The following is a 72,089-nucleotide window of genomic DNA, read 5'->3' as shown; positions in this document are numbered from 1 at the left end:
TAGGGGTATATTATGTGATTGCAGGTGAACATGTCAAAATCTTCAAAAAAACTTGAAAGTCTTCCTTGCTTAAATAGACAATGTGTCAATAGAGGATCAAGTATGGAAATTTGCATAGCTATAGACTCTGGAAGATCTCTCATAAGACACCTGAAGTCAAAGAAAAAACATCCCCCAATGAGGCCCTTGTAGGCTCACATGCATTACTTAGCAAAGGGGAAACACATACCTGAGACAGATAAAGAGCACATTATCTCCAAGCTCAATATTGGGGTTTACAAGCATACTTGTGTCTTGAGGGAATATGTCAAGGTACACCTCATTATCCCCACACATAGAGACATCTACAACCATTTGGCCTGTCACTTTTTCATAAAGGAGAGAGTTGGATGCTCTTAAAATTTATTCTTGCTCTGTAAGGATAGCATCCTCTAACATCATGTCTTGCTCCCTCTCAACCTCCTTGCCTGCTTTGATATCCTGGGCCTTTCTTGTCTCATACTGATGTGTAACATCTTCAATGACAACCCCTGAATTCTTCTGCTGCCTGGAAGGGGGGATATTTAAAATTTGGAAGGCCCTAAGATCCTCACTAGGAATAATCTCAAGAGCCTTATCAAACTTTTACCTTAGCCTTGACACAAGCACAAAATGTTTGGTCATCAATGTGAGCAAATGAAGCTACAATGTAGCTATCATTCATAAATTCTATAAGGAAATCCTCAGCAGCCTCCTGAAGGCACATCAAGGCTTGAGATTGCCACCTTATTGAAACAAAGGTTTGAAATGATATTCATCATGCTCACAAGTCTATATGATATTTCTTTGACAACTCTCATGAAGGATAGCTTTGAAAGAAGAAGACAAGTAGACTTCTGTGCTTACCTTATCTCCCTTAAGACTAGATAATTCAATCTCTTCCTAGCAGTAGCCCTCTGGCGAGGTTGTATAGGTGGTTTCTCTTCTTTCTTCCCAACCAACTCTTCTTGGTTGTCATCATCATCTTTCTCTAAATCTTTTGGAGCTTGGTAGAATTTTCTTGCTGTTTGCTTTGTCCTTGCCATTTGATGGTCGAAAAGTGCTTTGTCCTTTGCCACAAAATTAGTCAAAACAAGGCCCACGAGAAGTTCAACCAACAATGCGATAAGAGGACCTACCACGGTCTGGAAGAGCACACTATCACATCGTGAGGGAGGCTGAATAAATACTGCAAAACGCAATAGAACGTCCTCCCACAGTCTGGAAGTGCCCCCTATTGCATCGTGACAAAACTATAAGAAATACCACAGGAAGCGATAGGCGGTCCTCCCACAATCTGGATATGCTCGCAATTGTGTTGTGAGGATTCGAACTTGAACAAATACAGCACGAAGCTATAAGAGCTCCTCCCACATTCTGGAAGTGCTCGCTATCGCGTCGCTCGGGCAGGTTAGGTGAAACATCATGAAAGAGCGTGTGTGGGTCGATGAGAAAAATGCAACATAAGATTAAAGAAGAGATGCGAAGGATGCTAGGTACGCAACGACGCGAACGTGTCGTTTAGGGGAGATGAAAAATGAACACGTGACATGAGCTTTTTATACATCCGACCATCCGTACAGTGTCCGTTGAAATTTTGCCACGTGGCACGTGTGCATGAGTGACACGTGCCAATAACGGTCATTTTTTGACTCCTTATATAAGCGTGATCTTGTATTTTTTTGGCGTGTTATTTTTAGTTTGTGCCGTATGACGCGAGAATACTATGAACTTAAGCTTTCAAGCTCTCTAGTTCTCTCACTTCAACTCTATTTTAGAGCTCTCTCCCCTTATCCATCATGCTTGTCCTGCATGACGCGAGGGTGGGTGCTTGCAAAGCTTGCCTCTGTGCACTATTGCTTTGTTCGGGTTCTATTGGCACGTTCTTAACCACCTACACGACACGACGTGGCAACCGTTGCCAGTAGAGTGTGGCTCGTGCCTCTATCACTCTATTTGGGTTTTTCTTCCACAGCCTAAGCTACTGCACGAAGTGATAGGACTTTATAGCAGGATCTTGGTTGTGGATCTATCGCACCGTTTTGGTCTTGCTTCCTTCCTTCAACTCTTTTCAACCGAATCATGAGTGAAGGTCGTGAAGAGATTTTAGAGGAGAGCCCAAGTGAGAAGCTCTTGGTTGGTGTCATGGATGGTGGTGGCACGGAAGTGTACACCAAGGCATATGAAATATTCAATTCTTTGTTAGATCTTGCAGTGATGCTAGACAAATTGAAGGACTTTTTGTCATAAGAATTTAAAGAGTTTGAAGAGGCAGTTGAGGGTAAGTGTTTGGTTTTGGATGGTAAGACTTATTGCCATCTACCTAAATTTACTACCAACTCAATTCAGAAAGGCAAAGTAACATGGAGGTTTGGAAGATTTTCTAACAAGACTTCATTTATTTGTCCACCTACCATTTCTTGTAAATTACATTCAAAGCCTTGCAACAACCTTGTTCCAAAAGAAGTTTCCTTTCTTTTCTTTTTGTTCCTTAAAGTTGATATGCAAGGCAAAGGTGATGAAGTGAAAGATACAGACAAAGAGGGAACAAATACAAATGTTTCCACAGTCTTGCAGCTTGAGAAAAGTGAATTTCTAGAGGAGGAGGAAATTGATGCTACAGCGGAGGAGTAGGAGAGTTCAAATTTTGATGTGGCTCAATTTAGAGCTAGTATTGTCATTGATGAGCCCGGCCATAGAGGAGGTAGATATGTCTGAGACATCCCTTACTGTTCCAAACCTTCCCTACTTCTATAACATGGAAAATAGTATATCCCTCTCCATCATATTCAATGTCTTCTTAATATGAGGAAGGACTATTGTATAGCAACCATTTCTGAAGCCTTTGAGGTGGCCAAAGATTTCATTGACATAGAAGAAGAGTCAAAAGAGGAATTTTTGACACTTGATTTTCAGACATCCAATAAATTATTTCTTCCTGCTCCTGATGCACTTGCTCTATGCATGAAAAGAGTGGAAGAGGAGAAACCTACTCTCAAAGATGAGGATTTTGAGAAGAGACTTGTTGAGCTTGGCATCCAATCTTTTGGTAGAGAATTTAAGCTAAAGGAAGTTGATAAGGATGTTGACATAAGAGAGATTATTGGATCATGCAATCTCCTTCAAGAAAAAATCATTGCAAAGGATGAGTTGCAAAAGGTAGATTTAGTTTCACCTTGATCTCCCTTCCTACAATCTTTCTTTTTTCAAGTTTGTTTTAATTACTCATTGTTTCTTGTTTTACAGATTGAACTCCTTGACAAAGATAATTTTCTTGGGAGAGCTAAAGGCTCGAGAGGGAAAGCAATAGAGGGCACTTCAAGAAGGGATGCCTCCTCTCTCATGCACTACATGCCTACATTGGATAGTGCCACGTTCTGTGCTTTTCACATGTAGTATTCTAAAGATCCTGAGTTGCCAATATTTTCCCTGAAGATATTATCACGATTTATGGGGTACACTCCCCTTCAAATCATTGCAAACAATATCATCATACTTGAGAGAGTTTTAGCACTTAGAATATTTGGGTATGTTTCAGGATTCAATGCCTCAAGAGTAGGATACATTCTTTGCTGCTCTAGCTATGCAACAGCAGCTGAGGAGACAAACGTCAACCTTCTTGGAGGCTATAAAAGAAGAAAGTTTTTGAGATATAGGGGTGACATGCTAAGTGATACCAAAAAAATCAAAAATTGATGTAAAATTGATAATAGTTTGCATAAAAATATCTTTTTTCAATTTGGATCTCTTTAGAAAGACTCGGTACAAAGTTTCAAAGTGAAGCATTAATCTCCGTTTGTGGTTGAGCAGCATGGTTGTTTGATCTCATCCGTTGTAATTGCCTCCTATAGAACCAATTGAATAATTCCTTAGTGCATTGCTCCTTCTTTTTCCCCCTCCCTTTCTCGTACATCTAAAAAATGAAGTCCTCACTTGATAGTGAGATTTCTCCATTCCCTGAGTATTCCATGTTGCAAGGGTCCTTGTTTTGAAAAATATGGTCCATGCAGGTACATAATATGCTAAAAATTAAGAAAAAAGGTTAGTTGAACTCATAGGATGCAATGTAAAATACTATCCATACTTTAAAAAGTACTTGAATACTCACTAAGTAATATGTGATGTCTTTTGCTCCCCAAGAATCTGTGATAGCAGCTATTAAAAGCTTTATTGTCTTTTTAAATTCATATGCATAAGTAGCAGAGCTAAATTGTTGTTTCAAAAATTTCAAAAAAAATTCGAGCTTCTTTCACACTTCCATGCGTTTGTTGGCTACATCTGGTCTACTTTTGACATTGGTTGTTATTACACAAAGATTCTTCCAGCAGTTCCACATAGCGTCAACTTGTTTGTTGTCATGGTTGCTCAAAAATATTTTGTCTTTTGCTCCACCCATTGAAACATCTTGCAAAACATCACAAATTCCTTTTGAAAGAGTAGGACCTTTTTTTAGATGCACTTGACCACCATGAAAACCCATTCGAGAGAGCAAAGCCTCGCATTTTTCTATGCACTCGTCTGCAAGTTTACTTGGCTTAATAGAATATGCATAATCAAGATGGAGTCAAAGCAATTTGTCCAATATTCTAATCTCTGCATGCATTGTACATATATGTACATTTTTTAATTCTATTATTAGAATTGGATCCCAAATCATAGAAGACGATTGGATGAAGTTCACACTATTTCTCGATGGTGGTTTTCCAACCTCGGGTTCTGCAAACCATCCTTTTGTTCCAGTGCTACTTGCCATGCAATACAGACATGGATACTTGGTATTGGCACCTCCACATACACCAAACATGCACTTCAATGCTTTTAGGCCGGCACTCAAGTGCCATTCTACAATAAAGTCACCCATGCCATCTACACGGAGTTGTTCACCTGCATTTTGGTCTTGTATAACAGAAGGGATATTGGTCTGCAAAAAGAGTCATTTCAATGTATCGTGATTTTCTACTGGTATTTGAGCTGCTCTAATCCACCAAAGCTCCATTTTTTATTGATTGTTGTGGTATGGGGAATCAAGCTTACCCTGGCTATAAGCCAATGCTCTATTCATTAGGGATATGGACACTCTTTCCATTTTTTGACTTTTTTGAATTTGAGCTTCATCCAATTTTATAATGAATATAAGTTTTCCTTCACAATCTACTTCTCGCATGCTATAGTATCTCACCATAGTAGATTGAACTTTTTCTCTACTCATCCAAATGTTATTAAAAACATTATACTCAAAAGAAGATTTTTTTTTCTCTTTTTCGTATGGCATTGTTCCTTCTATACTATCGTACTCTCCAAAATGTTCGGGTATTTCTTCGTTTAACAGAGTCCTTACTTTCCCAACATTGTGAGGCCTAGGCAACCCAAAAGCTGTAATCTTGTAGTACTTTAAAACCTGAAACCGGGTTTTAGAGATGGCCCTGTAACCCCTTCTACTCACCCCCACTGTGTCACAAACTTCTTGCATTTGAGAAGGTTGGACCAATAAACCCATATCTTTCAGTAAATTTTGAAATACCAAATTTTTTTAGTTCAATTTTTAGGAAGTTTCAAAATGTCGCTTTTGTTCATTACCTCATTCAAAAATCTCACCCTTTCTTGCCATCAACCCCATCTTCAACAAATCTCATCAAATCATGAGGTGTTTGAAAAGATGGATGCCTTCCAATGCAAGGATCCGGTGGATACAAGCTCCCATTTGCCCATATATCAATGTGTTTCTTTCCCTCGTTGTGAAGTTGTTGTGCTTCATTTGAAGTTGTAACTGATCTTTGATAGACACTCCGCGTAGTAGCATATTCCTGGCTGAGCTTAATGTTCAAGTGAAACTTGCGATTATCACTAATGGAAGATTTATTACTCATTGTAAGTAATAAACACATAGAAAGAATAATGGAGATAATGTAGTAGCAGAACAAGGTGCATCAGAAAAGAAGAGAGAGAGCTCGTGAAAGGTGAGAGAGAAAAAAGAGAGGTTGAGTGATTCAAAAGTGGAAAAAAATCTTTGTCACCAAGTGAAGTAAATGAGAACAAATTTCGAGGTCAGCCACAAAGGAATGTGAAGAAAACAATATCTTTTTAAGTATTCAGAGATATGTACCTAGATACGTTTTAGATTGCATAGATATGCTTTAAATGACCAAAACAACCAAATTTGGAGCCGTTTTGACCATAAACGTCTCTGCTAACTAGTAAGTTAACCAATTCCTTACACTTTTTGAATCGTTTTTGGCCCGAATGAATTCACGATGAGATTGCTACTCTCAGAGGCTATTCAAGAAACATGTTGTTCTTGCTAATGTTTTGGTTGATATGTATGTCAAATGTGGTGCCCTTATGAAAGCACAAATAGTTCTTGATGAGATTTCTATGTGAAATGTTGCCTCTTAGAACGCATTGAGTGCAAGGTATGCCTAACATAGCTATGGCAAGGAAATAGTGGCTTTGCTTTTACTAGATGCAATGTGAGGGTTTCTCAATAGACAAAGTCTCTTGGAGTCCTCTTGTAGGAGGATTGTTGAGGAAGCCTTGACTTATTCTTTGTTGGATGCAACAATAGGGAAACAATTGAGCTTGGCAATGCTTTGGCTATGTCAAGGAATCTCTAGGATGTCTTAACTGGATGCAAACAGAGACTGTTTTCCAAATGCAATCACATATGCTTGGACAACATGGCTATCACAAGGAAGGTTTGGTCTATTATCAAAAAATGCTAAGTCAAAGTTTTTCTCTAGATATAGCCACCTAGGTCTGCACCTTGAAGCATGAGGGATTGCGCAAATTTGTTGACATGAGCAAGAGAATGCACAATGAGACTGCTAGTCTAGGGATGTTGCAGAAACTTATTATGCTTGATCTGTCTTGGTTGACATGTATGCCAAATTCCACATCCTCACAAAAGCACAAAAGATTCCTGACACTTTCCTATCCAAGAAGACATCATCTAGAGCAATTTGAATGCAAAATATGTTGTTTTTTTTTTTTGAAAGCATGCTTTGAGTTATTCTCATCAAATAAAAAGTGAGGGCTTCTTGCCAAGAAAATCATCTTGGAATGCACATATAAGATGTCACTTTAAACATGTGCTAGTTAAGAAAACTTGTTTTTTCGCAATACAATATGAAGAAATCTTCCCCCTTTTACCATTGTGCTCAATGTAGTTTATTGCTACTCATATGTAGTGGATGCGGGACGTAAGCTTTTGGATAGCATCAAGAAAAACATCATTGATCTATTTTTTGTCTTGAATATTGTCACTTAGAGAACTCGTTAAATGAAAAATATGCCCAACACTGTTGTGGAAGCTTCAAGCTATTTTCAATTGATTCTTTGTCAATGTTCATCAGATGTTATGTTTTGCTTTGGTTGATATTTACGCCACCACATATGGCATCCTCCAAAAGGACAAATGTTTTGCAAAGTTTCTTGTTTGGAATGTCGTCTCTTGAAACATGGTGATTGCACGATATAAAAAAACTTTAGTCTAGATTCCACAGATGGAGAATGAAGGCATTTTCCAAGTGCTTTTACTATGCTTTGATTGATATGTTTTCCAAATGTGATTCCCTTACATAACCACAAGAAGTTCCTGATGGGCATGGCATCATGGTGGCATCTGATTGGAGGTTTGGTACATGGTATGGTATGCATATCATATTGCTACTTGGAATCTACTTTTGTTGTTTGAGGTTTCTTGAGTTGATTTTCTAGGTTACTTTGAGAGTATGGTAGGTGTGTTGTTTGGTATTATTGAGAATATGATCAATCAAAATTATTTAGAAATGGTGATTTTTTTGAAGTTGCATTTCAAGCTAGTAAGAGAGACGCATGAGAATACTTTTCCACAAGCAAAGACATGCACACATATTACATTTGATTGTTTGGTGATTGAAGGAATGAACAATTTAATGTATATTTTCTCATGCAATACTAAAATTTGAAGATATCGTTAGTAGAATACGAGCATTTAAAAGCTCAAAAATAATGTTTAATTGCAAAAGCTCAAAAATGAAAGGTCACAAATATAAAATCCCCCTCTCCCACATGGGTTCAACATCACAAAAACATAAAAAGCTTTTACAAGCATGTGTACGCTTCTATTTAGATTACTTATAGAGTTTCACGTGAGGCTCATGCATGATGAATAACTTCTCTACCATCCTCTTTGAGAGTGCCAAGCGAAGATGATATTGCAAATGATACAAGAGATTGCTAGAAGAACTATGATTGGAATGTATTTAGAAGTCATTTTCCTTGTAAATCCAAAATTAATTTTTCGAAAACAAAAAGTGCTTTCCAAAATGCAACTGTACTTTTTTAATGTTTCCTTGATCATTGGACATGAAATTTACTAGGTAAAGTTCCAAGGTAAAACTATGCATATTGTTTAGCTTATTATAGTTTGTAGGCAAACTTTGGTTTAAAAAGATAAGAGGAGTCTATTACAAGAACCCAAAAGCTCTAAATGGAGAGGTCAAGGTAGGTAGATGAATCTCTGTATCAAATAAGTAAGTTGTCGCATATGTTGGATAGCCCTTCAAGAAAACAACCATAACTTGAGCTTTGATTGTGAGAGAAATTACAAAACTTAGGACTCAAGCGAAAGCTCTCTTTGAGCTCTATGCATCTACAAATGTGGCAAAGTAATTTTTCTAAGCAATGCCATTTTTCTAAGCAACTACCAAGCAATACAACCTCAAGAATAAAAACTTAGCCAATGTTATTGTGGTCCTATGTTGAAACCTTTTTGAATTATAGAAACTCAGGAGAAAATCCAAAGGAATAGAAATCTAGCAGAACGCATTGTCCACTCAAGCTAAATACAATAGGAGAAGAAAAAACTAATCTAGAGAAGGAATTCTTTCTTTTCCAAATGAGGCCATCCCATATCCCTAAGTTGAGGAGAATGTAATGGGCCTATCTATTTTTAATAGGATTTTATATCCACATGTAGCTAGATATTGAATTTTGGTGCATGAATAAAGTGTGTCAATAATCAACATTTTAATAGAAACACTCTATTTAGAAGTTTCACATTGTAGGTAGGATTTATGTTAATTTTGTGGTATTGATTTTAGGGTGATGGGGAGGCTTTGAGAAACTCTACTTTTACAAAAGTGTGCTTTGAATTTTTTTCTTGACCTCTTTTTGAATTATGTTCTTGATATCAAAAACTAGAGAGGCAAGAGCTCTGAAAGGATGGGCTAAGACAATTTCGTAGCCAAAACTAGGTGTAAGATGAAGTTGGCCGTGCAAAGGAAAAGATAAAAACTATGCACGCACCATGCATCGCTTTCGCACCTAGCACTGTTACAAGTGGTATCAAAGCTTCGGTTTTGCGTGGGTGTAGTGCGGTGGTCAAGTTGACGGCTTCACAATGACAAGCGTATTGATGGTAGTAGATTCAAGAGGAGGGAGACTCGGGAGAATCTTGGCAACACGTGCACATCATAGGTTTGTGAGCGGTTTTGCTCGTGTACACGGAAGCTTCTTACACCCGCATTGTGTGCACACAGATTGCAATGCAAGAGAAGCCTAGATTGCAAATTTGAGCTTAGGCATGTATATTAAGCTTGTATAGAGCTATTGATGAATTTTGCAGAGAAGAAACAGGAGCAGGAAGTGCTACAGTTGTTTTTGTTGTTTTCGGGTCCTAAAACAATATTTTTTTCATATCTCTGTCATTCGGAGTCAGGTAGATATGATCCATAAGTCTAGGTTCGGGTTTTGGCACATTCTAGATGCAATGATGTCCATTTTTGGAAATTCTAATCAAAATTACAGCAGGTGATACAAAAAAAAGTTTGTATTATGTTTTTGGGCCAGAAACTGACGTTTTTGGCATATCTCCTCCATATCTCTCACACCTGGACTCGACTATATGTGATCTAGGAGTCTATCCTGGGGGTTTTGCCCATTCTAGATGTGTTGGTCATATCAAAATTTTGAAATTTTGAGCATTGAATTTTTTGGAGTAGCTTGCAACAACCTCAACATATTGAAGCTTGCAGTTTGACTCCTACATTGCAGAGCATTGTGCTATTTGCATCTATGGATATGTCTTTCACACTGTGTTGCTATTTGAGATAGAATTTACCTTGCTTTTGTGCATACAAGTGATGCTTTTGGGATGTGACTTTCAGACTGTTACACATTCGGATGCGGTTTTGTACGCATTGAATGACTTTATGGGGCGTTCAGAGAGTGGTTTTAGAACAATTTTGTGCAATTTATGCTATGTATGCATTTGTGGATACAGCTTAAGCTAGGGATTAAAAGCTACGCTGGCTTAGCATGCATATCATAAGCTAACCCTAAAGAAGTCCTAAAATGTTTAAACCCTATAACTAGCCTGTTGGACGGGAGCGACTCACACACCCATGAAGTGCATGCAAACACTACCTAGATCAACATAATGTCAATCGAGGACACAGATGACACGATAGGCACACGGAGGAAATCTCTTTAGCTTGTCAGGCTGAGACCATCCTACACATACAACACTCTGGAAGGCCAACTAAACCACAATCAAGAACCTCACTGCTCTCAACTACACCACCTAGCCACATACACACATACGGAAGGTAACTCACCTAATCATGTCAGATTCGTAGGAAACTTAAGGAACACCATCCCCTCACTAGGATACACCTGTCCCTAAGCTTCTACACTCAAAAACCTCACTCTAAACCCATCTGCGGAAAACACGTAGGATGACAGAGCATAATTTTGAAAGTGCCCGAAACTGAAATTTATGAGTACCTATGCGTAGCTTATGTTGCCACGATTCTATAGACTGCTAGCACGTAGAAAACAAACATCGTTTGATACACTTACAGCCACAAATAGCTCGTAGATGCATCGGCGTGTGTGCTTTGTCTCGCGTGGAATGCTTGGCATTGTCGCGTAGCTCTCCTCGAGCCTACAGCAATGGTGCAGTCGGATCTCCAATGTGTTGAGCGAGCCGGGCGTAGCGAGAGGATAAAGCTCACGCTCACTCTCTTTCTCTCTCACACACAGTAGACGGCAGCGCTAAGTTTTGATTATGATTAAAGTCTTCTTACAAAATGACCTGGGTACCTTATATACTAAGGCTACCTTAGGTTTAACCAAAAATGGGGTTGAAAGGGTCAAATGGCTTTGTATTTACAATCTGGAAGTGCCATTGCACCCCGGCTTCTGAAACTAGAATAACTACTCATTACAAATGATGTTTATAGCCATGATCCGCAGCATTTCATAACTCGCAAAAGATAAGACTTTGGTACGAAACTTGAGTTATGTTGTGTTGTTGACCCGACGGTCAACACACCCCCCTTCCGCGTTCATGTCGTCCCCACCATGACCTGATTATCGATGGCGATGTGGTCTTTGCTGTCATTTTGGCTTCATCTGTTGCACTGCTTGTAACTTTGTCGATCCATTAGAGCGGACATCTATCATCATAGCCATTCATCTTTTGAGATCCTCTGATTACTTTTATGTCTGCTCTTCTTCATTGGGGACTTCTTTGTTCCTGTGCAATCATGTTGTTAGTGTTGTCTGCAGCTTTGTCATTGTAGGCCATTCTTCGACTCGCCATTGAGGAGAAGTATGCTATGATCTGAAATTGGTGCTCCAATTCATTTGTCAATTGATTTGAGTAGCATTTCCTTATTGTTGATGTAGAAGGAATATGTACAAGAGGATGGTGATAGGTGTCTTTAGATTAGGGTCTAAAACCTGGATGACCAAAGGGAAAAAACCTGGTGGGAAAAAAATGCCTTTGGTATACGCTCTTATTGGAGTTGGGCAGTTGAACGTGAAGTACATGTTCATGAAAGGTGAGTGCTTGGGTGAAACACGGAAAGAGTGCCTGATGCAAGTGCCAATTATGGGACACTCTATATGCATATGAGAAATTTGTCACCAAAAGCATGCAATGTGAAAGAAGGAGATGATGGGTGTTTCGAGGAATAAATGTACCACATGTGACATCAAAAGATGTCTCAATAGCTTCCACCTTTCCAAGAAGGGTTTTCGATGTAGAATTTTCTCCACTCGTATCTCACTGTGCTCAGTACGTGAGAGTCTTTTGGACCTTCTCCTTCACTTCACCAGACTTAAGTACTTAGACTTCGACTCTTTTGCTCACCTATACCAGCATGAGCGACACAACGTAAATATGCTCAACTCTTCCAACTTGAGCAGTACCTAGAATAGCTAAGACGCTTAGACCATAGAGAATATTACTTGAAGCTTTGGGACTAACACCTCACTCATTTTGTGGCTTAGCTACTCGACTCTGACTTTTATGACTTGTCGGTTGCATGTTGACACTGCTTTGTGACAAGTTCTTCGGCTGTTGTAGTGGCTGCTGAGACATACTTCGTGAAGTTTCATCGTTTTCCTGTACCTTCTTCTCTTTGTAGTGCTCAGGCCTCTCGTCGGTCTTTACTTCATGTGGATTATGGATTTTTTTTATTTTTTCTTAATAATAAACAAAGAAAATCTTAAAACTTAACAAAAGAACAATCATTCAAATAGAAATCTAAATGCTATGTACACTATACACATGTCCCTAGGGGCTCATATATGGATTTTGTCCCCATACTCCTCTGTAACACTACTATGAAGGCATATACTCTAAATTTCGTCAAAAAATTATCACAATAAAACGCAAAAATTCAATGCCTCTCACAAAACATTGCCCTCTAATAGCCATAATGTTAGGTCCGCATTTAGAATGCCTCCCCCCTTCCTATTTGGATTCATCCTTTATGACAGGGTATCGCAAAGGGTATGTGTTGTGCTTGGGCAATTAAAAGTTGTGCCTATGCAGGCCTCATAATGTAGCCCTATTATGCATACACAGTCAATGCATGGAAAAGATTTATGTTGTGCAAGATGTGGGTATAAGCAATTTGCTTATTGGAATTTGTTGGAGAGGCTTCCTATTCTAAGCAATATAATGGTCTTTGAATCTCGTGTATCGTTGCTTGATTGAAGCGACTTGCTCTCTTCTAACTGTACTGTAATCGTAGGAAGAATTGTAAGAATTCAAGCGGCGATGCACTGACAACAGTTTTGTTGTTCTTCTTTGGGACCCATTTCTTTGCGATTATTGGTTGTTTTGTTGTTGGCTCTCGTTTGGGAACCCATACTTGCCCGTGCTTCGTTTGTGTTTGAAGAGACTTCTTTGGGATCCACCTTTTTGTTGTGTGAGTCGACACTGGTCTTTGCTTCAGCCCTTGTACACTTGGTTGTTGACGGGAGTCAAGCTTTAAAAGTTGATATTGTGGTTGTTTTGGAATCCAAATGAATTCCTGATATTTTTGTGCTTGAATCAACTTCGTTGGAGCCCAAACCTGAGTTGTGAAAGATTGCGACTTTGTGATATTCCTACTCGTTCGTGCACGCTTTCCTTGTTTTTGTTTTGGTGTTGGATCTTGTGATTTGTCATTAGAGATCTTTGTCTTCTTTATCCATATCTGTTTTTGGCCGATCTGGCTTTTTGGTATCCAAATTTGTCGAGCTTTTTGGCTTTGACTTGTTGTCCTGTTCTTTTGACCTGTCATGGTTGTTGCTGAAGGGGTTGGTGATAGTGATGGCCTGAGTTGATGATAGGGGATGTCGTAAGATTCATCACTATCGCTACTATCCTCAGCAAGGTTGACTTCTTGTACTTTCCCTTGATTTTTGGCTGGTAGTGGAAAGTTACTTTCTGTTTGCTCGTGGGTGGTAGTTTCTTGGAGGACTTGTCTAGCCCATTGATTAGAGCATTGTTAGCTCGTTGCTCTGGTCGTATTCCTCCTAGCTGAGTCTTTGCATCCTTATTAGGATCCATGTATGAGGATGCTTCTGGTGGCTGTGTCTTGACGGAGGACTTTGGAATCCACTTTTGATGCACTTTATTCGTGTAGCGATGACATTGATTCTTGGGTCGTTGATCTTCTTGAAGCTCGAAGTGTTCTACAGAGTCATAGAACTCGTCGTCTTCTTCATCTTTTGATCCTCCACATTTCTTTGTTTGCTCCTTATTTCGAGAGCTTGTTGATGTCTGGATCTCTTCGTTTTCCTGGATTACACTCACTGCAAAATAAGGAACGACATCATAGCCATTTTCATCACAAAACTTTGTTGTGGGAGCATCCTCCACGGCGCACACGTCCAGAGTAGCCAAGATGTGTTCCCATCCAAAAGGCTCTAACTCTTCTTCAGGAAATGGTTCTGGGATATAGTCCATATCCTCTATAACCCGCTCTAGGATACATTCCTCACGTTTCAAGCTACCACATTGTGAAGCTCCACACATCCACAGTTCTTTAGGCTTACCTAACCAAGCTGGAAGTTCTGATCCTGCTACTGTGGCGGAATCAAACTCCTCAACCGGTGTTCTCATCACATCCCTATAGCTATGGTCCCTCAAGTTTATCTTTGTTATGGTTTCCATATGTCTCAGGTATATATGGTCATAACCCCAATCTTGGACCATTTTCAATTGTCACATGAATGTTCTTCCCAGAATGATGTCATAGTTGTTCTTCTTGCCAAAGTCAACAACAGCAAAAGTGTGTTCATATTCAATGCCACAAGAAGTAACAAGTACTTTTTCTAGCAGTCCTAGGGGCTTTTCCTTGTGTCTGTCTGCAAGCTGCAGGGTCATTCGTGTGGATATCAAGGCAGGTTTTCCCCATTTTTTCCAAGCCTCTTTGGTTGCAATGGCCACACCAGCTCCACTGTCAAGGATTGCCATGGTTTTTACACCATTGAATTCCACAGGAAGGGTGGTGTTTCCATCTTCTCCCTCGTAATACTTCCTTCAGAAGGTAAGATACTTAAGCAGGTTGATTCACTTGTTATCTCAAGTGGTCCTCCCCCTACAACAAATCACCCAGAGGGATGTCTTCTCATGGAGTGAAGGAAATGAGCAGCAATTTACCGAGGTAAATCAAATCCTAGCTAAGCTTCCCACCATTCCACCCCCTAAGTGGGACAAGCCATTTTATGTGAACCCTAGTGTAGGAAGTGATACACTCGGAGCCGTGCTAATGTAAAAGGACACCCAAAATTCTTTCATGCGTCCTATTTACTTCTCTAGTCGTGTCATGACCCCGTCAAAAAAGGGATTTACCGAAGTAGAACACATGGTTCTTGCACTAATGTTTGCTACCACAAAGTTCCACTCCTATCTCCTGCCTAGACCCTTTGTAATCCTGATAATGGAGGAGGTTTTCCCATATGTAATGCGACACATGGATGTCTCATCTAGGATCTCTAAGTGGCTAATTAGATTACAAGAGTTTGACTACACCATGCAAGTAGAAAACTCCACCAGGGCTAGTTTAGCGGGAATTCTCACTCATCGCCACTATGAGAAGAAGATGAAGGTCAACACGGAAGCAAAGGAAGAAACACCAATGGTAGAGAATCCTAAGCTAGAAAGAGCTCACTCTCTATTCTTTGACGGAGCATACAAAAGAACAATGGACCAGTCTGCAGTTGGCATAGTCATTTTCAATGAGCAACAAGAAAGAGTATTCTCCATCGGGCAGTTATTACACTCCCACTCCAACAATGAAGCAGAATATGCAGCCGTAATTCTTGGGTTGGAACAATGTATTTCACAAGGAATTCAGCGCCTAAATGTGTTTGGCGATGCTTTGCTTTTAATAAGGCAGATAAATGACACTTGGGTTTGTAAAAATCAAGTTTTACTTGGTCAACTACGCCAAGTTAAGGATCTTCTAAGGAAATTTGAAGCAGTGAAACTATTTCATGTCCCCCGAGCAGAAAATCAGGAGGCAGATGCTCTAGCCAAAGAAAGAATACAAGACGTTCTCGTAGGAGCAATCAAACTGAAGCTACCCCTCTTTCAAGGCAGTGATGTTATGCCTAATATCGTCAGCTTTCTAGATACAGGAGAATGTCCGGAAGGATACACCAAAGGCCAGAAACAATGGCTGGTAAGGAAGGCTACCAGATACCGCCTTGTAAATGAACACTTGTATTGTAAGGGCAAGGATCGGATTCTCAGGCGGGTGCCAACCTCTTGTGAGATCACAGAGGTAATTTCAAGTTGCCATGATGGCGTCTGCGGCGGTCATTTTGCTGTAGATATCACCAGTAGGAAGATTCTACAAGCAGGATACTCTTGGCCTAGCTTCAACAGGGATGTACACCATTGGTGTTAAACATGCAAGGCTTGTCAAGTGGCTAGTGATCGCACATTAACCTACGAGCCACAAACTCCTATCTTCTCATATGGTCCATTTGAGAAATGGGGAATATATGCAATCGGTCCTTTACCAAGGGCTCAATCAGGTAAGTTGTACATCATAGTGGGTGTAGACTACATGACTCGATGGGCAGAAGCAACAGTCACCACCCGCATTACAGCCCAAGAGGTAGCAAAGTTCATTTTCGAGCATATCTGTTGCCGTTTTGGCACTCCTCTAGAGATAATATCAGATAGAGGACCAGGTTTCAGAGGCGATCTGGTGGGAGAATTGATGAAGAAGTTAGGCATCACACGCCGACATTCCACACCATACTATCCACAATGCAATGGTCTGGTAGAGAAGGTAAATGGAATGATTTGCAAAATCATCACAAAGCAGGTGAACAACCACACAGGAGACTGGGATAAACATCTCATGGCAGCTCTTTGGGCCTACCGAACGACGTTCCAAACATCACTAGGTTTCACCACTTTCCCTCTAGTTTATGGGAAGGAGGCAGTTCTACCCATTGAGGTACAGATAGCTAGCCTACGAGTCTTGGCTAGCCACATACAGCGCCCAATTATAAATCTCTGAAACCACATCCTAGATCTGGAGAGGCTCCAACTAGATAGGGAAGAAGCAATCAACCACTATGCAACGCAGGCAGAACGACGCCGGCTCACTTTCAATCAAGGGCTTAAAGAGAAGGGCCTGGAAAAAGGTATGTTAGTGCTGAGATACGACAACAGATTTGACACCAGGAAGGACAACAAATTTCAACCCAGATGGGAAGGACCATTCATTGTTAAGAAACGCTATGACAACGGCAACGATAAGTTGATGGAAGCAGATGGGAGAATTCACAAGACTAGAGTCAATGGATGGAGGCTGAAAAGGTATTTTCTTAGGTTTGATCCAGAGTTTATGCTAAACATTCCAGAAGAGGGAGAACCCTCTAACTCCACAACTAAAGATACAGAGGAAGGGCTAGAAGCATGAATGCCTCTAGCCAGATGGGAGGGCTAATGATAGTCGGCTTTCGAAACCGTGACCGTGAGAACCACACCCTAAGGAAGGGAAGGCTTGTTACAAAAAAAAAAAACAAAAAACAAAAACAAAAAGAAGCCCTTACCATTCACCATAACCCCCCCCCCCCCCCCCCCCCCCAAGGTTAACCACTAGTGGGGTGCTGCCAGTTTGGCCACACCCCTCCATTATTGCCAAAAGATGACCCCTTTCTCTCTTACTGCCCGGCTTCGCCAATATTCTCTCTCTCTCCTACTCTGTTTCCGCTGCATCACCCGGCCCGGTAGGTGCATTGGTGCCTCTGTCACACCCTCCGACGGGCCGCCGCAGATATGATTCTCCCTCTCTCTCTTCCAAATTTTCTCCCTCCCTCTCTCTGCTTGTCCACACTCCAGCCCCGGCGGGCCGCTATAACCCCCCTGTTTTCTTCTCCCCCCGAACCCTGGCATACCACTGGCCTAACACCCCCCCCCCCCTCCCCCCATCTTCACCTAGCTCTAGCTCTCTCTCTCTTGGGAGCGGTCCCGCAGGTCTTAGAGGATCCTCTCTCTCTCTCTCTCTCTCTCTCTCTCTCTCTCTCTCTCTCTCTCTCACCCCCCCCCCCCCCTCACAACCTCACATTCCCCTCTCTCTCCTTCTCTTCCCTTGGTGGGAACCGCCTCTAAGCCACCTCTCTCTCCCTCTATAACATTCTCTCCCTCTCCTGTTGACTACATACCCCCTTCCTTTGCAGCCGCTGTCAAGCCTGGCCTCTCCCTCTCACGCTTGCACCCTCGGGCCCGGGCCCTTGCGGGAGCCTTAGATACACACACACCACCCACCCCCTATCCTCTCACCCCCCCTCTCTCTCCCCATCCTCATTCTCTCCCGCTCGCGCTCTGTATCAGCCCGCAGGCAGCCCCGTTTCGCTCTCCCGCTCGTGCTCTCTTTGTACACAGCCCGTAGGCGCCGTTGTAAGCAACCCACACACCACACACACACACACTGCGCACCCATTCCCCCTCTCTCACTCCATCTTCACCCCTCCGCCTCTGCGTCACCATAGCGTCATCGAAAAAGCAAAAAATATATATATATTCTATATATATACTTTAACCACACACAGACACCCCCCCGTTCCCACGCACGCATACGCACACACATATAAATACACACGCACACACATCTATATATATACACACACACTCACCCACATATACCCACATACATACACACGACACGCATATACGCACGCACCTAAAAATACAAAAAAGAAGGAAAAAAAACCAAAACGACATCAACATCGACAAAGAAGAAGACGGCCCAAAGCACGCGCCGCCGACACCGAAGCAAAGAAATGCGCCGAAGGCATGTCCCGACCGACCCCGAAAAGATATACGCGCTACACCGACGCACCGGCAACACACCATTCGCCGGTATCACGCAACCACGACACCATTTTCAGTAATTTGTAGGTTATCATCATCATTTTTCAATTTTCACCCAAGCCTTGTAAAATTCCCAATTTGTAAATTCCCTCTCTTTAGGTGATGGTCACAAAGGCCCACCTAGAGGTTTTCATTTTTAATAACTCCCAAAACAAAGCAAGGGTAAACCACCTCGGGCCCGCCGCTTTGCTTTGTCTCCCCAATTAGCTTACCAATCAAACCGGGATTACCCTAATCCAAGCAGCCAACACCTATAAAAGAACACTGAGAGGTCAGTATCGGGGGGGGCAGCTCATGAAAGGTCAGCACTTGGTAGAGTTTTAGTGGGAAGAATTGACACTATTGGCATCACTGGGAGGGGGCTTGTGTGATGGTTTGCTTTGGGAATTGCACCATGTGAAGGAAGCTACGTCCACCTCTCGACTCCAATGGTCGATGCACACACACATACACGTTCTTGGTAGCAAATTTCACAATCATCGAGTCATCGTTAGAGAACGCACCAAGTAGTTTGACCATTTTCTCCCCAACCTCTCTATCACTACGGTGTGCCGCCTCGCTGGAAGGAAGGTCATTGTAAATACTGCAGAAATAATTCTCCCTCACACCCCCAAGGGTTTTCATCATTTGTCAATCTCTCTCTCTCTCTCTCTCTCTCTCTCTCTCTGTGTGTGTGTGTGTGTGTGTGTGTGTGTGTGAGTTTGCGGTGATTACATCATCATGGTCTGCGTCCTAGCCGCTCAAAGCTAGGTGGTGCCCCCTCTGTTCGCTTTATCGTGACCGACTTGAGACGTGCCATCGGCCCCCGTCGTTTTAGAGGCCGTCGGGATTCGGGCGTCACTTTGCTCCCGTCACCGCCTCTTGAAGCACTTGCGAAGCATGTTTGTGAAGGCTATATTTTGGGTAAGATATAACATTCAAAGTTTCCAAAGCATGGTTCAGTAAGATATACATACAAGTTGCAGCTTGTGCATAGTGATGTTTGTGGGCCTATGCAAACTTCGTCCTTAAGCAATTACCAAACACACACACACACACACACACACACACACACACACACACACACCCCCCCCCCCCCCCCCCCCCCCCCCCAAGTTTAAGACACTACAATGTGAATTGCCTGAGACTTTGTACTTTAGGCCTCAAAGTTTGAGCCAAAGACAAAATTCTTTGTTAAGTTTCATTGTGTAGACATAAGCAATAGTAGTATGAATCCTAGATGCATTTTACCACAATTTGTCTTAGAGAAGCCTACTTGAGCAACGTGCAAAGACAATATGTATGATAGACAATTGTTCACCTCTTATCCAAAAATCTAGTGGGTAACAATGGGACCATTATCCTCTTAAAAGAAGAACGTTCCTAGGAGAATTCTTCAATGTAGAATGGTACTAACACACTTCTTTCATAATGGTCCAAAGCCCATTCCCCTAGTTATTAGAGGAAGACATAGGACCACTACTCATAGAGGGTCCCAGGACAATTCTCCTAGAACATACTAAGAAACTTGGACATGGGTCCATTTTATTAGGATAATTCTCCCTTACTACTGACATCATCTCCTTGAACATACTAACAAACTTGGACATGGGTCCATTTTATTAGGATAATTCTCCCTTGCTACTAAAATCATGGTCCCATGACCATTCCCTAGGAAGCATTTTAGGACACTTGTAATATGACCCCTTTCATATTTAATGTCTTACTACCATTAAAAAAAATGGTCCTAAACATAGAATGGTTGTAACCAGGGTTGCAAGAACATTTCTAAAAATTCAATTTTTTACAGGAATCATGGTCCAAGGAGCACTTTCTTGGGACCATTTTTGACCTACAATATCTTGAAAACATAGTAAACATCATAGTCCTAGGACCACACATAGTATCACATTTGCCCTAGAATAATTATTTTAAGCAACATGGACCTCTAAGAAGCATAACCCTAGGAATATACTACTTTTAAAATGGTCCTAAGATCATTCTCTTGAGAAATAGTGTCCTAGGAAAGCTCCTCATGTAGAATACCTCGTCTTTGGGTTCAAGAATTATCATGCTACAACTTTGAGATCACGATAACCCTACAATTTAACCCTATGAAAAAGTCATTTTACAAACTTGAATGTTGAAATATGGTTTTGATAATGAAAATTCCAAACAATTGCAGTCTAACTTGTCACCCTTTTTTGTATAGATAGCAGGTATGGATGCTTAAGTGACGTAGGATATACATGTGATGCTAAGAAGAGCATGTTTTGGAGTTCAATGCATCTTTGGAATAGATCCAATAATGTATTTTCATGGTACGAGAATTATGCAATCAAATGTACTTGCATCAATTGAGAAATATATAGATAGTATGTATGGATGCATAAGGGACATACAATATACATGTGATGCTAAGAAGAACATGTTTTGGAGTTGGGTGCATGTTTTGTAGTGCTAAATTTTGGCAGTGCTGGGGTTGTCTAGGGGGCACTTGCACGTTAGTCGATGGGTGGCACTTGGGCTTCTTAAATAAATTGGATTTGTGGCGGTTTACATGCTTCACCATTGATGGTGCTTCCTCCTCTGGCTCCTCATTGTCCTCCTCTCTCCTTGCCTCCTGATCTTGTGCTCTAGGGAGAGCTCCTTGCCCATGAGGTACCACTGGCACCCTATGTGTGTGTGGTGTTTGAGCACATGGCCATTGTAGCTCTATCTCTAACTCATTGTCAATATTCACCACTTGAGCTCAAGAATCTCTTGGTTGCACTTCTTGGAATTGTGGATCTTCCCTGTCACTCGAAGATGATGATTCCTCTTCTTCTTCTCTCCATCATTTGGTGCAGACCTTCATTCTTTGGCATGGTGGCTATTGTGCTTGCAGCTCCTTTGCCTGTAGATCATGAGCCCGCCATGAGGCCTCTCCCTAACTACCTTTCGTAGAGCTTGAGAGTGCCAAGAATGGCTAGGTGTTTGTGAGAATCTTGTTGTGTTATTAAGACACTTCGGCTTCTCACAACCTTGGAGAGTGTTTTTGTTAGTAGGTGAATGCTCTTTGGAAGTTTGTTTGGTGCACTCCATGGGGTATGGTAGGAACTCACCTATAAGAATGAGAGAAGAACCAAGTGACAAGTGAGTAGATCCTTATATTTATAAGGGCCCATTTTAGAAGGGCCCTTTCACACTATAATCTTTACTTTAAAATCTATTATTTTTCAAATGAGTGCTCCCAAACTTTAATAAAAGTAAATCTACAGACATGGAGTAGTTAATGGTGTTGAATCCACCTCGACCCTTTTGGACCCCTTTGAGTGGAATTTAGTTGGGGACTTGAAAACCATCAAAGTGTATGCTAGGTATTTTATAGGGCTCGATTCGCATTCAGGAAGCTCCCTAAATGGCCACTTTACCAATTTTTGTGTTTTGTTCGGGGGGATTTGGAGGTCCAAATTGGGTTCACCTCCATGGCCTTTTACAATCCCACATATGATTCTAGTTAAAATGATTTTGCACTATAAACATCAAAGTGTGCACGACTTAATCCTAATTATCTTCAAACAAGAACCTTTAAAAAGCGTGTGTCCTAAGAGGCCTAAGGCCAATTGCCTTGTGTCAACCTCAAGCTATTGCTGAATGCAAAGCCCTCATGCATTATGCTCCATAGGTTCAAAACAATTTGAATGCCACTAGCCTAATTCTAAGCAAAACAAACATTATTTCACTCTATCTTGATTTTGAGGCCATTTGCAACCATGGTCACGCCCAGCGCCTTTATCGTGTCCCTCTGGAGATCATTTTTTCGAGCCTAATCCACACGTGCCAATTTAATAAAAGGCTCCTTTGGAGGATCAGCATTGTGGCTCCACTTACCACACCTGATGTAATAACATTCATGTTTGTTATGTGTAATTGCCAAACAAATAGGACACCACGTTTCCATTCAAACACAATTGGCTATCAAATGATAAGGATTCTAAGAGGATGTGGTCAAGCGTGCACTAGTTATCAGTAATATGTTATTAATGCAACTATGCCATCTCCATAGTTACCAAAAGATTTGCATAGTTGCATACAAGACATAACTAACGCGTGTGTGACCATACAGAAGGTACAATTATTTCAAAAGATAATTGATAACTATGCATCACATAAACATTGTCTAAGGTATTAGAGATATTAGACAAATGTGCCAAGGTATTATAGATATTAGACAAATGTGCTCATTGGAGTAGTATAATCAAAGATCTTGGAAAGCTCATGATTTTAGCGGAAGTGTTCTTCTACATTGATTTTTGGCAAAAACTTGATCTCATTGACAAGATAGGAGCACCATGAGTGCTCTACAAGAGGAGGCGGACAAATTCATTGGTTTTAAAGGGTATATCATTATTGTAGTCCTTTTTAACAATACCTTTTCAAACTTGCTTGTCTTGTGCTCTTTAGGTTACATGGTGTCCATCGTTCTCTCTCATGGATACAAGTAATTAATTTTTCAAACTTGCTTGTATTGTGCTTTTTAGGTACAAGTAATCAATGTTACCTTCTCAAACTTGCTTGTCTTGTGCCTTGTCTGTTACATGGCATCCATCATTCTCTTTCATGGGTACAATACACCCTAAAATGGTTGTTTCTTGATAGTGTTCAGAAACACCACCATCCATGTTTATCACTCTCCTTTCCAAATTGCTGATGAAAATTTTGCATATTACATGAAACCAATAAATTTTAGAATTCCCATGATATAATTCCCAAAATACCTAATAGTGTTATTATTGTGTGTGTGTGTTTGTGTGTGTGTGTGTGTGTGTGTGTGTGTGTGTGGGTAAATATATGTGTATGTAAATGTACATATATAGAAAGCCACCAACATTCGAACACACTCGCTCTTTAAAAATATGGCCCCATCGACTCTGAACCCAAGAAGTGGAAATTGATCTTTTCATATTCAAACAAGAACTTGACAAAAATTGTATACATGCATGTTCCAAATTTAAGTTCTAAAATGTGGTTTTATGGGACAAGGTTAAAAATTGCTTTCAGCAAGATGAAACTGTTTCCAAACAAATGGATTTAAGTAACGAGGACTGACCACGGCGTATCATCCTGAATCAACGCATTAAGCCAGCATTTACTATTTCAGTGTACCATGAAGATACATAAGCATTCTTGAAGTTAAAACTCAACAATAATAGAGTGTTGATTTTCCTTGCAAATTCAAAGAATTCTATACAGGATTATTGAGGATCAAAAAAGATCTGTGGGAACGCATTGATGCCATTTTGTCAAGTAAAAACAGAATATTGGCTTTGTTTGCAAATTTAAAAGCTCTTATGCTATTAGGATTGAGAGTCAAGACATGTCTGTTGGAATGCATGGACGCCAAATGGTACCTTGAGGGGTATCCATTACAGCTATTCCCAAAGATGCCAATCTATCTCTAATGATGTCAGATTTGGCATAATCTTTTGAAGATCTTGCCTCTGCCCTCTCTTTCAACTGAATATCAACATCCGCACTAGTCAAGTTAGCTCTCCGTAATGCCTTCACCTTCATTTCATTGAGAACCTGGCAAAAGGGTTATATATTAAAAAGCTTACCTTGAGTAGGGAAGTAATAAGGGCACAAATTTCATGCAATGCCAACCACCCTTTTTGTTTTTACATTTTCCCTGATGAATTCTAATGACTTTAAAGTGACTTCACCTTGAAACATTCCGTATTTCAGGGTGGATTTTTTCATGGCTGCATAAGGACTGAACAAAACATACAGGCGCAAAGCACGCTTAGATTGTCGTAGAAGATGATTCAAGCATGAGTGAAACATCTCAGGCGTTTGACACACTACACATTTCATGGGTGCTGAAACAAGTTTTGAGACACACTGCCATTGATAAGACTTGTGAAGACGAAATCTACAGGTGCATGCAATGTTCTAGAAAGCTTACCTGCGGAAGGCTATTTGGAAACAGACCCAAGACCTCCAAGATCTGTTTCACCTCAGTTTGCAGTGCCTTTAAATATGTGAGCCGACTTTTGTCTTTTCGACCCTACACAACCCAGGAAAGAAGTGGCACTCAGGCCATCGCACGAATCAACGGAACGTAGTACTGAGAAAGAGAGGTGCGATGAAGGCACACCTGTTTTGTATGTAGGAGATCGTTCATAACTTTGAGGGGTTCTGAAAGGGCTGCAATAACAGCTGGTGTCAGCAAATCATCTGCCATTGAGCATTTGAACAAACCCTGCAGCCTTTCTATACAAGCTTTGCCTTCTGTAGATATGGGTGAGTCCCCATTAGCATCAGTAGAAATAGACTGTGCAGAGTCCTCCAAGGTCTGTCAAAGAGAGAGGCAACTTTAAGATTGTCACGTATAAAAGAGAGTTGTGCGACCGCATCTTAACCAAGCCAAACGAGATGAACCTGGTAGATGTAGTACGCTCGATCAGAAGCTTTCTCGAGCTGGTAGTTAGAATAATTGATAGGAGACCGATAATGTGTGCCAAGCAAGAAAAGCCTTATGGCAGTGGGATGATACCGTTCCAAAACCTGTCAGTGCAATACAAAATGTTTAGCGTTCCACACAATGCTCATTCTGATGTCTCTTGACAATATCAAGCAGAGTACCTATTCTGCCCATGGGCAGCATTTTGCGTGCAGATAAGCATGCAAGTGGACGTGTAAGAAAAAATTCAGAGAATTCACGCATATATACAAGCACCAATGACATACCTCTCGGATGGTGAAAAAGTTTCCCAGTGACTTGGACATTTTTTGCGTGTCGACAGTCACAAACCCATTGTGCAACCAGTAATTGACACGACTCTGGGGACATGCCGCACAACTCTGAGCTATTTCATTCTCATGATGAGGAAAGATCAGATCCATGCCTCCACCGTGAATATCAAAGCATGAACCAAGATGCTCTGCACTCATGGCACTACACTCAATGTGCCAACCTGGCCGACCCAGGCCCCATGGACTTTTCCAGGCAGGCTCATCTTGCTTCGCACTCTAGAAAACAGGGACCAAAAAAATCCACATATCAAGTGGTGAGGTCAACACCCAAAATTGCTATATTCCAAATACCATTACTTTATACATACTTTCCACAAAGCAAAATCTGCTGGATTGTGCTTTCGTTCATCAACGGCGACACGCTCACCAGCTCGATTTTCATCAAAGTCACGACCAGATAGAGATCCATATGTACCATGCTCCTCAACATATTTGTCAACAGAAAAGTAGACATCTCCATTCTCCAGAACATAACCATATCCCTTGTCCACTATCTGAAATTGAAACCATCCTCAATAGCTGAGTACTGCACGATTGTTGAAACGTGTGATTCCACACATTCACATTCACCCCAAAAAGAAAAACTGTCTTTTACGGGTCTGATTCCTTGTGGTTTCCCACTTGAGCCCATGAAAGCCACACCTTCATCAGGATAGAGCCAACTTTATTGAGAGACACAAGCTCTAGACAAGGGGAAAGGAAAGACTACTCTATGTCCCATGCAACTCAAACGGTAAGAGGCCCTAAACGCATCTGATAATCCATGTGACGATACACTACAAACTTGAAAGCATCTACGAGCAGTAAATTGCATTTGCATTAACAGTGTAATATGAGTGGAGCAAGAATTTTGGCATGTTCGTTCCAGCATTGTAAAAATGCTCTACACATGTGTGCAGAGGCTACCGAATTTAGCACGTTGTGTTTGCCCAGGCTACCATATTTGACACAACTTATAGATCAGGAGAAAATGAATAAAGTATTATGTCAACTAAAAACTGACGGCAGTGGCCAGGAGAGTCAGACAAGAGACCCTCGAAAATTTAAGAAAGACTTTTTCATCACAATGACTCAAGCATCAATCCAAAAAAATGACTTTTATAAGTCTGAATGCATCAATAGAACCTACTTGTTCAATCAACTTGATGATCGACACCATATGAGTTGTAACACGAGGCTCCACAGTTGCTGGAAGACACTGAAGGGCTTCCATGTCGGAATGAAACTCTTTGCAAAAGCGATCACTCAGCACTAAGGGATCTTCACCTTGCTTTGAAGCTCTTGCTATAATCTGAGGCAATCAGAACTTAATGCATGAGTAACATTTCTGCAAAAGGTACATTATAGAAAACAGAAACCAGTCTGGTCATTTACAACAAAAACTCAGATATATCAAGCTATCGCACAATTCTAAAAACATTCCTAAAACCAAAAAAAAAAGCTCTCAAGCCCTCTACTACAATTAAAGCAAAGAAACTGGAAACCCAAAAGCTTCTGTAAGATATCAAACAGCTGCCTTTTACAGCACTCTATTGGTGTACATTTTGAACAAACAATCCTTCCTCCCTGCAGTTCCCAACAAGAGTGTTATCTCACCAATAAACAGAGCATTTGCCACAATCCATGCTTATCCCAATTGAAGCTCTCTCTCTATAGATTGGCCCTCAAGTAGTCTCGACAGCTACAGGGGAGGAGACTCTAGATGTTGGTATGCACAAATGTCAGCCTGGCTTCAGCTGCATGGCTTTGCTATGGATGCATTGCCACCCTTTCAATACTCCTTGGGCACACCGTGACTCGCATGCACACATTCAGAGATCAATGAACAGGATCTCAAACAGGGGACATGGATGAGGAGTTGGGGAAGAAAATGGCTTTTTACAAAAGGAGTTTTCTTCACATTACTCGGGATAAATTTATTTTACGGCCAAGATAAATAGATTTTAACTAGTTGCACGGGCTTCAATGTGTTACAGGATAGCGTTGGACCTCCTCCCATCAGCTGCAGATAGAGACACGTAGATACACTTTGGAACCCCCAGAGCAGCGGATCTACCAACTATTGGAGAGGAGCACTACATATGTTGTTCCATGCAGTACGTACTAATAATGCATACTAGTCATCCAGTACTATAGTACTGATTGTTTTTTTTTAATGCCTTCATTTTTCAAATAGCTTGATTATTTATAGGTCGAATCCTTCGATTTCTACATTCTGGTCCTGTGCTAAGAAAGTGTTACAATTGCATTCTGCTTTGGGAACCTAATACCTATAATTGGCAGCCTACTTCTTTTGCAAAAAAAAATTGAGTTAGAAGCTTCATGGTTTCACATTCTATGTATATGTTCAATATCCATTCTTTAGCAATGTGTGCACAAAGACACTCGCTCTTTAGCTCATATCAACATACAGACATTTGTATTGTATATGACATGCACACATACATTACATGACATATACGCTGTCACAAAGTGATGACGTGTTTGCCCGAGAGCATGCGGGAAACCCTAACCCTGATTGCTGCTGAAAACCCTAATTTTGGAAACCCTAACCCTAAAACCTGAAAACCCTAAAATCTACCAAAAATCCTAACCCTAACCCTAATAACTGTCATAAACCCTAACCATAACCCTAGGGCCACACAGTGAGAATTCCGGGAAATGCACTGGCATGATGACGTGGCACCCAGGGTAGTTTTCGTACGACGTACGGAACGTCTTGTTCCGTACTGCGGGTCACGTACCGCCCCGTACGTTTTGTACGTTTTTTTTTTTTTTTTTTTTTTAAATAAAAGCAAAATTCACAATTGTGAATGGATTACATTGAGCAGCCCAACTCTCTCTCTCTCATGCTCTAGCCTCTTCCTATTTAAGCAATGCCTCTCCATCTTGTTCTCCAACACTTCCAAGCTCTCAATGCTCATTGCTCTCAAGCTCTCAATGCTCTCAATGCTCATTGCTCTCAATGCTCTCACTCCTCAATGCTCCCATGTTCTAGCTCTCAAGTGACAAGCTCTAGAGACTAGAGTCTTGCCTCTCCATCTTCTCTCCATTGGGTCTCTCCCTCTCAAGCTCCCATTGAAGATCTCATAGTGTCAAGTTTCTTTAAGTGTAAAGTTTAAACCCAAGGGCCTGAGCCTTAGACGTAAGAATTCTTTGTTTTTTTATTTTGAACGTATGTAACGTCATCGTACATCTTAATATTTTTTAGTTCGTTTAGTACCGCACATCATCGTACGTGTACAAAACGTACGGGACCGTACGAGACCACTATGGTGGCACCTTACGGAATCTCCCGAAAATTGCGTGGGCTGCTTTTTGGCTCTACGCAATTCAAGATAGAAAGAGAGAGAATATTTGCTTTATTTTCCTAAAGCTCAAGATGTTGGGTTAAAGGCCTAAATAACCCCTTTTTGTACATTTTTATACTTTGTCCAGGTTCAATATTGAATCAGTATTGAACCTGCACACATTTTTTAAAGGTCACTTATAATAAAAGTGGGAAAACCCAAAACTCACTTACTGAGTTTTCCCCAAAAACGTGAGCTCTCTCTCTCTCCCTCTTCGTTCTGCTAGCGCTTCCCTTCTGCAGCACAATGCCTCCGCTTCAAGCCTCAAGGCCTGCACATCTTCGCGTGCTCTATCACTTGCACACACCGTCGCGCGCTCATCAACCGGTATCAGAGCCAGATTAGGGTTTCAGAAGCTTTGCACAAGTGGCTAGACAGCAGGCAAAAGGCTTCTCTCGCGTCAAATTTCGGCTTTCATCGCGAAGCCCCTTGCTTCCGGTGTCACCTAGGGTGATTAGGGTTCCCAAAACAGCCTAAAACAGGCTGAAATTAGGTCAAAACAGGTAAAAACCAGAAAATTACAGGTCAAAACAGCAAAACGCAGGTGTTCTAAATCAATTCCCGTGAATGCCCCTTGCTTTTCCCACTCAAAACAGGTCCATTTGATGCAAATTGATGCGCCAAAACAGTAAATTTGCAGAAATTTCAGAATTGGACTGTTTTATGTACACAAATTGAGGTTTATGTATGCCTTTTGTGGGTTTATGCAAGTACGCATCGGGAATACTTGTTAATTGCTGAAATTTTCAGCACATTGTATGCAACATGTGGTACATTGTGATCACTGGAAATTTTCAGATTTTGTGTAGACACTTTCTGCTGCATTTTTATCCGTGCAAATGGCCTCTACTTTCTCGTTGTCTGATGCCAAGAGCTTGATGGAAATCAAGCGATTTGACGGTACGGGTTTCGACCTATGGCAGGACAGGATGCAGGGGATTTTGTTCCTCAAGGATTATGAGGACGCCCTTTTGGCTGTAAAGCCTGAGGATATGCCGAATGAGGATTGGGCCAAGCTCAACAAGAGGGCAAAGGCCTACATCAAAATGGTTGCGACTGATGACATTCTGGTGGACATAAAGGGCTTGGACAGTGCACATGCAATTTGGCATAAGTTGAAGGCCACTTATGAGAATGCCACCCCTGTGAATCAGGTGCATTTGATGCGCAAACTGGTGAATGATGCTTGACGAAGCCAAGTCGGCTTCTGAGCACTTAAGTGCTTTCACCAGTGTTATGAGTCAGCTATAGGATACTTGGCTTCAACCTTTTGATGACAAGATGAAAGCCATATTTTTGTTGATGGCTTTGCCAGACTCTTGGGAAACGCTTGTGGTTTCTTTGAGTAATAGCCCCAACCTCACATATGATGGAGTGCGAGGCTCCATCTTAAATGAGGAAATTAGACGCAAGTCTAGTGGTGGGAAAGGTGGCAGTTCTGCTTACAATACGAGAGGCAGAAGTCAAAAGCAAAATACAGGTACCAAGACTCAAAACAGAAGCAAAAGCAAGTCTAGGGATAAGGATGTGACTTGTTATCAGTGTGGCAGAAAAGGCCATAAGAAGCCAGATAGCAAGTATTTCAAGAAAGAGCAGGAAAGAAAGAAGGAATCACAAGAGAAGAAGAAGACAGAGGATAAGAAAGGGGAAAAATCAGCAGGTACCTCCTCCAAGGATTCGGAGACTGTCAATGTATCCTCTAGTGTGGTTATCACAAAGTTATCCGACAGTGAAGAGATCTTGGTTGCAGCTTCATGCCCCTCAGATGTTGTAACAAATGCAGAAGACATGCTTATCTCACGTAGAGATGTCATTGATACATTGCTAAGTGCAAATGATGGCCTTACACAATCTTGGATAGTAGACTCGAGTGCCTCATTTCATGTGACTCCATCTGTGGAGTGTTTTGCTTCTTATCATGCAGGCAAGTATGGCAAGGTTAACCTTGGGGATAACCATGCTTGTGACATTGAAGGAATGGACACTGTGCGCTTGGCATTAAACAATGGCCAAGAGTTTATGCTTAAAGATGTCAGGTATGTACCAGGCATCAAGAAGAGTCTATTGTCTGTTGGCCACATGGATGCACAGGGTTATACAACCATTTTTGCTAGGGATTCATGGAAGTTGCTTAAGGGATCAATGCTCATTGTCAAGGGATGCAAGAGTGGTACATTGTACTATTTACATGGCAAAGCTTTGCCTGGCAAGTTTCTTGCAGTGGCTGAAGTTGCTTCTCATTTGGAGTTATGGCACAAAAGACTTGGCCATAAGAGCCAGAAGGGACTTGATGTGCTCTTCTCTTTGAAGAGGGTTGATGTAAAGGGCACCAAGTTAGATTTCTGTAATGACTGTTTGTATGGTAAACAAAAGAAGTCTTCTTATTATGCTGGTGTCTTGTGCAAAGCTAATGCTCTTGATTTAATTCACTCCGATGTATATACAATGCCTGTTAAGTCTTTTGGTGGTGCATTATACTTTGTTACATTCGTTGATGATTGCACTAGGAAAGGCTGGGCATATTTGTTAAAGAATAAGAGTGAGACATTTAATGCATTTAAAAGGTTTTATGCTTTTGTGACCACGCAAAAGGGTAGTAAGCTTAAATGTCTGAGATCTGACAATGGGGGGGAGTACACGTCTGCTGAATTTCAACGTTATTGCGAAGAATATGGGATTAAAAGGGAGTTGACAGCCCCTTATAATCCATCTTCTAATGGTGTGGCTGAGAGGTATAACCGTACTTTATGTGAGAGAGTGCATTGCATGTTGTCCACGGCTAATCTCCCTCATGGGTTTTGGGGAGAGGCTTTGAAAACTGCAGTTCATGTATACAATCACTCTCCTAACAGTACGCTGAAAAATGACATTCCAGAGGAGGTTTGGTCTGGCAAACCTGCCTCTTATGATCATTTGAGAGTGTTTGGCTGCGAGGCTTTTGTCCATGTTCGTAATGACTTGAGGACAAAGCTAGATGCCAAGTCCATCCAAGGACTCTTCCTAGGTTATGGGGAAGAGGGTGAAATGGGCTACAGGATATGGTTGCCTCATTTTAAGAGAGTAGTACGCAGCCGAGATGTAGTGTTCAATGAGGCTAAATTGCTGAAAAATGCTACATCTTCTGAAATTGACAAGAAATCGGTCAAATTTCAGCCTCTCTTGCCACCTATTGATGTTGAAAAACAGCCTCAGGATGCATTACCGCAAGCTGAAATTGATAATCAGCCGGTTAACCTTGAGCCAGAAGAGGTAGGACATGATTTAGATGCTCCAAATGAGGATGGACAACCACCTGTCATGGCTGAAAATGATTTTCAGCAGCATGAGCATGTTGCAAATGAGTTGCCTCCTGATGTAGAACCTGTGCCTGAAAATGTAGATCATTGGGTACGCACGTCTACTCGTGTCAGAAGGTTGATACAGCGCTTTGAGCCCTCTTTGCATCATGTTATGTTGACAGATGAGGGAGAGCCTCTTACGTGTAAAGAGGCAAAGACATGTGAGTCAAGCAGTAAGTGGGAGCTTGCAATGCAAGAGGAAATGAAATCCTTGTATGCAAATGATACTTGGGATCTTGTGACATTGCCTAAAGGGAGAAAGGCTCTTCCTAACAAATGGGTATACAAGATTAAGATTGTGGATGAAAAACCCAAGTACAAGGCAAGATTGGTTGCAAAAGGATATGCACAGAAAGAAGGAATTGATTTTCAAGAAATCTTTTCTCCCGTTGTAAAGCTTACAACTTTACGTGTCCTTTTTGCTCTCCTTGCGGTGCTTGATTTGGAATTGAATCAAATGGATGTAAAGACAGCGTTTTTGGTGACATTGAAGAGGACATATACATGTAACAACCTAAAGGTTTTGTAGTTCCTACACGTGAGGAACTTGTATGAAAACTGAAAAGGGCTCTGTATGGTTTGAGACAATCATCACGACAGTGGTATAAGAAGTTTGACACTTTTATGCTATCTCAAGGCTTTAAACGTCCCTCTTCGTTCTGCTAGCGCTTCCCTTTTGCAACACAGTGCCTCCGCTTCAAGCCTCAAGGCCTGCACATCTTCGCGTTCTCTATCACTTGCACACACCGCCGCGCGCTCATCACAAGAGAGCTTGAGAGAGGAAAGAGATTTTGCTTTCATTTTAGGCTTTTGATCTGCAGCTTTTGGGGCTCTGCTTTTGGCATCCCTTGTAATTTAAATAAGTGGTGAGGGCTACACTCTGCAGAGCATCTGGACGCAGAGTCTGAGAGTGAGACCCAACCACTCTTGTACTTTGAACTCAGATTAATACAAAAAAGAAATACCGAAAGGGGCGCCAGTCTTTGGGGCCAATATCTCTAGGCACGGAACTCCGTCGGGCCACTATAAATCAATTGTGAACTGTGAACTGTTTTGAAGTGGTTATTTGGTGTTGTCGCGATCGATTCTTGACTTGGAGTGTCCAAGTCTGTTACAGTGGTATCAGAGCACGGACAATTTCTCTTCTACGGGAAATCCGATCCCAAAAAAAAAATTCCGCGGCACCTATGGCTTCATGCAAGGATCAGTCGACTCCCTCTGCATCCGGAGATGCGGGAAGGATCACAACGAAGATTCGGCAAGGAGTATGGCCCACCTCGGCCTACTCAGGTGGAGCAATGAGAGATGGAGCATCGTCAATTGATCGGCGATGCAACAAAGATGATGCTCAATTTTGCAAAGGACCCAAAATTTACAAAATATATGAGCAAGACTTCTTTTCAAGAAGTGCACGAGCAGTGGGCAGAAAACCACACCACCACCCCCGAAACCCGCTCTCAAGAAACCTTTTGCTCACAAGAAATATTCAGAGAAGGAATTAGAAGAGGTGGTTGATACACGGATAGCTCAGCTTTTTGACGCGCAAAACAAAGCTAAAAGGCACGGCAAAAAGCAGAAGAAAGGCACCGACTTCCCGAGTTATTTGGGTTGTCAGCCGACATTTGATAAGGCAAAGAAATAGAAGAAGCGGGTTTGATTTGAAGAAGTACCTAGTTCTTCTTCTTCTTCTTCTTCTTCTGACAGTTCTTCTAGCTCTTCTGACTCGAGCGAACAAGACCGCAAAGGCAAAAAGCGAAGCAAGAAACAACGCTTTGAAAAGGGCAAGAAAAAGTAAAGAAGTCTAAATCTCACCAATGAGTGACAGTTCAACAGAGGACTCGTCTACAGACAGTTCAGACTCTGACAACAGAAACTTTTATGCAAAGAAGAAGAATTTTTACAAAGCCAACCAAGATGACAAAAGCAAGAAAGTTCGAGAGTTTAAGGAAGGTGGACAGTCAATTAATTTGACACGTTTTCTGGTTATAGAGATGCTTCAAAGGCTTTGTCTTTTGTACAGCAATTTGACATCGCTTTCGCGGGAGGACGCTACTCAGAGCACTCTAAGATTCGGAGAGTTGCCTCTTACTTTAAGGGGAATGCTCGAACTTGGTGGTCCACGCTTCTTTTAAACAAGACTGCGCCAGTTAAATGGCTGAAATTTAAGAAGCTTTTTATTTCTTCTTGGCTGACTCAAGAGTATGAACGCGATATACGAGTTGCTTGGAACAATCTTCGGATGACCAAGAAAGATACAGTGGACGCTTATTGCGAGAGATTCTGGAGCTCTTTTCTACCCGCCTCTTCATTCAAGAAGATCTCGTTCAGAGAACAGATTGAGCGGTTTACCTTGGGTCTACCTACAGAGATCCAAGATCACTGCTTGGAACAGAAGTCAACTTCTATTCAGGAGTTGATGAGTCATGCAAAACGGGGTTTTGCCATTCACTCTGGTAGTCTGACCTACCCCATTGATGATGTCATGACACAACGAGCCAATCAGACTTCACGGAATGAAAGTAGAAAGAGAAAGAGCAACCCAGAGAAGAAGGATGCACGACCCAAGCTTACTCCTCAGTAGAGAGCTCGCTTCATCACGGAGGGGAAGTGCTTTGGATGCAGGGAACATGGACATATCTCCGCGAAGTGCCCTAAAAAGGCACAGAAAGAACAGAGTGACGAGGATGACGATGAGGTCAATCGGACATCGATGAGGTCCCAATTGGATCTAGATGCGATTGCTAGCTACATTGCCGATAAATCATGGTCTAAGATCAATGAATGTTGAATGTCATGTGATGTCTTGTGATGTCTTGTGATGTCCTGTGATGTCGTGTGATGTGACTGTCGATTGATACATGTGCTAGATGTGTTCCTAGTACATAGGTACTAACAGTCAATGTCTGCTAAAACGGTTTATGGCCTCTGTATGTTTTGCACGCATAATCGAGGGCGATTACAATGCTTTCAAGAGGAGGGTATGTCACAAAGTGATGACGTGTCTGCCCGAGAGCATGCGGGAAACCCTAACCCTAAAACCTGCAAACCCTAAAATCTGCCAAAAACCCTAATCCTAACCCTAACCCTAAAAACTGTCATAAACCCTAACCCTAACCCTAGGGCAGCAGGCTGAGAATTCCGTGAAATGCGCTGGCATGATGACGTGGCACCGTACAGAATCTCCCGGAAATTGCGCTGGTTGAATTGCGTGGGCTGCTTTTTGGCTCTACGCAATTCAAGATAGAAAGAGAGAAAGAATATTTGCTTTATTTTCCAAAAGCTCAAGAGAGCTTGAGAGAGGAAAGAGATTTTGCTTTTATTTTAGGCTTTTGATCTGCAGCTTTTGGGGCTCTGCTTCTGCAAAGCATCTGGACGCAGAGTCTGAGAGTGAGACCCAACCACTCTTGTACTTTGAACTCACATTAATACAAAAAAGAAATACCGAAAGGGACACCAGTCTTTGGGGCCAATATCTCTAGGCACGGAACTCCGTCGGGCCAATGTAAATCAATTGCGAACTGTGAACTGTTTTGAAGTGGTTATTTGGTGGTCGCGGTCGATTCTTGACTTGGGAGTGTCCAAGTCTGTTACATACGCACACTCACTCTCCCCCTCATGAGCGTTTATCATGTCACACAAAGTTAATATATTTGGTTTTGTACTTATGTATTTTATGGTTCAGAGTTGAGATCGAGTACCATAGCTTGCATAGTTACAGGGAATGGCCATTTTCAGGTCGCCGTTCCCCATTCCCAATCTAGCTTCCCGTTCCGAATCGTCGTTCCGTGTTCCAGACGTGGGTGTTCGAAACAAGGACTGTCAGTTCCTACCGGTTGCCGTTCCCCATTCCCCATTCCAATTCCCCGTTTTGGGTAACTAAGACCATAAGACCTTGTCTAGCATACTTTACATATTGTCTTTAACGTCTCTATCTACCTTGACAAGACCTAGTAGTTGCAATAGGCCTCAAGATAGCAGAACCAGAGGGAGGTACACCACACACCAACATGCGCAGATTACCTTCCAACCCCTTGAGAGGCAAAGAAGAGTGTATATTTAGCTCGTCTTATGGAGGAGTTGGGCCAACTACTATTCTTCTTGAGATCTGGATTTGAAGTAGGCATGGGGACACTTTTAGGATGGAACAAGCACCAACACCCATTACTTCTGCCAACACATGGAGACCATGGTGTCAGCTCAGTCACCGTACCATTGCCATCAATGTCTCAATCCCAAACTTCCACTGCCGGTATAATACATGATGCAATTGATAGACCACACACAGTTAGATCACAGGATCATGATGGTCTACTTACTGAGCATTTATGAACGCCCGATACATTCACACCTTTGTTGGCACATCCAGTTGACTCAAGCAAGCTTCAATAAGCATGAGCTGAGTCGTTGGGCAAAGAGAGAGAGAGAGAGAGAGAGAGAGAGAGAGAGAGAGAGAGAGAGAGAGAGAGACGATATCCGAGCAAGAGGACAAGCTAGATTTGAGAGAGGGTTCTCTATGCTCGATTATATACTTGCACCTCAAGCTATGATCGAGGAGGGCTATCAAAGATAGTTCACTTCACCATTGAAGTGTGTTGCTAAATTAATTTATTTGAAGGAAACATAATTCTAAACGAATTATTGGATTTATGAGTGAGAGGGTTTTCTCACTTGAGACACCAGGAAAATTTATTCTAAATGAATTATTAGAATTACAAGTGTGAGGGTTTTTCTCATTGGAGACATCCGAGTACAAATTTTTTTAGTGCGTCATTCAGAGTAATGACGTAAATATCTGTAAGGCCACCAAGAACATGTCTTTTTGATGTGTCACATAGGATGTGTAACAGGGAGCATTGAGAAGAAGTATTCGACCTAGAATGGACATCTCTGATGCGCCATAGGATGGGTGACATAGAGCATCGCGAAGGAGATTGTACTGTAAGTTTGGTAAGAAAGTACTAGGTGATGGGTATTTCTGATGCGTCACAATGTGAGTGATGGGGGCATCGAAAAGGGAAAATTCCATAATCGGGAGGAAATTCCGAACAGAGTTCGAATTGTGCACAAGAAATGAGCAGCCACTTAGAGCTGTGCACAAGAAATGAGCAGCCACTTAGAGTTAGAACTCTGTACAAGAAATGAGCAGCTATTGAATGAAGATGGCTTTAGAGGAAATTTTGAGGAAATACATATGCTTTTTGAGAAAGCATGTTCCTTTTCGAAGGGCGAGTGACCCTACACGTGCGAGAGCTCGAGGGCTACCCACAGAAGTGATCCGCATGTGAATCGGAGCGCAAAACAGAGAATTACAGCTTGCTGTAATTTTTGGGTTTTGGCCGATTTTGATGCCTACAAGTCCTAGGAGCTTCGGGGAAGGTAGGGAATCACTGAATAGGTGTGTTGGTGCAAATTGGAGGCCAAAAACAGAGATTTCAGCGTGCTGTAATTTCTCGCCAGGTTTTGTAAAGTGCGTAGAAAGTAACTGTTTACTTGGGATTTTGTCCGTGGAGACTTCTATTGTGGTTATGCTGCCGAAATCGGGTTAGAGTACGGAAATCTCAGCCCGATAAAAGTGGGACAGCTTGTAGAAGTTTACAAGGTTTTGTCAAGTTTAATAAGATTAAAGAAATACCGAAAGGGGCGCCAGTCTTTGGGGCCTACAGGGTATCGATGTCTGCTTGGAAGCACTCTAGGTGCCTTGCCGTGGTTTGTTTAAAGTGTAATTCCTAGTCACAGGTTTATTCGTGAAGTTCCTATGTGTCGTAAAGTTCAAGTAAAGTTTATGAAGTAAAGTTTCGGGTGAAAGTTAAAGTCTACCGCCCTAAGTGCCGGTTTCATGGTTCCGTTACCACGACAGAATCACTTTTTCCTCGAGAAGTGAGCCCTGGTTAGTTTCGGCGAAGACACAAAGCATCGGAACTCGACATTACACTATGGCTGACAGGACAAAGGACGCCAAGGAAGAGGGTTCCTCTTCGCAATACAGACAGGTTGTACTTCCAGTGTTCAAGGTTGGCGAGAGTTCACGGCCACCACTGTCTGTACCTTTCGTTGATGTGAATGCTCCACAAATTCAAGGGTTTATGACTGGGCAACTAGACGAGGATGCGTTCTGTCACAAACGGGAGCGCATAGCAATATAGAATATACTCGGATAAATAGAATTTATCACTTAATACTGAAGCCAGAGGATATATATATATATATATATATATATATATATATATATATATATATATATATATATATATATATAGAGAGAGAGAGAGAGAGAGAGAGAGAGAGAGAGTGTGAGAAGATCGACACAATACTGGGGACCAAAAGATGGGTTGGTCCCCCCCCGTAATAGTATCTTTAATACTGAGGAGAAATCTATACAAGCACTTGAACCGAACGTATTACACGTTCGTTCTAGAATAAGACTTGATGGTTCCCGGAAGCCTCGGCTTCCGATTCCTAGGGCAAAACCCTATTCCAAGGAACTTCCGTTCCTTATTCCAAATCCTCAAGAATCAAGGTTCTCGCCTCTAGATCTCACCTTCCAGACTCAGGGCATGGCATCCCTGCAACTCTTTTCTGACTCTGTTTCCAGAGTCCTCTTCTCGCAGAACAACTCTGCTTTCTCAGACGCGAAGTCCTTACCTGGGAATCTCAACTTCCGGATCACTACTCGAGAGACTACCTCTCTCCGATCCGTGGATCTACTTCCCAAACTTGGGTACGAAACCCTTGGGCTGATCTGGCTCTAGTTCCTCAGAGCGCTTTCTCCTGTAGAGGCTCATGCCTTCCTCTGCTCCTACTCCCTCACTAAGAGGAAGTACACCTACAAACAAATACTCAGAGTTCATAACATGAAAAATCGTTACCTTCAAAGTCTCGACGCTCGAAACGCAACTCAGTTCTCGAAAAGCAATTCCCTAGAAGAGGTCTCTACATAGAAAATCCTCTCTTCCAATCCTACACACAAAAGAGGTGTGTTCTCGCGTTCCTTCTCGTAAATCAGCCCCGTCTACGATGTTTATGGGCTGAAAAACAGAGAAAAACAGCAACTTGTCGCGATGGAAACACGCTTCGTAGGCACTTCACTTTGTAAGGATTCTAGTCGCTAATCCTTAATTAAGTGCTTAAACTCATGATTAAGACTTAAGAAACTGAAACTGAACTTAGAACAAGACTTAGAAGACTCTGTGTTTGATTGATTGAAAGTGTGATACAAGGGTTCCTTTTATAGGAATTGAATAGTCATCAGTAAAGAGGCATGTCTCTTTGTGAAGAGACATGACTTTAGGCGAAAAGACACATCCTTTCGGCGAAGAGCTGCAACCATTGGGTGAAGAGTCGCATCCGTAAGGTGAAGGGGTGTGACTAGTCGTCGAAGGAGTGTGGCTTTTGGCGAAGAGGTATGTCTTTTGGGCGAAGGGGTGTGACCATTCGAGATCAGGAGTCCTCTTGGGTTAGTCACACTTCGCATCTGCATCTGTAATGAATCAAGAAGAGTGTAACAAGTCACAATCGTGACTTGTTACACTTGATTGTGACTTGTTACACTTGATTCATTACACTTGTTAACAAGTCACGATTGTGACTTGTTACACTTGATTCATCTGTAATGAATCAAGAAGAGTGTAACAAGTCACAATCGTGACATTCCCTCCCATTTACATTAAAACCCCGTGTTCAGATGAAAGTCTTCCGCTTTTCAAAGAATTCTTGAAGGAGGTTTGGGTACTGCTGCATATCTTCATCCGTCTGCCAAGTTGAGTCTGACTCATCAAGATCCATCCACTTGACAAGAAATTCTGTTGTGATCTTTCGTCTTGTTTCTTTTTGTCTTACATCAAGAATCTTTTCTGGAACAAGAATTATGTGTTCATCTTCAATTTCTGGCACATAAGAAGATAAGTCTGGAATTGGCGAATCTCCTTGTATGTATTGTTTGAGCCAAGAAATGTGGAAAGTTGGATGAAGTTTTCCCCATGAGAGTGGAAGTTCCAACTTGTAACTGACAACGGAGTACTTCTTGATTATTTTGAAAGGTCCATAGAAGCGAGGGCGCAACTTTGGAAAGACCGATTCCACAGTTTTGTAGCGATGAGGTGCTACATATAATAAAACCAAATCTCCCTCTTGGAAATCTGCATGTCGTCGATGCTTATTTCCTTGTTTCTGGTACTTTTGTTGAACATGAACCAACTTGTCACGTACTTGAATAAGTACATCTTGCATTTCTTGAACCAACTGATCTGCTAGAGCTACTTTGTGTTGAAGAACAAAGTTTGTCGGTATAAGAGGAGTATGCCCATAAGCTGCTTGGAATGGAGTCATGCCAGTTAGTGAATGGATAGAGTTATTGTATGCGAACTCTACAAGTGGCAAATACTCTTCCCATGATCCCAATCAAATTTGTATGTAATGTCGAAGCATTTCTTCCAAAATTTGATTCACTCTTTCTATCTGCCCATCAGTTTGACGATGGTATGCTGAGCTGAATAACAAATTTGTACCAAGGGATTTGAAAAGGGATGTCCAAAAATGCCCTGTGAATTTTGGATCTTTGTCTGAAACAATAGACTTTGGTAATCCATGTAATCTGAAAATGTGTTGCACAAACAATTGTGCAACGTCTGGTGCCGAGGCAGCTTTCTTGCAAGGAATAAAGTGTGCCATCTTTGAAAACCGATCCACCACTACGAGAATCTGTGCATTGCCTCTTTGAGAACGAGGCAATGTAGTGATAAAATCCATGCTGACACTTTCCCATCTTTCTTGAGGTACGGGCAAAGGATGAAGTAACCCTTGAGGAAGTTGTCGAGAAGCCTTCATTGTTTGACATGAATGACAAGCTTTGACAAACTTGATAACATCTTGCTACATTTGTGGCCAAAAATATGTTGCAGATAACAATCTGTATGTCTTGTTGATGCCTCGATGAGCAGCAAAAGGAACTTCATGATGTTCTTGGATCAAAATTTTCCGCAATGGTGTATTGTGTGGAACACAAATGCGATCAATGTAATACAGCAAGTCATTGACAATGGTGTAAGCTGCAAACATATTCATCTCTGCATATTCATCTCTGCAGGAGTCGGAGTAGAGGATTTAAGAGCTTGAAATGCATCCCCAAAATCTCGATCTGTCAAATACTCATGCTTGAAACAAGCAGGTATTTCCATCTGCACACCGGAAATGGCAAAGTTGATGGCTCGAGGAAGGCGGCTTAAGGCATCTGCAACTGCATTTGCAAGGCCTAGCACGTATTGAATAATTATATGAAAATTTGCCAAGAACTCAACCCATCATCCTTGACGAGGATTCATCACAGGTTGAGTAAAAATGTATGTCAATGACTGATGATCTGTCTGCACCACGGAATCTGCGCCAAGAAGATAGTGTTTCCAAGTGCGGTAAGCATGAACAATGGCTAAAAATTCCTTGTCATAAACTAGGTATGTCATTTGTATGGCTGAAAATTTGCGGCTGTCAAAAGCAATGACACGCTCATTTTGCATAAGAACACCTCCAGAAGCACGATCTGACGCATCGGTCATGACCTGAAAAGGTTGAGTAGAATCTGCAATAGCCAAAACTGGAGTTGTCGTCAAGGCGTGTTTAAGGGCTTTGAACGACTGTTCTGCTTCTTCAGTCCATTGAAGTTTATCCTGTTTGGTAAGCTCAGTCAAAGGAGTTGCAATGTCGGAGAATTTGTGGACCTTGGTATGATAGAAGTTTGCAAGTCCCAAAAAAGAGCGCACATCTGAGATGGTGAGCGGTAAAGGCCAATCCACTATGACCTGTATTTTCTTGGGATCGACTGCAACGCCACTGGCAGAAATAATGTGACCAAGGTATTCCACCTAATTCTTGAAGAAATCACTTTTCTTCTTATTGATGTATAGCACATTGGTTCGCAAAACTTGGAAGACAAGCTTCAAATGTTCCTTGCGATCAGCCATCGTTCGACTAAAAACTAAAATGTCATCCAAATACACGATCACGAACTTGTCCAAGTATGGTTCGAATATTTCATTCATCGGCGTCATGAAAGAGGCTGGGGCATTGGTTAACCCGAATGGTAATACCAGAAATTCATAGTGACCATACTTTGTGCGAAAAGTTGTCTTGTACTCATCACCAATGCGAATGCAAATTTGGTGATACCCTGATTTTAGATCAATTTTGGAGTAGATCTTTGCTCCAAGTAGTTAACTGATCAAATAACTCGTCAATGCGAGGCAAGGGAAACTTGTTTTTGATCGTCAACTTATTCAAAGCACGATAGTCGATGCAAAGACGCATAGATCCATCTTTCTTTTTGACCAATAGAACAGGAGCTCCAAAGGGACTTTTGCTTGGGCGAATATGACCTTTATCCAACAAATCTTCTAGCTGCCGATGTATCTCTTGAGACTCTGAGTACGAAACTCGATAAGGGGCTCGAATTGGTGGAGGTTGGCCGGGGATCAAATCAATGGGATGATCCACGGGACGCCGAGGAGGCAAAGTTGTTGGTAGCTCGTCGGGAAACAAGTCCAAATGTGGTTGAAAGAAGGGTTGCTGTAAATAGGCAATATTTGAGGAGGATTTAACTTCTGCTTCTTTTGCACCGGGTTTAACATCTCTTAACATGATTAAGGCAGTAGCACAATCACGTTTTCGAACCAGCCGTTTGACTTGTAAAGCAGAAACCAATATAATGGGTTTGGCACTGAAAAGACCACGAAGCTCTATTTCCTGTTGCTTGTGAAAGAGCCGAATTGAGTGATCTCTGAAACTGATTATTGGATCATACTGAAATAACCAAGATTGGCCAAGGATCAAGTCGTAATGTGACAAAGGCACAACTGAAAAACCAAGCTGATCCTGGTAATCTTGTATCTGAAAATCCAGCTTTTCAATCCTTTTGTTGCACTCGAGGAAGGAACCATCAACAAGTTCTACTTGGTAAGCTGCCTCACTAGGTTGAGTTTGAAGGCGCAGTTTAGTAATCAAAGATCTGCTGACGAAATTAGTAGAACACCCACTATCCACAAGAACATTGATTGGCTGCTTGCCAACAAAGCCAAGGAGGCTGAGAACCTGGTTCGAAAGATCCACTGGAGCAGTGACGTGATTCCGAGCATTCATCATTAAGGCACTTACAACCTTGGAAACTCGAACACAACGTGCTGCTTGTTTGCCTTTGTCTGGGACAGGAGGTTGGCTGTGGATAGGTTCTGAAATTGTGGTCTCCATGTGAGAATTCTGGCGAGGATTTGAAGGATTTGGCTTCTTGGGGCATTCATACCACCTGTGATCTCCATGACAAATTGTACATAAATCCTGTACGGTTGGAGTTGGAGGTTGAAGGAGTTGATGAAGAGGATTGTTGTCCAGAGGACGTATTCGGCCGAAAATCACGACGACCATTCCTTCTATAATTGGGACGATTGTTTCGTCGATTCTGATTATTTGCCGAAGAGGAGGCTCTGGAAGTGGCTGCTTGTCCAGAAGATTGGGGTCGAAAAGAAGTTTGTCCAGCAGAGTATTGTCTCGAAGAGTGAGCTCCTGAGAAAGAATGCTGATTCTGACCACCTTGTCCTTGGTAATTACGTTGTGAAGAGCTTGCAGAATTGGAAACTCGATCACCAGAAAGGAAACTTCTGAGTGGGCGTCGATTGTCACCAAGACGCTCAACATAAGCGATTGCAGCATCCAGTGTGGCAGGGTTAAATTTATGGACATCATCTCGCAGGGAAGGCTAAGTCCGTCAACAAAACTGTGGAGTTTGTCGAAAGGACTGAGAGTCTCTATCTCAAGAGTTAATTTCTGAAACTCTGAGATGTACACGGCCAAGGAACCAGTTTGGCTCAGGCAGCGGAGAGAAGACCGGGCGTGGAAATCAGCATTTGCAGGCTCAAAAGCCTTGCAAAGAACGCGCCGGAATTTGTCCCAAGTAGCGGCGATTTTTCCATCTTTGATGCGACGACGCCACCAAAGGAATGTAGTATCCTTTAGTAGAGAGCTAACCAAACCAACTTTCTTGCTTTCAATGAGATCAGTATTTGAAAAGTAAACCTCCATTTTGAAAAGCCAATGGTCCAGCACGCGCTTATCGCGGCGACCATTGTATGGCTCGGGCAACTTTGCATCTATTTTCTTTTTTTGTGCTATGTTTATTATCTTAAAAAGATATTTCAATTCAAGATTGTCTACCTCTAGTTCCGGAGCGTCGACTTGCTCAGGAACTGACTCTGCTACCGAAGAAACTGAATGGGTAGCTGGCTGCGTCCTCGAAGAAAAGGCCTGCAGGACATCCAATCGTGTGGTCATCGATGCAAGACCAGTGGAGAGGGCCTCCTGGAGGACGGACATCTGTTCTCTGAGGATGGCTATCGGATCGTCTGGTGCAGCACTGCCTGTCTCTGACATTCTGACGGCTCAGAGGGAATATCTCGGAGAGGCTGGAGAGGTGTGGTTGTCGTAAAAGGGTGAAGCTGCTGCTGATGCTGCGTCCCACTCCTCTAAGAAATCTGGTCCAAGATCCGAATCCTCGATATCTTCCACCTCGTCGATAGGAGGTGTGTCGTATGGCGTCAAAGGCGTGTAGTCCAAAAGCTGTAACTCACTGTGAACCCGAACTAAAGGCTGCTGGGAAATGATGTCGTTTACTGAATCCACGCAACACTCCTTCAGAGAATAGGCCAAGTGGGGGTACCGGCTCAATATGTGCTCGTAGTGTGGCAAATGAAGAGGCTCGCACGTAACTATGATATGCCCTGTGAGCGCGAGGCATGCCGATGAGTGACATAAACCAAGTAATTTTGTGGCAACACTGCTGGCTGTAATGCAGGTACAAGAGCAGGCTTGGGTGCCGGAATGAAGTCGGGAACCTGTCTTTCCTCTGGAACTGGAACTGGAGATGGGGAATCCTAAATGAGAATTACTTCCGGTTCGAATGCGGGTTCCGATTCGGGTACGGGTTCTGGTTCGGGGGTATCTGGTATAATTATCACTTCGGGAGCCTGAGGAGGATTTTCTGGCAGTATTTCTTCGGGCACCTCGTCTATGTACGAGAGAAAATTGACGGGCACGTCGAGGGCATCGTCTTCCATGACTCTGAACAAGCCCGCGTGTGCACCTGGCGATGGCCAGAATAGGTAGCGTTGAGAATTAGCAGAACAGAGAGCGATGGATTTCCTTCACGCTAGCGCTGGTTAGTCATTTCGCTGGTTGCCGTTGGCCTTTTGTTTTTTTTGTTTAATTAATCCCCAAAGGGTGCCACTTAAGAGTTGGGTTGGGCGGCCGGCCAAAAACCCTTTTAATTAAAAGGGTGGCCTTTTTTTAAAATCCAATGCTGGCCTTTTTAATTTAATCCCAAACGCTGCGCTGGTGCTTATTAAAATCGAACGTTGCCTCCAGCGAAAACAGCCAGCGCTGCCAACGTGGGCTGCAGTGTGTGAGTTGCCGGGTGAAGGGGCGGCCTAGATGCACTGGCTCGCGTCAGATGCGCAAGGGGGGGGTGCGACTCTTCATGGGAAAAATCGCAAGTCGTCCACGCGAAGAGTCACCTACTGCTGGAGAGACTTACTCCAAGAGAGCAACCGGTATTCCGCAACACCCACTCTGTCTGCCATCTTCTGCTTATCTTTATGTAAGTGGTTGAAAAAAAAGATTACCTCATGCTGACATGGGTCCTGGCCATCTTTCTTCTGCTTCCATACAACTCCGGGAAGGGGGAGAGTTGCAGCGAGGGTGAGAGGCTCACAACCTTCGGGTTCCGGGAAAAATTTGCTCTGATACCACTGTAAGGATTCTAGTCGCTAATCCTTAATTAAGTGCTTAAACTCATGATTAAGACTTAAGAAACTGAAAATGAACTTAGAACAAGACTTAGAAGACTCTGTGTTTGATTGATTGAAAGTGTGATACAAGGGTTCCTTTTATAGGAATTGAATAGTCATCAGAGAAGAGGCATGTCTCTTTGTGAAGAGACATGACTTTAGGCGAAAAGACACATCCTTTCGGCGAAGAGCTGCAACCATTGGTTGAAGAGTCGCATCCGTAAGGAGAAGGGGTGTGACTAGTCGTCGAAGGAGTGTGGCTTTTGGCGAAGAGGTATGTCTTTTGGGCGAAGGGGTGTGACCATTCGAGAACAGGAGTCCTCCTGGGTTAGTCACACTTCGCATCTGCATCTGTAATGAATCAAGAAGAGTGTAACAAGTCACAATCGTGACACACTTCTTCGCAACGGAACTCGCGCACTGGGTCTTGGCGACATCTGGTACACTTGGGGTAGCCATGGACATCACCGGCAACGTCTTCTTTGCGGATGAAATTTGCAGTAGCATCTTCTTGCAAAAATTGATCTCCTCCTCTAAGTGAGGGCATGTGATGCTTTTATAGCACCTGGCCACGGCACGAATAGTTGAGCGCAGGCTGCTCACGTAGAGATCGCGGCTGGGTTTTTTTTTTCCCCCCCACTGTTCTACTAGAAAAAGAGAGAGAGAAAACGCCGGCTGATTTGTTACTTTATTTATCAAATGGCTGCCCACTTATTAAGTGGGCGGCCGGCGTATTTTAAAAATAGTTTGAATCTGCCCAAAAACTCAATAAAACCTTATAGGTTAAAAACAATGCTTTCACAGCAGCACTTCCCAAGCGTCCCTGGATGCAATCACATCCACAGTTGCAATGCAGACATAGACGAAAGCATCTGCTTTCCCAAAAAGCAATCCCGCTTTCTCAGAAAGCATCCGTTTTTCCTCAAAGTTTCCTCTAAACCCATTTTCATTCAAGTGCTTGCTTTTCCTTGTGCACAATTCTAACACAGTTTGGAATTTCCTCCTGACTATGGATATTCCCTTTCCGATGCACCTGTCACCCACCTTGTGACGCATCAGGAATACCCATCACCTAGTCTTTTCCTACCGAACTTACGGTACAATCTCCTTCACGATGCTCTATGTCACCCATCCTATGACACATCAGAGATGTCCGTTCCCGGATGGTCAGATACTTCTTTCCGATGCTCCCTGTCACCCATCCGATGTGACGCATCAGAAGTACCCGTTCCTGGTGGCCTTGTAGATATTCCCTTCCACAGGGCTCCCGTCATTACTCTGAATGACGCACTGGAAATACTCTGTACTCGGATGTCTCCAGTGAGAAAAACCCGCACTTAAAATTCCAATAATTCATTTAGAATTATTTTCCTTTCAGATAAAGCCAATCTAGCAACACGTTCAGGACACGGTTGCTGCTATGAACGTGTTTTCTCGGTTGGTGCAAAATCCCAGGTTTATGGAATTTCTTTTAGCTCCATCAATGTCATAGTAGACAAGGCAACTTTCTCATGCAGGAGAGTCCATTGAGGCTCAAACCCAGGTCCCTTATGCGTCCCAGCAGGGCAAGGAGCACTCGCATGTTGCGGAGTCAGTTGGGGCTCCAAGGCAAATTCCTTCTATCCACCAACAGGTGGTTAGGACGCCTATTCCACAGGCTTCACCAGTTCAGCCAGCCATCTTTCGGAGTCCAAAAGTTGGTTTAAATGGACACGGAACCAATTTTCAAGCTATGCGTCAAGTTTTTCCACCACCCATGGTACATCCTGGGTATTTTGGGGATGGATTTGTGTTTCAGAGCATGGCTGGTTATGCGCCTGGAAACCAGCAATATATGCCGGAAACAGTCTTTGGGGGTATGCAAGGCATGATGCCAAACCCCATGTATGGTAACATTGGCATCCAACAAGGGTTTCAATGCAATAGAAGTGTACATCATTTGACAAAAGTATGAAGGTCTCATTAAGTCATTTGTACACATGTTTGACAGTTTTTCTTGCAGATGCATGCAATGATAAAAGGGTGCTTACCACACTAAATCATCTATGGCATGTATAGTCACCAAAGTATTGCAGTGTTACCTTAAAGCTTTTGGTTTGCAACCCACGTATTCCCCAACTCAAGTCACTTCAGTAGAGCAAAGGTCAAAGTGCTTGGCACGTGCTCAAAAGAGGGGTGATGATAGAGCTAGCACCTCACATGTACGTAAGGATTCAGTGCAATAGCAGTGTACATTGCTTGACAAAAGTATGAAGTCTCATTAAGTCATTTGTACACATGTTTGACAGTCTTTCTTGCGGATACATGCCATGATAAAAGGGTGCTAACCACACTAAATCATCTGTGACATGTATATATGGCATGCAATCGAGGACGTTTGCGATTTTAAGAGGGGGGTATGTCACGAGATTGTGACAACCACTATATATATTTGTTGGTTTCTTTCCCTTAATTTTTATTTGATTTTTGGGACCCTCTTGTTAAAATCACAAATGCTCGGACATTGCATGGCCAGTGTGAAACGGTCGTTGGCCAAGAGTTTCACTCGCAGTCAAAGAAGGGCACGTCACCACGAGATGGTCGAGCCAGTCGGGACTGAAATACGAGCGGTAAAAGGTTGGCTAAGTTTAGTTCAAAGTCATTTAGGCCACTCGGCAGGACTTTTAAGTTGGTGGGTACTAGGAAGTTAAACCAAAGGGAGTCAAATGGACATTTGGTAGTAGAGGACCAGCATGCAAGCCAACACACACCTTCCAGAAGCCTCATTCAAGAGGGGGCGTCCAAAAGTGAGGAAAAGGCTAAGTTTTGGACTTCATGAGTGTGCTACACAGTGTGTGTGTGTGTGTGTGTGTGTGTGTGTGTGTGTGTGTGTGTGTGTGTGAGAGAGAGAGAGAGAGAGAGAGAGAGAGAGAGAGAGAGAGTAGTGGGTGCCGGACCCAGGTGCTCAAAGCTTTAATGGAAGGCTTGCCTTCTCCCTTGCTCTATGTAGCGCAATGGTTTGCTCTGCGCATCTCTCTCTCCCCTTTGCACAAATGGTAATGCCCCTCTAGTTGGGCTTCTCAAATGACCATGTACAGTACTAGGGGATTTATGCGCGTTTGCCAGACCCTTGTCATGAAGTAGCTAGTCCACGTACACATAGGGTTAGATGTGCACGTGACATTGACAGATTTAGCAAGCAAGCTCATTTCATTCCAGTGAAGAAAACAATCAAGCCGGATCACTTAGCGAGAATGTTCATTGCCCATATTTTCAGATTACATGGCATGCTTGAGACAATTGTCTCTGACAAAGATCCCCGATTCACGAGTTTGTTTTGGAAGGCTATGTGGAAGAATATTGGCACACGGTTGCAGTTCTCATCATCTTTCCATCCGCAAAAAGATGGGCAATCTGAGATTGCAAATACAGTCGTACTCGATTTATTGAAGTCTTACATTTCGGATCAGAAGACTCAATGGGAAAGGTTTTTACCTTTGGTGGAATTTGCCTACAATAACACGATCCACTCTTCGACGAGGAAGGCGCCATTTGAGATTATTGAAGGTGCTCCGAAGGTTCCACCCTTCTTAAGCACGAAAGATAAGATTTTTGAATCCGACCACTATACGAGGGACTTGGACCCTACTTTTGCCAAGGTCCGGGAGGCTTTAGAGAAATCTTAGGAAATACACAAAAATTAAAGGAGGACGATTGGGTGCTCTTACGTTTTAAGAAGGCACGCCTGAGAAAGAAAGAGGGAAAGGAGCGGCTTTTTTCAAAGCTTAGCATGAGATACTATGGACCTTTCCAGATAAAAGAAAAGATAAATGATGTCTCCTTTAGACTAAAGCTGCCCGATACTTGGAGAATTCACAATGCTTTTCATGTGAGTCTCTTGAAGCCTTTTAAAGGCGATGTGCCCGATGATGGGGAGCCAGATGAGCAACCCGAAGTGGAGGAAAGCGAGGAGATACTCGTTCCAAAACAAATATTGGCACATACAGATAGAAAGATAAAGGTAAAGTGATAATGCGGTTCTTGGTTAAATTCAAGAACTATCCCGCTTTGGATGTGAAGTGGATGGAGGAGGAGGACCTAGCAAATACTCCTCAGATTGTGAACCTTTACCTTGAAGCATTCGCTTTAGCATAGTCTACTCCGATAGAAACCCCAATTTCAGCATGGGCGAATCTAGTGCAACGGGTATGCACAAGAGGGGAGTCAGTCCACTCCTTTGTCAACAAATTGCCCCGATACTTTCATTTGATATAGAGTCACTGATGTCCTTTTGGGTTTCAGGGATACTGCTGAGCTAACAGTATTCTGCTCTATGACTTTATGAACTGGAATTCCCGATAATAAAAATGATACTGATTGATTTGTACTTGATTTGTTTAAGTGCAGGACTGATAGACGAAATGACTGCAGTATTTCGGTCTCATAAATCTCTCTAGACATGATTGCAATATGAATTAGTTAATCGGACATCTGTGAGGTCCCAACTGGATCTAAATGTGATTGCTAAATACGTTGCCGATTAATCATGGTCTGAGATTTAGAATGATATTTAAATGTGATTTGTCATGTGATGTCCTGTGATGTGATTGTGGATTGGTACATGTGCTAGATGTGTTGTTCCTAGTGCGTCGGTACTAACAGCCAGTGTTTGCTAAGACAGTCTATGACCTCTGTCTGTTTTGCAGGCGTAATCGAGGGCGATTACAATGCTTTCAAGAGGGGGGTATGTCACAAATCGGTGACGTGGCATGCCCGGACACACTCACATCAGCTGGCAGTAAGTGGACAAGCCCGTAAAACGTGGAGACAGGCTAACGTGGCAATCCCGGATTTTCCGCCGCATTTCACGCTAACAGTGGTGACGTGGCCTGCTGTACGGATTTCCGCTTTTTACGCTGACAGTGGAATTCCTGCTTTGACGCTGGCTGAAAATTACGATGGCTGATTTGGCAGCTTTTGGGGATAAATTGCTTTATTTTGAAAAGCTTAAGAGCTTTTGATTTTGGGGCTCTGCTTTTAGGCATCCCTTCTATCAATAAATAAGTGGGCAAGGCCTCTCTTCTCAGAGCATTTGGGCGAAGAGTCTGAGAGTGAGCACCTACCCACTCTCTTGTACTTTGAACACAGATTAATACAAAAAGAAATACCGAAAGGGGCACCAGTCTTTGGGGCCAATATCTCTAGGCACGGAACTACGCCAGGCCGTGTCGAATCAAGTGTGGATTGTGAATTGTTTTAAATTGAATCTCTGTTGTGTCGCGGTAGAATCTTGACTTGGAGTGTCCAAGTTTGTTACAAGTACAAGCAAACTTTGACCGACTGCTATTCCACTACCATTGGTAGAACTCCTTACGAGGCAATATTTGGCCGTCCATTTCAATCCTTGTAGACTAGATTGGTCAGTCAGTTGCATGATGCCAATGTGTTAGGTGCAGCGGAATGAATGTTTGCGCTTTGCTCAAGATGAGTGCTCCGAACTCTGCTCAAGGTTCCTTTTGTTCTTATGGAAAATAGAGCCTTCCGTTCTTAATGAGAGAATGCTAGGATCACAAACAAAGTGAATGGACACTGTGAGTGCAAGTGTATGAAACTGAGAGATAGAGAGAGAAGAGAGATACGACACCAGAGACGTTATAAAACCCTCCTCCGAAGGCCCCACTCTCGTCGGCGAGAGTGGTCTACTTATGATTGCACAATCTGGTACAAATGAAATGCATGGGACTAATGCAAGTCTAGGCTATGTTGACGACGACGACGGGGATGACGACACCGACCTAAGGGCTGAAATCTACAATCTTTCTACTACTGTCCAAAAACGCTATGGGCTGAAATCTGCGACTAGTCCAAAAACGCTGATTTGGGGACTGTTTTCGGTGAGTCTTTGATGCTGAAAATCTGCAGGTTCATGAGGCAAAATGCCAAAGGGCTGGACTTGCTGGCCATGGTACTGATGCAAAAACGCTATGTCTGATCTTGCTTCTAGCGAGGATTTGCTGATGAGAAAAATGCTAGGGGCAAGGGTTCTTCTGGCTTGGAGGGAATCCACCAAGGTCTTGTTGAGAAGTTGCCTGCTCAGCTTGGCTCCGGTTGCCTCTTCTGCCATTTAGTGCTAACTTTGGTTTGCTTATATATTTTCTTACCCATATTGCCCTACCTACTTTTGTTGGAAAGTCACTTAAATTAATAAGTGAAAAATGCCAAAAATAGGTAAAATAGGCTAAATGCACTAGAAAATTCTCCTAATGGATTCTGATGGGAATGTTTATGATCATGTTGTGTGCAACCAGAGGATATGCATCTACACTAAGTGACTGGGCATGCACGGTCTACGAATAGACTCACAAAAGTGCCAGATCACTTCTAATCTAGTCTGACTGGACTGATTGAATCCTAATCATGCTGTAGCTTGTCCACGGACACATAGGGTTGGATGTGTCACGTGACATCCCCTCCTTTTCAAAGTGAGGTACTGGTACCGAGCTGTATGGTGTCGAGGGAGATCGCCAACAACATCCGAAATCCTGGAAGGGACTCTTCGTCGGCCCACTCTGAGGTTAGGGTCATGCGGTACTTGAACTTCATAAAGGTCTGCAATGCTTGCTTCTTTGCGCCGCGCCGAAAGCGACACAAAGTCTTTTGTGGCTCCATCAATGCTTCAACTTCGTCGAGAGTCATGCTTCTGTCTTCTTCAAGAATCTCCATGGCTGAAAATTCCTAAAACCACTTCCAACACAAAACCATGGAACAAATAGACAGAGTGCTAAACCGTTCACCACATGCATGCAAACAATGAGATCGAATCTTTCTCTTATGATCTAGAGCAATCAACTTTGGCAATTCACAACGGAAATACCCATGCTTGGTGCTCATACTCTCATGTGCTCTTTCTACAAATCTGTCATGCCAAGGAAGAGACATGGAATGTGACTTCCTTGAATGCATACTTTCTAGCTTTTCATGAACAATCCGCATACATCGTGCTCATTCATGAGTGAAACGTGTTCAACGTACAATACGTCATGCCTAGGAAAAGGGATCACATAAAGACACCGACTAAACTACAAGAAACGATCACGAATGAAACACTCGTATGTTGCGTATTGACCAATCATGCGAACACATAGTACTTCCTGAATTGGTTCTTGGGACCTACGCTCGAGAGCCAAGATCGGTTCTTCTTGAGGGGGTTCGTTGGACCTAGGCTCGAGAGCCAAGATCGATCCTTCGTGATTGATCGAATCTGCAATGAGATTAGCTTCGCTAGAAAAAGCATCAACTAACTCATCATCCTTGTGAACAATCACATCTTCATGAAAATCCTCATGCTCGTGAGAAATCACATCTTGATCATGCAAATCATCATGCTTGTCAGTGTCATCCAAATCATCATGCTCATCATTATCATCCAATTCATCGTGCTTATCATTGTCATTCAAATCATCATGCTCATCATTATCATTCAATTCATCATGCTTCTCATAATCATGCAAATCATGTGTGTCATGCTTGGCAGAAGAAGAGACCGATAGAGTCTCCGTCTCCTGAATCTCTTGCATCTGTGCCGGCACTTGAGAAAAGAGTCACAAGAACTCTTGCATGTGTCGCTCGCGCTGTTCTTGTCTTGCCTTTCTTTCTGCTTCTCTTTCTGCTTTGTCTTCTGCGTGCCTGCGATCCATTTCTGCTTTTATTTCTGTGTGTCTACGATTCATTTCTGCTATTCTTTCTGCATTTTTTGCTTTGCGTTCTAAGTTCCTTTCCATAAAAATCAGCTCCAAAGCCTCCATTGGAGTTAGTGTAATCCTTGATGTAGATGGGAAAGGGGGAGGGTCGGAAAAACCTCCTGGTGGGGAAAATTGTTCGCCTCTCTAATGCTCATCACCTCCAAGCGAAGTATCCATTCCGCTTCGAGTGATGACCATTCTGAAGTCGTGGGTTCTTGTGGGTTCTTGTGGTCTTGGTTTCTTAAGTTCACGAGGAACTTGGGTTCTTGGGTTCTTGAGGGTCTTGAGGTTCTTGAGGTTTTCTTTTGCTTGCAAACCGTGTTTGAGAAGGATCTTCTCTTCACCCGAGTTCTACTCCTTTCTGCGGGCGCACCCCTTGGCGGCCTTGCGGTCACACCAAGGTTACTTTTTCCCACCTCACGTCGATTGGCCAGCCGCTAAGTGCACGGTCCGCTCTCAATGAGTGAAAAGAGACACAAGGGGAGGCTGGACAAGCCCTTCTTTCTTGGGATTCTTGTCACTCTTCAAAAACACGATTAGTAATCGACACGCCCAAGCGAACTTGGGTTCGTGCGACCGCAACAAGCAAAAAAATTCTTGTGATTCTTGTGGTTCTTTCCTTGAGTGATACAGAACACTGCCAAAGCTCTAATACCAATGTAAGGTGCAGCGGAATGAATGTTTGCGCTTTGCTCAAAATGAGTGCTCCGAAATGTGCTCAAGGTTCCTTTTGTTCTTATGGAAGATAAGAGCCTTCCGTTCTTAATGAGTGAATGGACACTGTGCGTGCAAGTGTATGAGACTGAGAGATAGAGAGAGAAGAGAGATACGACACCAGAGACGTAAAACCCTCCTCTGAAGGCCCCACTCTCATCAACGAGAGTGATCGAGAGTGATCTACTTATGATTGCACAATCTGGTACAAATGGAATGCATGGGACTAATGCAAGTCTAGGCTATGTTGACGACGACAACGGGGATGACGACACCGACCTAAGGGCTGAAATCTACAATCTTTCTATGCTGTCCAAAAATGCGATGGGCTGAAATCTGCGACTAGTCCAAAAACACTGATTTGGGGGCTGTTTTCGATGAGTCTTTGACGCTAAAAATCTGCAGGTTTAGGGCTGAAAACTGAGGTTCTTAAGGGCTGAATCTTGTTGGTCTTTATCTGCTACTGTAATCTCTGCAGGATGAGGTCATAATGGCTGAAAACGCTAGGCTAATGGGTTCCCAAAAACGCTAGCTGTAAGGTTCTCTGGCGATGGTTGCATGAGGCAAAAACGCCAAAAGGTTTGACTTGCTGGCGATGGTGCTGATGCAAAAACGCTATGTCTGATCTTGCTTCTAGCGAGGATTTGCTGATGAGAAAAATGCTAGGGGCAAGGGTTCTTCTGGCTTGGAGGGAATCCACCAAGGTCTTGTTGAGAAGTTGCCTGCTGAGCTTGGCTCCTGTTGCCTCTTCTGCCATTTAGTGCCAACTTTGGTTTGCTTATATATTTTCTTACCCAAATTGCCCTACCTACTTTTGTTGGAAAGTCACTTAATTTAATAAGTGAAAAATGCCAAAAATAGGTAAAATAGGCTAAATGCACTGGAAAATTCTCCTAATGGATTCTGATGGGAATGCTTATGATCATGCTGTGTGCAACCAGAGGATATGCATCTACACTAAGGGACTGGGCATACACGGTCTACGAATAGACTCACAAAAGTGCCATATCACTTCTAATCTAGACTGACTGGACTGACTGAATCCTGATCATGCTGCAGCTTGTCCACGTACACATACGGCTGGATGTGTCACGTGACACAATGTTGAGAGCTTGCTTACATTGCATGTTTCTTGGGTCTCATCTTCATCCTTTAGGTTAGAGCTGTGGAACACTTACAAACCCTCAAAAGACCATTGCGGTTGAGATTTTCTCTCGCCAATTAAGATTAGTAATAGTTCAAAAGTGGAAAGGTTTTGGATTAGTTAGAAGTATAGGAAATAGTATACCAAAAACTGTCTTTTCACCTTTTTGCACTTGTTTTCAAGAAAAATAACAAAAAAGCTAACATTTCCTTGTCTTTTACGATTCCAAATCCCAATATAGGTGGTTATATGTCTACATCAACACTAAGTTTTGTCCTAGAAAGGATTTTTTAGCCCAAAAAGGAGGAGTACAATACCAAAATAACATTCTATTGCTCCAATTTTTTTGGGGCCAGTGGATTGTTTTAAGCACAAAGTGTTATTTTGGCACAAATTCATCAAGTTTCAATGTTTGTTGGAGTATGTGAGTTCGTGTACAACCCCACATGAGTAAAATACTACTTCATTTTCCACATTAGCTAGGGTGTTTGTGGACTAACGAGCTTCCAACATTGCTTGGTGCCAAAAGGGCACTTGACATATTTATGTAGGCTCACGTTGATAGATTTAAATAGCAAATTTTCTATCTATCATGAACATCATAATTACATAACTTGTGAGATGTGAACCAAACTTTAAGGACAACATACAAAAGCATTCTTTTTCCATAAGCATCTCAACAGTTTAAGAGATTTTATGAATGTATTGGTGTAATGGGAGCCCATTGAATAGAATCCTCACAAAACTTATGCATTTTCTTTGAATTAAACCTAGCCAAAATCTTAGACCTTTCTTTATAGAAACTATGACTATTTCTAGCTACTACGGAAAAGAAAGCAAACCTTGGGCATCAAGATTGTTGGTCAAAGTTGTATAATGAGTACAAGTATTTTACATTGTAGTCGAATCAAAGTTCAAATCCATGCCGGCTTGAAGACTAAAGATCCTAACGAGTGATAGGTGCTTACAACACCCCTTGTGTCACAAACGAGAGCGCGCACAAATAATCAATAAGCTGAAAATAAATAAACTTTCAACCAAAAGAGACGATAAAGACGATCGACAGTGTATTGGGGACCAAAAGATGGGCCGGTCCCCCCCCTTAAAGAGAATCTTTATTGGCGAGAATCTTTTTACAAGCACAAGAACCGGAGAGACGCCTTTGTTCTAAATCTCACTCGATGGTCATTTCCTTGCCGTGCGAGAAATTCTGAGAGGCGAGCTCTTAATTCTGTTTTCATCTACACCCGGATCGTAAGACTCCACAGACCATTCCGGAATTCCCGAGCGTAGACCAAGGCCTCCTTGCTCTTGCTCCGCTACGGAGTCCCTGCAAAAAGCACGAACAAAAAAATGACAACTTGTATAGCATATTCACAAGCTTTACCTATCACTCAAAGTACGGAATAGCAACTTCTGCACGTTGACTTCAAGAGATCACTTGTAGATTTCTGACAACAAAACTTCCTAGTGCTAGCGCTGCAAAATTGAGTAGAGAGTGAACGCTATGGCTGCTTATATAGGCTCCTGTGGCCAGTATGAAAAGCTGACAAAGCTCCCGTAACCATAGTTACAGGGGACGAAAGGGACGGACCCTAGGGACAGGGGACGCCCGGTTCCGGGACAGGGACGGGTGGAGGCGGACTGAAAATGGGCTACCAAGTGGAAAGCAGGCAAAACGTCCCGGGGACGGCAAGGGATGGGAGGGGACTTTTTCTCAAATTTGAAAAACTGATCATTTCTAGTGGCTAGTTCCTCTCCAATAGCCATATGTTTGAGCTTTGAAGCACCCCAATGGCTATAAAAGAAACCCTTTGGGTCCTCATTTCTCAATGTTTTATTAGCACATTTGTGTCTATATGACTCATGTTCTTTGGTTCATTTAGTGTAAATTTGTGGTCAAAGTGATGCTCTATGTGTGTGGCATGTGTGTAGGTCAAAAAATGCCAAAAAAACTCTTTTCTTTTTTGCCGTTCCAGACCCCGTCCCCATTTCCTGACTTTTGCCGTCCCGTCCCCGTCCCCGTCCCGCCGTCCCATGTAACTATGCCCGTAACAATAGCAAGATAGTGTGGCACTGGAATAAAGAGAGAGAGAGAGAGAGAGAGAGAGAGAGAGAGAGAGAGATTGCGTTTTCAGCCAAGGGGAGCGCTTCCTTTTTTTTGTCTTATTTTTAAAGTGGGCCGGTCACTTTAACATAATAATGTGAACCTGTTTAAAAACTCGATAGAAACTCTATGAGCTTAAAACTGATGCTATAGCTAAGAAGGGGAGTGCTTCCTTTTTTTCATCTTATTATTAAAGTGGGCCAATCACCTTAAAATAATAATGTGAACCTGTTTAAAAACTCGATAAAAACTATGTGAGCTTAAAACTGACGCTACACAACACTTCCCAAAAGTCCCTTGTATAGAAGGCCTACCACCAATAAGTGGGGTCCTGAAATAAGTTGCTTCTTACATTGTAAAACTCATCGACAATAACGTGCAATTGAGTGTATGTAATCCCTTACTAGAATCACTACTTAGAAAACCTTGATCCATAGGACCCAAAATTAAGATCTCATTATTTATATTTATAAGAATTTGTTATTTGTAGATGCGTTCATTTTTTAAAGACAAATTTTAAAGATAGGCAAAACAAAACAAAAATCGCACAAAAAAAAAACTTCACATAAATTACTAAAAACAAACTCATATGCCAATATTTTACAAGATCACCTAACTTTTGCAAGATAGGCACCCGGTGATGCCCTCAAGAGATGCCTCCCCCCCCCCCACACACCCCCCCCCCCCCTTCCCAAACAACCCATTTAGTTGAGAATGCTCCCCCTCTCCTTGGTGCTCCTTCCTTTGTAGACCTAGCATGGTTGGCAAGAGTGACAAATTCCCCACGATAAATCTTCATACCAAGGCAATAAGTGCTATTTGAAACCAAAGCTAATTGAAATGCAGATTTCCAAACAAAACACGTTCTTACCTTATCGTCCACATCTGTAAAATTTCGAACATATTTGACGTCAAACCCTAGGTGCATCAAAAATCTGTCAAAGCCACCTACAAAAGTCAAATCCACTATCAACTAGGTTGCATGGAAGAAAAAAATAGCAAAACTTGAAAAAGGACATTTAATCATTGCCTTACAACCTTAATAGAGCAAAACTATACATGCACACTTTCAGACTTATTAAACCCTTGCTCAAAGAATGCAAACAAGTTTACAAAGAAAGATGAGAAAACTCAACAGAATTGCACACAAAGTCTAAAAGGTGGCGTATAGCTTCCTTTACCATTGAGTCGGTAAATAAGCTTGTGACAGGTTTTACAGTTAGGGTTTTTGCGTCGAGGTCATAGACGCAACCAATCCCTGCATTCGTTTGGCCAATCATAGACTCTCTCTCTCTCTCTCTCTCTCTCTCTCTCTCTCTCTCTCTCTCTCTCTCTCTCTCGTCCATGCCAATCTCTTTGTCAAAGCCAAAATCCTTGTAAGGTGCAACGGAAGTGAATGTTGAACTTTGCTCAAGATGAGTGCTCCGAACTGTGCTCAAGGGTTCCTTTTAGTTACGGAAGGGAGAGCCTTCCGTTCTTTTAGTGAGAGAGTGCAATGGACACAAACAAGTGAATGGACACTGTGAATGGACGTGCATGAGACTGAGAGATAGAGAGAGAAGAATACGACACCGGAATGTCGTCAAACCCTCCTCCAAGGGCCCCACTCTCTATGGAGAGAGCGGTCTACTTATGATTGCACAAATCCTTACAATGCTTGGACTTGCCGACAATGTCGACGACGATGAGGACGACGACGAGACGGGCTGAAATCTGAAAATGCTAATGGCTGAAATCTGCAAATCTTTATCTGTTGAATTCTGACTCTATGTCGATGACGATGTCGATGGCGACGATGCGATGACGACGCGCTGAAAACGCAGATGCTGAAACCTGCGTTTTTCGGGCTGAAACAACAAACTTCGATGGATCTGACCATGCAGCGAGGATCTGCTGCGGACAGGTGAGATCTGCGAGGTTCCGGGATTGTTTTGCTGTGTCCAAGGGCTGAAGACTGAAAACGCTGGTCCTAGGGCTGATTCCGTCACGAAGATCTGCAAAAACGCTGAGGTGTCTTGCAGATGCAAAAACGCTAGGGCTGAAAATCTTCTGCTATGGTGGAAATCTGCTAACTGCTGTAGAAACTGCTAACGCTAGGGGATCTGCTGTCTTGTGGTGGTCGGGGCTGCTCTGCAATGCAAAAACGACAAGGCTAATCTGGAACTGGAAACGCTAGCCTCTGCTGTTGGGCAAAAACGCTAGGCCACTATGGTGGTCCTGCTGAGAAGTTGCCTGTTGAGCAAGGTGCTCCTGTTGCCTCTTCTGCCAGAAAGTGCTAGCGCTAGGTTTGCTTATATACAAACTTAGCAAAAATTGCCCTACCTACTTTCCAACAAAAGTCACTTAAAAATAATAAGTGAAAAATGTCAAAAATAGGGAAAATAGGTTATGCACTGTAAAAATGCTACTGATGGGTTCTGACTGTAATCTGATGATCATGCTATGTGCAACCAGAGGATATTCTAAGTGTATGGTCATGTACGGTCTACGAACACACTCACAAAAGTGCCAAATCACTTCCTATCCTAGACTGACTTGACTGAATTGAACCCTAGTCATGCTGTAGCTTGTCCACGGACACATAGGTTGGATGCGTCACGTGACATCCCCTCCTTTTCAAAGTGAGGTGCTGGTACCGAACTGTATGGCGTCCAGGGAGATCGCCAATAACATCCGGAATCCTAAAAAGGACTCTTCGCCGGCCCACTCTGATGCGTGGGTCATGCGATACTTGAGCTTCATAAAGGTCTGCAACGCTTGCTTCTTTCGGCCACGCCAAAAGCGACACAAAATCATATGTAGCTCCTTCAATGCTTCAACTGTGTCTATGGACATAGGTCCACCTTCTTCAAGAATGTCCATGGCTGAAAATTCTTGAAACCACTTCAAACACAAAAACATGAACATACCTATTCCATGTAAAGTGACTGGAAAAAATCTCGTCGTCTCAAAAGACTGTGCATGCAATGTAGATGAACAAATAGATGGAGTGCCACTCCATTCATCCAAGACATACAAACAATGAGATCGAATCTTGTCTTTCTGATCTAAATCAATCAACTCTGGCAATTCACAACGGAAATGCCCATGCTTGGTGCTCATACTGTCTTGTGTTCTTTCTACGAATGTGTCATGCCAAGGAATAGACATGGAATGTGACTTCCTTGAATGCAAACATTTCATCTTTTCCGCATACATCCGTGCGCATCCATGAGTAAATCGTGCTCAACGGACAAGATGTCATGCCTAGGAAAAGGGATCACATAAAGACACTGACTAAAATACAAGAAACGATCACGAATGAAACACTCGAACAATGAGTGCTGACTAATCATGCGAACACATAATACTTCCTGGGGGGGTTCTCTGGACCTAGGCTCGAGAGCCAAGATCAGTTCTTCATGAGAGAGTTCTCTCGACCTAGGCTCGAGAGCCAAGATCGGTTCTTGGTGATTGATCGAATTTGCGATGAGGTTAGCTTCACTAGAGAAAGTATCAACTAAACCATCAACCTTGTGAACAATCACATCATCATGCTCGTGAATAATCACATCATCTTCCTGCAAATCATCATGCTTGTCATTGTCATCTAAATCATCATGCTTGTCATTGTCATGCAAGTCTTCATGCTTATCATCATGCAAATCCCGTGTGTCATGCTTTGGAGAAGAAGAGACTGAGAGTCTCCTTTTCTAGAATCTCTTGCATCTGTGTCTGTACTTGAGAAAAGAATCGAAACAAGGCGGCTTTCCTTTCGTTGTGCTCATGCTCTATGGCTGCCATTATTTCTTCGTGTTCACGCTCTATTCCTGCTTTTCGTTCTGCATTTCTTGCTTCACGTCTTCTCTTCACCCAAGTTCTGCTCTTTTCCGCGGGTGCATCCCTTGGCGGCCTTGTGCCACGCCAAGGTTACTTTTTCCCACCTCACGTCGATTGGCCGGCCGCTAAGTGCATGGTCCACTCTCGATAAGTGAAAAGAGGCACAAAGGGAGGCTGGACAAGCCCTTCTTTCTTGGGATTCCTGTCACTCTTCAAAAACACAATTAGGAATCGACACGCCCAAGAGAACTTAGGTTACGTGCGACCGCAACAAGCAAAAAAAAAAAATTATGTGGTTCTTGTGGTACTTTCTTTAAATGATGCAGAACACTGCCAAAGCTCTGATACCAATGTAATGTGCAGCGGAATGAATGTTGAACTTTGCTTAAGATGAGTGCTCCAAATTGTGCTCAATGGTTTCTTTTACTTACGGAAGGGAGAGCCTTCCGTTCTTTTAGTGAGAGAGTGCAATGGACACAAACAAGTGAATGGACACTGTGAATGGACCTGCATGAGACTGAGAGATAGAGAGAAGAATACGACACCGGAATGTCGGCAAACCCTCCTCCAAAGGCCCCACTCTCATTGGAGAGAGCGGTCTACTTATGATTGCACAAATCTCTACAATGCTTGGACTTGCCGACGATGTCGACGACGATGAGGACGACGACGAGACGGGCTGAAATCTGAAAATGCTAATGGCTGAAATCTGCAAATCTTTATCTGTTGAATTCTGACTCTATGTCGATGACGATGATGCGACGACGACGCACTGAAAACGCAGATGCTGAAATCTATGTTTTCCGAGCTGAAACAGCAGACTTCGATGGATCTGACCGTGCAGCGAGGATCTGTTGCGGAAAGGTGAGATCTACGAGGGGTTCGAGACTTGTTCTGCTATGTCTAAGGGCTTAAGACTGAAAACGCTAGTCCTAGGGCTGATTCTATTGCGAAGATCTGCAAAAACGCTGAGGTGTCTTGCAGATGCAAAAACGCTAGGACTGAAAATCTTTTGCTGCAGTGGAAATCTGCTAACTACTGTAGAAACTGCTAACGCTAGGAGACCTGCTGTCTTGTGGTCGCCGGGACTGCTCTGCAATGCAAAAACGCAAAGGCTGATCTGGAACTGGAAACGCTAGCCTCTGCTGTTGGGCAAAAACGCTAGGCCACTGTGGTGGTCCTGCTGAGAAGTTGTCGGTTGAGCAAGGTGCTCCTGTTGCCTCTTCTGCCAGAAAGTGCTAGCGCTAGGTTTGCTTATATACAAACTTAGCAAAATTGCCCTACCTACTCTCCAACGAAAGTCGCTTAAAAATAATAAGTGAAAAATGTCAAAAATAGGGAAAATAGGTTATGCACTGTAAAAATGCTATCGATGGGTTCGATCTGTAATCTGATGATCGTGCTATGTGCAACCAGAGGATATGCATTATTCTAAGTGTATAGTCATGCACGGTCTGCAAACAGACACAAAAGTGTCAGATCACTTCCTATCCTAGACTGACTTGACTGAATTGAACCCTCTCATGCTGTAGCTTGTCCACGGACACATAGGGTTGGATGTGCCGCGTGACAATCCTCTATGTCATGCACATATTTTCTCTCCTCTTTTATCTCTTGCACTTGCATTTGTAATCATTTGTCTTGCATCAGAAACATTGAGTGACTCTCGAAATGACTTTCAACTAACTTGATTGAGTTTTACAAATCCCGGTCGAGAGGCCTAAAACCTAGCAACAGCAGAAGAAACAACAGACGTACCTACTTACTGAGGACGGACGAGTGGCCTAAAAATAAAAAGGGGTTAGGATTAAAATTCCTAACTTACAGAGTAGTGGCCAAGGGGCCTAAAACCTAAATGAAGCCGAGACACACACTGACATATGTTTTGCGCAAAAAAAAGTGATGATGTGGTATGATGTACATACCCACTTGCAATTTGCGGCCGGACTAAATTGGAAATTTTTAACCATGCATCCTACATGCAATGCAGTTGGTGGCCAGCCAGAGAAAACTACTCGCCATACAAAAAATGCCAAAACGTGAAGCAACAAAGAATGATTAACTCTAACAGATATTGCTCCGTGTTGCTTTTTGTCCAAGGGGTTCATCTTTTTTAAATTAGCAGGAGGGGGAGGGGGGGCGGCTATGTTACAAGTATAACATGAGGGCAGAAGAAGATGGCGATGAGGATGGTATTGAAAAGGAATAGGTAAGTGAGTAGGGTCTACAAGCATAGTTATTCTACTAAGTGCTCGCTGAAGAAGTTAAAAATTATGCTGAGGTTCAAGAGGTATTCTCGGTGGAAAACTTCAATGTGTTTTAGTATGGCCCTCTTCCCTGGTGTCATTCGCTTTATCAGCCATAGTGTAATTCCGAGTTCCTATACTCTGTGTCTTCGCCAAAAACCAACCAAGGCTCGGTTCTTAAGGAAAAAGTGATTCTATCCCAACGACGGAACCTTGAAACCGGCCTGTAGTCTCGCTAAGGGGCAGTAGTCTTAGCTTTCACCCCATCTTTACACTGTTTAACTTTACACATGAAGGAACGTCACCAAGAAACCTAGGACTGAAATTCAACAATTCAAACAAGCCACAGCTTAGCTAGAGTGCTTCCAAGCAGACAGTGACACCACGTTGGCCCCAAAAGTTGGTGCCCCTTTTGGTATTTCTTTTTTCAATTAAACTTCGAAGAAAACCCTGTAAGTTCCTACGAGCTATCCCCCTTTTATTGGGTTGAAAATGACCTACTCTAGCCCAATTTCGGCAACACAACCGCACTAGGAGGCTTCACAGACAAAATCTCCATGCAAAAGGTGACTTTCCCGGTGCATTTGAGCACTTTCCCAAACTTGGCGAGAAATTACAGCACACTGAATTCTCTGTTTTCGCCCCAGAAATGCACCAAAACACCTGTACCGCGATCCCCTAGTTTCCCAGAAGCTCCTGCGGCTATTAGGGATCAAAAAGGGTCAAAACCCTAAACCTGCAAAAATATGCAACAAGGTGTAATTTCCTCTTTTGAGCTCCGTTTCGCATGCCGGTCGCATCCGTAGCAAGCCCTCGAGCTCGTTGTTACAAAGTGATGAAATGCATGACCTAAAGGACAGACGAACAGAGAGGGGTATAAACCCTACTGAAAGATGCAGAAGAAGTAACAGACCATACGAACCTGCACGATTTGCGATGCTGACATGACCCTGTACGGATTTCCACAAAACGCGTTGACAACCCCTAGCACTAGCTGTTGGGCCAAGATGCTTTTGAACCTGATGCTTTTGGGGCTCCACTTTTGGGCATCCCTTGTAATGTTTATAAGGACCCTTGGGGCCTCGCTCTATAGAGCATATGGACGTAGAGTCTAAGAGCGGAGGACCCTCGGGAGTTGTACCTTGATGTGATCAATAATAAAGAAATACCGAAAGGGGCACCAATCTTTGGGGCGAGTGCTTCTGGGCTAGAAACTCCGCCGTGCCTCTCTCTCTCTCTCTCTCTCTCTCTCTCTCTCTCTCTCTCTCTCTATATATATATATATATATATATATATATATATATATATAACTTTTTGGAAGAGATCTTGTGGCAGAGAACCTTCTCTTCCAATCCTAAACACACAACAGGTGTGTTCTCGGGTTCCTTCTCGTGAATCAACCCCCACTACGACATTTATGGGCTGCAAACCGAAAAAACAGCAACTTGTCACATTGGAAACACTCTCCGTAAGCACTTCTTTGCGATGGAACTCACCTACTCAATCTTGGCATCATCTGATACCTCTCTCTCTCTCTCTCTCTCTCTCTCTCTCTCTCTCTCTCTCTCTCTCTCTCTCTCTCTCCAGGTGTTTGAAGTGTTAAAAGTCTAATCCAATTTGTTCTTTTGAGTTGACATGTGATGCCCTCCCATTACAGAAACCGTACTCACCCTTATATGCTTGAGCCTATCCCCTTGTTGGTGATATGCACTATCGGACATAGTAACAGGGAATGGCCATTTTCAGGTCTCCGTTCCCCGTTCCCATTCCAAGTTCCCGTTCCGAATCCCCGTTCCGTGTTTCAAACGTGAGTACCCGTAACAAGGAATGGCATTTTGTTCGGCGTTCCCGTTCCGCGTTCCCGTTCCGGTTTCCCGTTCCTAGTAACTATGCTATCGGAACCATTCAGCTTAGCTCCCACTCCCTTCGATACAAGACAAGGTGTTGGGACAAGGAGAAAAATCAAATCGACTCTGCACATTATGCTCACTGCAAGTTGGAGAGAGTGGTCAGCTTTTGCTCACATCCGAACTTAAATCCGGCACAGTCAATATTGGTCCAGTAGTCAATTTCTCGCTTAGTATCTAAAAGACAGTCACCTCTGTCGGTCCCATGAGAAAGGGACTCCTTTCTGTCTCAATATGTGCAAAGGAGAAGCTACCTCTGCAAACTTTCGAATGAATCGCCGGTAGTAAGAACACAAGCCCAAGAAGCTTATAACTTCATGAGCTTCCCTCACATTTTCCGCCATGACCTAGACCTACACACTTTCCTCTCCTACCCACAATGCCGGCTCTCCATTGCGATTCTCATCACCACAATACTAGAGCATCGAGAATCATTTATCAACCTGGTCCCATAGGTCTCTGTACAAGTATGTGCTTGACATATTTTGTGGCGGACACATACGTGCTCATGTGGCGTAGATGTGCTTATATGTGTGTTTATGCATGTGAGCGTGGATAGATAGATATACACAGGCATGCCTCATACGTAAGAGCAGACAAAGAGAATGTATACCTGAAGAGAACATCAAAACTGACGTAGACTCTGGCATGGCCGATGTGACTGTAGTCATAGGTAGTGACACCACAAACATACATGCCCACCTTCCCAGCAACTAAAGGACGAAATCTCTCCTTCTTTCTTGTCATTGTGTTGTAGAGATGAAGCTCGGTATTGACGGGTAAACACTGTTCTTTGGCCGCTATGTCCGGCAGTGAAACAGAACATGATGAAGACGCGCAAACCTGTCTTCTGCAGCTGAGAGCTGTGCAAGTGGGCGAAAAAGGGTGAATACGTGAAGGAGGAAGAAACTGACGAAGGAGAGCGTGGCAGTGCTTCGACATGCCGCAGTTTAGCGTCCTGTGTGCAAGCTTCGTAAGCACGGTCTCCATTTATCACGCAGCCTAGGCTAATATAATACGTAATAATACATATACATTCGGTCTTAGTTCAGACATGGAGCTCAATTGTGAACTGTTGGGAATAGGGCACCCACATCATGGAGATGTGTTTGTATAAAATCTTGGACAATGCTGAGCTGAGAGTGCTCCTTCAATTTGTGGAATTGGAGTGGGACCTGGAGGACTTTCTATTTTTTTAAATAGAAAGGTCTAGAAAAAATTAACCGCCCCTCAAGAAATGCCTTCTCTTTGTTTCTCTCCCGTCGAAGACTCTCTCTCTCTCTCTCTCTCTCTCTCTATCTCTTTCTCTTTTATGTAGGCTATTGTGACTTTTCACCTTGTTTTGGCCATCATTAGCATGCCATGTTGTGGCTAATGGCATGGAGGGACTTTTTTAAAGTTTTGCGCTGACAGACGATGAGGTTAGATATAGGCTATAGTTTTTAAAAAATACCACTGACGTGGTTTTTTTTTTTACGTGAGCTGCTACAATCGCTAGAAGTCATCGACATTCAATAGACGACAGAAAAAGAGCAAGGCAGCACCGTCGTGAGCCCATCGCCCAGTTCACCCAGCTCGCGTGTACACGCAGAGAAAGAGAGAGAGAGAGAGAGAGAGAGAGAGAGAGAGAGAGAGAGAGAGAGAGAGAGAGATGCTCCGAGCAGCGAGGCTGCAAGCCATAGGAGAAAGGAAGCCTTGCGACCATTAGTGCAACATGGCTTGTTTTGGCCATAAGTGCAACATGGCATGCTAATGATGGCCAAAACAAGGTGAAAAGTCACAATGGCCTACATAAGAGAACAAGAAAGTGTGTGCATGACCCACCACTCAATGTAGACATAGGAACACAAATGTCTATCACTCAATGTAGACATAGAAAAACAAATTTCTATCCCAGAGGCCTGCATATACATAAGACTATGTTTAGTTAATGCCCCTCTTATAAGTGAACCGGAAAAAAAAAGGCTTGCTACTATCATTTATCCATTGTGAGCCTAATCACTAAGGAGCATGGGACCATTATTGATTATAGACGAAGAATTAATTGTTGTTGTGCGGACAAATAATGAATGACAACCTCTCTCTCTCTCTCTCTCTCTCTCTCTCTCTCTCTCTCTCTCAAAATCAATCAAAAAGTGGGAGTTGAACGCTTGAATCACTTGTAGAATTACAAAGAGCCCATAGGCATCCTAGATAATGAGGCTAGTAGTGAAACATCCTCGGGATATGACATGATTACAAAATCGAAAGGAAAAACCACTAATGATATATGGAATAACACTAGGGAGATACATCAAGAGTGGAGACAAGGAAGCATAAGAAGACTGTAAAAGAGAGCTATAGTAGGAAACAAGCCACCCATAGTGTTGGCACTCATAAGCAGTTGAAAACACCACCAAAGGATCTCCAAAAGTAGGCTCCAAATCTATATGTGCAGCCCAACAAATATGGAGGAAACTCCACTATATAAAAGCAACCATGTATCAAAAGTTCCAAGAGAGTGGAGGAGAGAAAAGCCTCACCGTCTCTAGCAAAAATCTAAGAACTATGGCAAGGAAAACATGCAAAATATATACGGGATGTCGAGGCAAAGAGTTGCAGACAAGGCTCCACCAACTCTCACAGTAGTATCAAATCCTCGGACACCCACCAAATAGAGAAAGCAAAAAAAGAACATATAGAGAAACAAGTACAATAGGCAAACATAGACAAACAAACAAGACACACATGCCCAAAGCACAGCAACCATCCCAAGCATATGCAAACGCACCCCTAAGAAAAAATCCACACACAAACAGGCAAAGAAAGTAAAGAAAAAGAAAAAGAAAGCAGAAACAATGGAAACACGATAAAATACCTGCATAGAAAAATTGAAGGGAAAGCAACAAAGAGGGTGCAGGCATCCAAGAGGAAAAAGGGAGGCGGAGAAGGAGGAGAGTTGGGGGGGGGGGGGGGGGGGGGGGATGTCGTTCATCAAGCATCCAGAACATCTGCGAGGGAGGAAATCTATAGACCATGGCGAATAACGTTACAAAGGATGTCGTCAGCATAGATGGCTTGGACCAAAAGAACAACATGCGTGCATCATCAAGGAGAGGAGGTGTAATGCCGACATTGCTAAACCTCAAGCTCAAGACGCTACATAGGGCACTCACGAGTCTCTCTCTCTCTCTCTCTCTCTCTCTCTCTCTCTCTCTCTCTCTCTCTCTCTCTCTCTCTCTCTCTCACACACACACACACACACACACACACACACACACACACACACACACCGTGTAAGGCCAAGGGTCAAATCTGAAACCAAGCTCGGGAGTTGCCTATAAAAGAGGCACGAGTCTGGGAGGAGAGTAGGTTTTTAGAGCCCAAGCCCTCACAATGGTATAGAGCTATTTTTGGAGAAGAAGGGATGTTGTCTTTTTTGGGCTTGCAAGTCATGCAAACTATGGAGAAGACGATAGAGTTTCTCTTGACATCAGTGTAGGTATGAGCCCTTAGTCGAAAGGGAAGGGAAAAATCAACCTGTACAGAATTGGATATTGTTACACTCTGCAGATTTGCGTTGACATGTGGAGCAAAAACACCTTTCTTGGGCATCCACATTCGGGGCCATTGGTTCGGCCGCCATCTCGCCATCTCTCTCTCCCTGCGCTATTGTACCCACCCGTCATAGCTTGGAAGCTTTAGTTCATACACTAAGGTGCCCAAAAGGCACCTTGACCATTTAACCCTAAGGGTACATGCACGCAAGAATCTCGCCTTGAATAAGTGTGCTTGCATGCAAAAGCTTCTTCCTCTACAAAGTACATCACGATAGTAAATTGAATGTGAATTCTCCAATTTTGGCAGATCCTCCAGAAAGGCCAGCAAGGCTTCAGGAAGTTCTTCACAAATTCTTTTCAAGTATTTATTAAAAATTTGATATACGTCTTCGCACAATTCAAGTTCTGGGCAAAGTATCCACCGACTTCCACTCCTTATTTGGCAAGGCTCGAAAGTTGGCAGGTTTCAAAAGTCGTACTTGAAGTTAATAGAAACTCTGGCAAGTTTTTTGGTGAAAAGTGATTTTCAACTTTCATAATCGGCATCAGCACATTACGGGGGGGGGGGAAGGATGTCGTTCATCAAGCATCCGTAACATGAGGGAGGAAAACTATGGACCATGAAGATAACATCACAAAGGATGTCGTCGACATAGATGGCTTGAACCAAAAGAGCGACACACATGCATCATCAAGGAGAGGAGGTGTAACGCCTACATTGCTAAACCTCAAGCTCAAGATGCTACATAGGGCACTCACTAGGCTCTCTCTCTCTCTCTCTCTCTCTCTCTCTCTCTCTCTCTCTCTCTCTCTCTCACACACACACACACACACACACACACACACACACACACACACACACACACACACACACCATGTAAGGCCAAGGGTCAAGTCTAAAACCAAGCTCGGGAGTTGCCTATAAAAGAGGCATGAGGTTGCATGAGGCTGGGAGGAGAGTAGGTTTTAAGAGCCCAAGGCCTCACAGTAATATCAGAGCTATTTTTGGAGAAGAAGGGATGTTGTCTTTTTTGGGCTTGCAAGTCATGCAAACCATGGAGAAGACGATAGAGTTTCTCTTGGGAGCAGTGCAGGTATGAGCCCTTAATCAAAAGGGAAGTGCAAAATCGACCTACATAGAATTGGCTATTGTTACACTATGCAGATTTGCGTTGACGTGCGCAGCAAAAAAAAACGTTTCTTAGGCATCCACATTCGGCCTCTGGTTCGATCACCAACTCGCCATCTCTATCTCCCCACACTGTTGCAACCACCTGTCATAGCTTGGAAGCTTTAGTTTATACACTAAGGTGCCCAAAAGGCACCTTGACCATTTAATCCTAAGGGTACATGCACCCAAGAATCTTGCCTTGAACAAGTGTGCTTGCATGCAAAAGCTTCTTCCTCTACAAAGTACCGGCCATCACAATATAAATTGAATGTGAATTCTCCAATTTTGGCAGATCCTCCAACAAGGCTAGCAAGCCTTTAGGAAGTTCTTCACAAAATTCTTTTCAAGTATTTATTAAAAATTTGATCTTCGTCTTTGCACAATTCAAGTTACTACAAAGTATCCACCGACATCCACTCCTTATCTGGCAAGTTTCGAAAGTAGGCGGCTTTTGACGAAAGTCGTACTTGAAGTTAATAGAAAAATTGGCAAGTTTTTTGGTGAAAAGTGATTTTCAACTTTCATAATCGGCATCAGCACATTACTTCACACTTGCGGCTTTGATCTAGCACAACTAATCAATATTTCTTTTGTAAATGCTCATCTTCGGTCACTCTCTAGTTTTGACAGGAAGTCCTTGAAACAAGGTCCTCGTCTTTTTTTTTTGCTTACACAACACATTTACAAAGTAGTGCACATGGTGCAATTGCTTCCACTCGAGTCCTCTTCGCGCTTTTCCAATGTGGAAGTAACACACACCGAAGCGGCACGGGTGTTGTATTATGACCTCCATGTGGCAACTGCTGTCTGGTGCACATGCATGGGTTTATCCAAGGTCACAAGGTGAGAATCTTGGTAGAAAATGGTGCTTCACATAATTTCATTGAATATAAGTAAGTGAAATGGCTCAATTTTCCTTGAGAACCCTAGTTCCCACCGTTACAAGGTAGCTATGATTGATGACCATGATGCCGAGGTTTGTGATACACAAGTAAAGGATGTACCATTGGGATTCAAGGATATCATACACCCTTGAGTTTCCAAGTCATGAATATGGATCGAGCAGACATGGTACTAAGTCGGGAGTGGTTATACGAGTTAGGTTCCTCATTAAAGCATAGTTATGAGCATAATAGTTTGATGTTTGAATCCAATGGTGTGCATGTGTTGCTATTGGGAAAAGAGGATGTTCCTTCCTCACCAGTTATTTGTACAGCCAAGCTTATGAATCTCTCTTCTCAAGATAACATAGAAGAACTCCTTTTGTGTTATTCACTGTGTTAATTTTTGTCAAATGTTGATAATGGTTTAATAAATGACGAGTCCTCAATTCCACATTCTTATCTCTTCCACCTCTCATTACTTCTCTATCACCATAACAATCAGATGTTACTAGTAAATTAAAAGAACTATTAATGTAATACAAGGATGTGTTTCTAGATGCTTTACCACCAAGGCTACCGCCAACACATTCTCTGCAACATGGCATGGATGTGGTTGCAGGTAGTGAGCCCATTAGTAAACCACCCTACAGAATGAGTCATTATGAGATTATTGAGGTGGAACGTCACCCTGCTGACTACCTAAGCAGAGGATTCATTCAACCCAGTTCTTCACCATGGGCCTCTCCCATTTTGTGGTGAAGAAAAAGGACGATAGTATACACATGTGCATAGATTATCGTGGCCTAAATGTGATTACTATTAAGAACAAGTATCCATCACCTCAAGAGGATGAGTTATGTGATAAACTCAGCCAT

General features: G+C 42.7%; 1 protein-coding gene across 2 annotated transcripts; it reads right to left on the bottom strand.

Moving 5' to 3' along the window:
• Window positions 1-23,762: 23,762 nt before the first annotated feature.
• Window positions 23,763-66,678, bottom strand: LOC147424882 (cysteine--tRNA ligase, chloroplastic/mitochondrial-like). Of its 2 annotated transcripts, none has more exons than XM_086500242.1 (9): window positions 66,234-66,678; window positions 58,519-58,582; window positions 26,583-26,744; window positions 25,762-25,947; window positions 25,388-25,669; window positions 25,079-25,204; window positions 24,795-24,992; window positions 24,603-24,704; window positions 23,763-24,223 (listed from the first exon to the last, which is right to left on the bottom strand). In XM_086500242.1, the coding sequence occupies exons 1-9, from the start codon at window positions 66,608-66,610 to the stop codon at window positions 24,008-24,010; spliced, it is 1,713 nt and encodes a 570-aa protein (XP_086356368.1). In that variant the 5' UTR covers window positions 66,611-66,678; the 3' UTR covers window positions 23,763-24,007. The 2 variants fall into 2 exon arrangements, with proteins under 2 accessions (XP_086356368.1, XP_086356369.1); XM_086500243.1 differs by having other exon boundaries at window positions 58,519-58,595; window positions 66,234-66,369.
• Between the last annotated feature and the right edge of the window lie 5,411 nt (window positions 66,679-72,089).

This window comes from Adiantum capillus-veneris, chromosome 25, assembly GCF_014529385.1.
Source record: "Adiantum capillus-veneris isolate H3 chromosome 25, ASM1452938v2, whole genome shotgun sequence".
In the NCBI taxonomy this organism is placed as follows: domain Eukaryota; kingdom Viridiplantae; phylum Streptophyta; class Polypodiopsida; order Polypodiales; family Pteridaceae; genus Adiantum; species Adiantum capillus-veneris.
Note: the sequence above shows the minus strand (reverse complement) of the source record. Positions and strands in the feature narration are given on the sequence as shown.

Excerpts from the sequence above, each read along its gene's own strand:
- LOC147424882 (XM_086500242.1), bottom strand. The coding sequence starts at position 66,610 with ATGGAGACCGTGCTTACGAAGCTTGCACACAGGACGCTAAACTGCGGC. Across the intron at positions 25,948-26,582 it reads TCATCAAGTTGATTGAACAA|ATAGTGGACAAGGGATATGG; the intron begins GTAGGTTCTATT and ends TTTCAATTTCAG. Across the intron at positions 24,705-24,794 it reads ATCTCCTACATACAAAACAG|GGTCGAAAAGACAAAAGTCG; the intron begins GTGTGCCTTCAT and ends TGGGTTGTGTAG.